General features: G+C 46.0%; 1 protein-coding gene and 1 pseudogene across 1 annotated transcript; both read right to left on the bottom strand.

The window, feature by feature from the left end:
* Positions 1 to 35024: 35024 nt before the first annotated feature.
* On the bottom strand, positions 35025 to 36098 carry LOC147981901 (uncharacterized). The gene has a single exon (XM_087514152.1). It carries the CDS (start codon positions 35950 to 35952, stop codon positions 35155 to 35157), a length of 798 nt encoding a protein of 265 aa, XP_087370278.1. The 5' UTR covers positions 35953 to 36098; the 3' UTR covers positions 35025 to 35154.
* Positions 36099 to 36142: 44 nt separating this feature from the next.
* LOC125549338 (uncharacterized) lies at positions 36143 to 38001 on the bottom strand (annotated as a pseudogene).
* Positions 38002 to 72089: the final 34088 nt, after the last annotated feature.

Below are 72089 nucleotides of genomic sequence, written 5' to 3'. Positions count from 1 at the left end.
CTCCCGCTCGGTGCGCTCCGTGGCCGCTCTCTTCTTGGCCTCGGACAACGCCTGCTTGAGGGTCGCCACCTCAGTTGTGGCCCCTACAATAAGCAGTATACTCCTGTCATTTTTTGCAATTGCGTCTTCTTATAGGAATTTTTTCTATAAGGTATCTCTTACCTTCTTTCTCCTCGAGCTGTCGTTTGGCAAGGCCGAGCTCTTTCTCAGTCCGCTCGAGGCCCTGCTTCAGGGCACCCACCTCCGCAGTCAGTGCGGCGGTGGCCAGCAGTGAAGCCTGCATACGTATATTGACTCCTTTTTAGTTAGACTCCTGTGATATTTAATAGATCCTCTATTTGTCTTTTCTTTCCGAACGCCAAACAGAGCATCAGGGGCTACTGTCTATGCGGTAATATTTTTACATATTTCTACTTACCTCGAAGCCTGTTAGAAGGCTAGTACAAGCTTCAGTAAGTCCGCTTTGGGCGGACCGAACCTTCTGGACCACCGTACTCATGATGGCACGGTGCTTCTCGTCGATGGAGGCGCCCTTAAGCACCTCCAGCAGATTGTCCGGCGCCTCCGGTTGGACGGAGGACGCCGGCTCAATAGGCTTGCTCCTCTTGGCAGGAGTTCGCCTCCCGCGGTCCGGAACCGTTGATGATTCCGGCGGGGTGTCTGGCTTAAAGCCGGACTTGGATCCCTAGGGGGTCTTGTCCCCTTTAGTCCTGGAGTCCGGGAGGTCGCCTCGCGGCTCCTCCTGGACCACCTCCTCTTGCCCCGGAGCTTGTCGCGACGCCACTTCGGCGTCATCCGCAGCACAGGGGGAGGCAGCGGGCGGAACTGAATTCACGTCCGATGAATCCAGGGAGCCGCTCGACGACTCGTCGAGCCCGTCCTTGGGCGGGCTGCATGATTATATTCGACATTAGGGAAAGCTGTGCAACAAAAGGAATATCATGAGTTACTCTAGTATCCGAACACTTACGATTTCACCGGACGCTTGGCCCTGTCCGGCCACTCCTCTTCGTCCTCGTCGGCATCGGGGGCGTAGTCCGGCGGAGGGGTTTTCCTCTTCTTGGACCCTTCAGCCTCCCCTACTAGGGCGGCCTTCCTCTTCTTTCCTCCCCCCCCCCCCCCCCCCCCCCCGCTGGAGGGGGAGAGGTCTCTTCTTCCTCCTCCTCGTCTTCATGGGAGGAGTGTGTCTCGGACTCATCAGACGACGAGTCCGACACCACCATATGCCGGGAACTCTTTCGAGTCCCCGTGGCCCTCTTCTTCTTGGCCTTCTTCTCCGGCACCACATAAGGTGCCGGAACCAGCAGCTTCACTAGGAGAGCAGGGGCTGGGTCTTCGGGCAAGGGAGCTGGACAGTTAATCAGTCCGGACTTCGCCTGCCAATCCTGTCAAAGGTGAGGGAGTTTAGATCCCGCATAGAGTCAAACTATGAAGAAAACTTAACATCCTGTAAAAGATGAAAATATTTTACCTCGCCAGCAGGACGCTGCGAGCTGAATCCGCGGTCTTCGGAGGCGGATGTGGGAGCCTCGGCGCCTTTGGTTAGCCCCTTCCAGACATCTTTGTACATCGTGTCGAAGAGCCTGCTCAGAGTTCGGTGCTGCGCCGGGTTGAACTCCCACAAATTGAAGTCCCGTTCTTGACACGGAAGGATCCGGCGGTCGAGCATGACCTGGACTACGTTGACAAGCTTGAGCTGCTTGTTCACCAGGGACTGGATGCATTTTTGCAGTCCGGTCACCTCTTCTTCGTCGCCCCACGACAAGCCCGTCTCCTTCCAGGACGTGAGCCGCGTAGGGGGTCCGGATCGGAATTCAGGGGCTGCGATCCACTTCGGATCGCGTGGCTCGGTGATGTAAAACCACCCTGACTGCCACCCCTTCAAGGTCTCCACAAAGGAGCCCTCGAGCCATAGAACGTTGGCTATTTTGCCCGCCATGGCACCTCCGCACTCCGCCTGGTTGCCGCGCACCACCTTTGGCTTGACGTTGAAAGTCTTGAGCCAGAGGCCGAAATGGGGGCGGATGCAGAGGAAAGCCTCGCACATGACGATAAACGCCGAGATATTGAGGATGAAGTTCGGGGCCAGATCATGGAAATCTAGGCCATAGTAGAACATGAGCCCGCGGACAAATGAGTGGAGAGGAAAACCCAGTCCGCGGAGGAAGTGGGGAAGAAATACTACCCTCTCATGGGGCCTCGGGGTGGGGAGAAGCTGCCCCTCCTCAGGAAGCCGGTGCGCGATGTCTTTGGACAGGTATCCGGCCTTCCTTAGCCTTTTGACACGGCCCTCCATGACGGAGGAGACCATCCACTTGCCTCCCGCTCCGGACATTGTTGGAGAAGGTTGAGGTAGGAAGTGCGGGCTTGGGCGCTGGAGCTCGGGTGCGCAGAAGATGGGTAGGCAAAGGAGGAAGAAGGCGTAGGTAAAAAGGTGGATCCTTATCCCCTTATATGAGCGGATGCGACTATGCGTCCCCACCAGCCTAGTAAAACTCGCTTGCCTCCCAAGCGCCGTGATAAATGGCGCAGTTGGGTTACCCACGTCCGTATTGGTGAGAATCCCGTAAATGGAGGACACGATCTCTGCTTTGACAAGACGTGCCAAGGAAACCGCCTCGCAAAACACGCTGAGGTGGAAAAGTGAAAACGATTCGAATAAAGGCTTGGCCGTAGTGTGATGTCACGCTGCGGAATACGTCAGCAGATTAGATTTGTGTTAATATTATTCTCTCTGTGGCAATACGTGGAAACTTAATTTGCAGAGCCGGACACTACTCTTGGTGTTTACAAACTTTTATGAAGAATTTGGAGGAGGAACCCGCCTTGCAATGCTGAAGACAATCTACGCGCTAGACTCGTCGTCATTGAAGCCTGGTTCAGGGGCTACTGAGGGAGTCCTGGATTAGGGGGTGTTCGGGTAGCCGGACTATACCTTCAGCCGGACTCCAGGACTATGAAGATACAAGATTGAAGACTTCGTCCCGTGTCCGGATGGGACTTTCCTTGGCGTGGAAGGTAAGCTTGGCGATGCGGATATTCAAGATCTCCTACCATTGTAACCGACTTTGTGTAACCCTAACCCTCTCCGGTGTCTATATAAACCAGAGGGTTTTAGTCCGTAGGACAACTTCATCATACAACAATCATATCATAGGCTAGCTTTTAGGGTTTAGCCTCCTTGATCTCGTGGTAGATCTACTCTTGTACTACCCATATTATCAATATTAATCAAGCAGGGCGTAGGGTTTTACCTCCATCAAGAGGGCCCGAACCTGGGTAAAACATCGTGTTCCTTGCCTCCTGTTACCATCCGGCCTAGACGCATAGTTCGGGACCCCCTACCCGAGATCCGCCAGTTTTGACACCGACAGTCAGTAATAGCGGAGAACAAACGAAGAGATTATGGTAGGGTACGAAACCACATCAAAGTTATCCTTTCTGATCGATCTGTTCAAGAGTCCGTAGTAAAATAACATGAAGATATTCTTTCCGTTCAATCTATCATAGAGTTCGTACTAGAATAACACCTTAAGACACAAATCAACCAAAACCCTAATGTCACCTAGGTACTCCAATGTCACCTCAAGTATCCGTGGGTATGATTATACGATATGCATCACACAATATCAGATTCATCTCAACCAACACCAAGAACTTCAAATAGTGCCCCAAAGTTTCTACTGGAGAGTCAAGACGAAAACGTGTCCCAAGCCCTATGCATAAGTTCATGAGGTCACGGAACTCGCAAGTTGATCACCAAAACATACATCAAGTGGATCACGTGATATCCCATTGTCACCACAGATAAGCACATGCAAGACATACATCAAGTGTTCTCAAATCCTTAAAGACTCAATCCGATAAGATAACTTCAAAGGGAAAACTCGATCCATCACAAGAGAGTAGAGAGGGAGAAACATCATAAGATCCAACTATAATAGCAAAGCTCGCGATACATCAACATCGTACCACCTCAAGAACACGAGAGAGAGAGAGAGAGAGAGATCAAACACATAGCTACTGGTACATACCCTCAGCCCCGAGGGTGAACTACTCCCTCCTCGTCATGGAGAGTGCCGGGATGATGAAGATGGCCACCGGAGAGGGATTCCCCCCTCCAGCGGGGTGCCGGAACGGGTCTAGATTGGTTTTCAGTGGCTACGGAGGCTTCTGGCAGCGGAACTCCCGATCTATTCTGCTCCTCGATATTTTTAGGGTATATGGACATATATAGAAGAAAGAAGTCGGTCAAGGGAGCCACGAGGGGCCCACGAGGGTGGGGGCGTGCCCAGGGGGTAGGCGCGCCTCCCTGCCTCGTGGCCACCTTGAAGCTTCCCTGACGTCTACTCTAAGTCTCCTGGATTGCTTCCGTTCTAAAAATAACTCTCCTGAAGGTTTCATTCCATTTGGACTCCGTTTGATATTCCTTTTCTTCGAAACACTGAAATAGGCAAGAAAACAGCAATTTGGGCTGGGCCTCCGGTTAATAGGTTAGTCCCAAAAATAATATAAAAGTGTATAATAAAGCCCATAAACATCCAAAACAAATAATATAATAGCATGGAACTGATAACCCACAAGTATAGGGGATCGCAACAGTTTTCGAGGGTAGAGTATTCAACCCAAATTTATTGATTCGACATAAGGGGAGCCAAAAAATATTCTCAAGTATTAGCAGCTGAGTTGTCAATTCAACCATACCTGGAAACTTAATATCTGCAGCAAAGTGTTTAATAGCAAAGTAATATGATAGTACTGCTAACAGTGGCAAAAGGTAATGATAGCAAAAGTAATGTTTTTGGTATTTTGTAGTGATGATAGCAATAGCAACGGAAAAGTAAATAAGCGAAGAACAGTATATGGAAAGCTCATAGGCAATGGATCGGTGATGGAGAATTATGCCGAATGCGGTTCATCATGTAACAGTCATAACCTAGGGTGACACAGAACTAGCTCCAGTTCATTGATATAATGTAGGCATGTATTCCGAATATATTCATACGTGCTTATGGAAAAGAACTTGCATGACATCTATTGTCCTACCCTCCCGTGGCAGCGGGGTCCTTACGGAAACTAAGGGATATTAAGGCCTCCTTTTAATAGAGTACCGGAAGAAAGCATTAACACATAGTGAATACATGAACTCCTCAAACTACGGTCATCACTGGTAAGTATCCCGATTATTGTCACTACGGGGTTAACGGATCATAACACATAATAGGTGACTGTAGACTTGCAAGATGGGATCAAGAACTCTCATATATTGATGAAAACATAATAGGTTCAGATCTAAAATCATGGCACTCGGGCCGTAGTGACAAGCATTAAGCATAACAAAGTCATAGCAACATCAATCTCAGAACATAGTGGATACTAGGGATCAAACCCTAACAAAACTAACTCGATTACATGATAGATCCCATCCAACCCATCAACGTCCAGCAAGCCTACGATGGAATTACTCACGCACGGTGGTGAGCATCATGAAATTGGTGATGGAGGATGGTTGATGACGACGATGGCGACGGATTCCCCTCTCCGGAGCCCCGAACGGACTCCAGATCAGCCCTCCCGAGAGGTTTTAGGGCTTGGCGGCGGCTCCATATCGTAAAACGCGATGGTTTTTCTTCTCTTTGATTTTTTTCTCCCCGAAACCAAGTATATAGAGTTGGAGTTGGAGTTGGAGTCGGAGGAGCTCCAGGGGGCCCACGAGGTAGGGGGGCGCGCCCTAGGGGGGAGGCGCGCCCCCCACTCTCGTGGATAGGTGGTGGGCCCCCTGGCCTTCATCTTTTGCAAGGATTTTTTATTATTTCCGACAAGTTGTTCCGTGAAGTTTCAAGTCATTCCGAGAACTTTTGTTTCTGCACATAAATAACACCATGGTAATTCTGCTGAAAACGGCGTCAGTCCGGGTTAGTTCCATTCAAATCATGCAAGTTAGAGTCCAAAACAAGGGCAAAAGTGTTTGGAAAAGTAGATACGACGGAGACGTATCAACTCCCCCAAGCTTAAACCTTTGCTTGTCCTCAAGCAATTCAGTTGACAAACTGAAAGTGATAAAGAAAAACTTTTACAAACTCTGTTTGCTCTTGTTGTTGTAAATATGTAAAGCCAGCATTCAAGTTTTCAGCAAATATTATAACTAACCACATTCACAATAACGCTTAGGTCTCAAGTTTACTCATATCAATGGCATAATCAACTAGCGAGCAATAATAATAAATCTCGGATGACAACACTTTCTCAAAACAATCATAATATGATATAACAAGATGGTATCTCGCTAGCCCTTTCTGAGACTGCAAAACATAAATGCAGAGCACCTTTAAAGATCAAGGACTGACTAGACATTGTAATTCATGGTAAAAGAGATCCAGTCAAGTCATACCCAATGTAAACTAACAATAATGAATGCAAATGACAGCGGTGCTCTCCAACTGGTGCTTTTTAATAAGAGGATGATGACTCAACATAAAAGTAAATAGATAAGCCCTTCGCAGAGGGAAGCAAGGATTTGTAGAGGTGCCAGAGCTCGGTTTTGAAATAGAGTTGAATAATATTTTGAGCGGTATACTTTCATTGTCAACATAACAACCAAGAGATGGCGATATCTTCCATGCCACACACATTATAGGTGGTTCCCAAACAGAATGGTAAAGTTTTTATACTCCCCCTTCCACCAACAAGCATCAATCCATGGCTTGCTCGAAACAACGAGTTCCTCCAACTAACAAGAGTCCCAGGGGGAGTTTTGTTTGCAATTATTTTGATTTAGTTTGCATAAAGCATGGGACTGGGCATCCCGGTGACCAGCCACTTTCTCGTGAGTGAGGAGCGGAGTCCACTCCTCTTGAGAATAACCCGCCTAACATGGAAGATACGGACAGCCCTAGTTGATACATGAGCTATTCGAGCATACAAAACATGATATTTATTTGAAGGTTTAGAGTTTGGCACATACAAATTTACTTGGAACGGCAGGTAGATACCGTATATAGGAAGGTATGGTGGACTCATATGGAATAACTTTGGGGTTTAAGGGATTGGATGCACAAGCAGTATTCCCGCTTAGTACAGGTGAAGGCTAGCAAAAGACTGGGAAGCGACCAGCTAGAGAGCGACAACAGTCATGAACATGCATTAAAATTAATCAACATCGAATGCAAGCATGAGTAGGATATAATCCACCATGAACATAAATATCGTGAAGGCTATGTTGATTTTGTTTCAACTACATGCGTGAACATGCACCAAGTCAAGTCACTTAAATCATTCAGAGGAGGATACCACCCTATCATACCACATCATAACCATTTTAATAGCATGTTGGCACGCAAGGTAAACCATTATAAGCTCCCAGCTGATCAAGCATGGCACAAGAAACTATGATCTCTAGTTGTCATTGCAAACATGTTTATTCATAATATGCTGAATCAGGAACGATGAACTAATCATATTTACAAAAACAAAAGAGGTCGAGTTCATACCAGCTTTTCTCATCTCAATCAATCCATCATATATCGTCATAATTGCCTTTCACTTGCACGACCGAACGATGTGAATAATAATAATAGTGCGAGTGCATTGGACTAAGTTGGAATCTGCAAGCATTCAATAAACAGGAGAAGACAAGGAAATATGGGCTCTTTTGTCAGATCAACAATTATGCATATAAGAGCCACTACAACAATTTAATTATGGTCTTCTCCTATCGACCCCCAAAGAAAAGAAAAGATATAAAACTATTTACACGGGAAAGCTCCCAACAAGAAAAAGAAGAACATGAAATATTTTTGGGTTTTCTTTTTAATTACTACTACAAGCATGGAAAATAAACTAATTAAAAGCTACAACTAATTTTTTTTGGTTTTTCTTAAGGTTTATTAAACACACAAGAAGAAAGCATAAAAAGGGAAGTAAACTAGCATGGATGATACAATGAAAAAGTATGAGCACCGACATCTAGCAATGAGTGTGTGAACATGAATGTAATGTCGGTAGAAAATATGTACTCCCCCAAGCTTAGGCTTTTGGCCTAAGTTGGTCTATGGCCGCGGCTGGCCTGGCGGATATCCATAATAATAGTTAGGGTCGTACTACGATGCAGCGGCTATCGTCTCCTGGGCTGCAGCGTGGCGACGAACGGCCTCTGCTCTCCTCTCATACTCATCTGCCTCCTCTCTAGTAATAACATATCTTCTTTTTGCCTGATAATCAAAGAAGGCAGGAGTAGGGAGAGTAATACGGACAGCACGCCGTCTGTCAAAGATTAGTCGATACTGAAGAGGTGATTCATTCCTCTCGACAAACTGGTGGTGAACCATAACTTTAAAATCTAAATAAGCAGGAGGCAACTCAATATCATCCTCGCATATGGCTATACCAAGAAAATTAGCAATGCGGGTTGCATAAATTCCACCAAAGAAATCTCCATTAAATCTATTAAGATGCAACCTATGTGCAATAATGGCTCCCAAATTATAAGATTTGTCTCCTAACACAGCACTCCTAAGAATACTGAGGTCAGGAACACACATATGACATGCTTCATCTTTACCATTTATACATCTACCTATGAAGAGAGCAAAATAATGTATAGCAGGAAAATGAATGCTCCCTATGGTAGCTTGTGTTATATCTCTATAGATTCCCCCACAGTTATACTAGCAAGAAAATCTCTAAATTCAGATTTGTGAGGATCTCTGATACTACCCCATTGTGGAAGTTTCCAAGCAGTGGTAAAATCCTCTAAGTCCATAGTGTAAGAATTTTCATAAAGATCAAACAGGACAAATGGAGAATTGCGTGAAGATGAAAATTCAAACCTCCTCACAAAGGAACTAGTGAGATGGTGATACTGGCTGCACTTCTCTTCCTCGAAGCTCACAAGATCAGTGTTACGCAAATATGCGTTAAATTCTTCCTTAATTCCTGCTTGATCCATAAATTTTTCCGAAGGCCATTCACAAGGACGCACTGGAGCGTTTCTTGGTGGCTCTTCATCAGCATCACGCATTGCAAGCCTGTGTCCTTGCTTCCTTGAAGAACCACCTTGGAACATTTTCCTAAGCATATTTCTTCCTCTGAAAAATTCTGAAATTTTTTAGTAACTTCAAAATAAAAGTGAACCAAACTCAATAATATTGATAGCAACTACTCCTACAAGTGCCTAGAGCCTATATCATGCATCAAAACTACTTGGAACCATATAAATTTGACATGCAAGCTCAAGAACATGGTCACCTAGGCAACACAAATTTGCAATGAATAAAGCACTAGAACAAAAACTAATTGGACAAATGGAGGGGTCACATACCAAGGAACAATCTCCCCAAGCAGTTTTGTGAGAGGTGCTTTGAGTAAGGAGATCGAAAATGGCAGCAAAATGAGATAGAACTCGTGCTTGAGCTGGATATTTGTGTTTGTGGGAGGAAGAAGGAGTGTGTGGGTGAAAGAATAAGTGGAGGAGGGCCACCATGGGCCCACGAGGCAGGGGGCGCGCCCTCAACCCTTGTGGCCAGGTGGATGACCCCCCTGTTGTGTTCTTAGTGCCAAATATTCTCAAATATTCTAGAAAAAATCATATTTAAATTTCAGGGCATTTGGAGAACTTTTATTTTCGGGGTATTTTTATATTGCACGGATAATCAGATAACAAACAGAAAAATACTTATTTTTATTTTATTTAATATAAATAACAGAAAGTAAAAGTGGGGTACAGAAGGTTGTGCCTTCTTGTTTCATCCATCTCATGCTCATCAAAAAGAATCCACTAACAAGGTTGATCAGGTCTTGTTAACAAACTCATTTCGAATAACATGGAACCGGAGAAATTTCGAATAACACTATGTTACCTCAACGGGGATATGCACATCCCCAATAATAAGAATATCATATTTCTTCTTGACATTAGGAAGAGGAAATTCAAAACCTCCAAATATAATCGATGAAATTTTTCCAATAGAGTTGATACTATGAACTTCAGGTTTTGTTTCCTCGGAAAGTGTATCGTATGCTCATTACCATTAACATGAAAAGTGACATTGCCTTTAGTGCAATCAATAACAGCCCCTGCAGTGTTCAAGAAAGGTATTCCAAGAATAATAGACATACTATCGTCCTCGGGAATATCAAGAGTAACAAAGTCCGTTAAAATAGTAACGTTTGCAACTACAATAGGCACATCCTCACAAATACCGACAGGTATAGCAGTTGATTTATCGGCCATTTGCAAAGATATTTCAGCAGGTGTCAACTTATTCAAATCAAGTCTATGATATAAAGAGAGGGGCATAACACTAACACCGGCTCCAAGATCACATAAAGCAGTTTTAACTTAGTTTCTTTTAATGGAGCATGGTATAGTGGGTACTCCTGGATCTCCAAGTTTCTTTGGTATTCCACCCTCAAAAGTATAATTAGCAAGCATGGTGGAAATTTCAGCTTCCGGTATCTTTCTTTTATTAGTAACAATATATTTCATATACTTAGCATAAGGATTCATTTTGAGCATATTAGTTAATCGCATACGCAAAAAGATAGGTCTAATCATTTCAGCAAAGCGCTCAAAATCCTCATCATCCTTTTTCTTGGATGGTTTGGGATGAAAAGGCATGGGTTTCTGAACCCATGGTTCTCTTTCTTTACCATGTTTCCTAGCAACAAAGTCTTTCTTATCATAACGTTGATTCTTTGATTGTGGGTTATCAAGATCAACAGCAGGTTCAATTTCTATATCATTATCATTACTAGGTTGAGCATTATCATGAACATTATCATTAACATTATCACTAGTTTCAGGTTCATTACCAGATTGTGTTTTAGCATCAGAAATAGAATTATCATTTGGATTCTCAGGTGTTTTAGTGATAGGTTTACTAGAAGCATGCAAAGTCCTATCATTTTTATTTTTCTTCCTTTTAGAAGGACTAGGTGCTTCTACATTATTTCTCTGAGAATCTTGCTCAATTCTCTTAGGGTGGCCTTCCGGATATAAAGGTTCCTGAGTCATTTTACCACCTCTAGTCATAACTCTAACAGCATTATCATTATTCTTACTATTCAATTCATTGAGCAAATCATTTTGAGCTTTAAGTACTTGTTCTACTTGAGTGTAACCATAGAAGCATGTTTACTAATAAGTTTAAGTTCACCTTTGACATTAGCCATATAATCACCCAAGTGTTCAAGCATATTTGAATTTTATTTCAATTGTCTACCAAAATAGGGATTAAAATCTTCTTGCTTAGCCATAAATTTATCAAACTCATCTAAGCATGGGCTAGCAAACTTAGTAAATGGGATTTCAGCTTTATCATATCTATAGAGAGAATTTACCTTCACTACCCGTGCCGGGTTATCAAGACCATGAGTTTCTTCAATAGGTAATGGATTAAGATCATATGTTTCTTCGACGGGCGGTAAATTAAGACCATGTATTTCTTCAATAGGAGGTAAATTCTTAATATCTTCAGCTTTAATACCTTTTTCTTTCATAGATTTCTTTGCCTCTTGCATATCTTCAGGACTGAGAAATAGAATACCTCTCTTCTTCGGAGTTGGTTTAGGAATAGGCTCAGGAACTGGCTCAGGAGGTGTCCAATTATTTTCATTTGTCAGCATATTATTCAATAAAATTTCAGCTTCATCCGGTGTTCTTTCCTTGAAAACAGAACCAACACAACTATCCAGGTAATCTCTGGAAGCATCGGTTAGTCCATTATAAAAGATATCAAGTATTTCATTTTTCTTAAGAGGATGATCAGGCAAAGCATTAAGTAACTTGAGAAGCCTCCCCAAGCTTGTGGGAGACTCTCTTCTTCAATTTGCACAAAATTATATATATCCCTTAAAGCAGCTTGTTTCTTATGAGCAGGGAAATATTTAGCAGAGAAGTAATAAATCATATCCTGGGGACTACGCACACAACCAGGATCAAGAGAATTAAACCATATCTTAGCATCACCCTTTAATGAGGACGGAAATATTTTAAGGATATAAAAGTAACGAGTTCTCTCATCATTAGTGAACAGGGTAGCTATATCATTTAATTTAGTAAGATGTGCCACAATAGATTCAGATTCATAGCCATGAAAAGGATCAGATTCAACCAAAGTAATTATATCAGGATCAACAGAGAATTCATAATCCTTTTCGGTAACACAAATAGGTGAAGTAGCAAAAGCAGGGTCAGGTTTCATTCTAGCATTTAGAGATTGCTGATTCCATTTAGCTAATAACCTCTTGAGTTCGTATCTATCTTTGCAAGCTAAAATAGCTAAAGAAGCTTATTTATCAAAAACATAACCCTCAGGAATAACAGGTAAGTCTTCATCATCAACTTCATCAGTATTATCAGATTCAATATTTCCATTCTCTCTAGCCCTAGCAAGTTGTTCATTAAGAAATTCACTAAGTGGCACAGTAGTATCAAGCATAGAAGTAGTTTCATCATAAGCATCATGCATAGCAGAAGTGGCATCATCAATAACATGCGACATATCAGAACGAATAACAGAAGCAGGTTTAGGTGTCGCAAGCTTACTCATAACAGAAGGTGAATCAAGTGCAAAGCTAGATGGCAGTTCCTTACCTCCCCTCGTAGTTGAGGGATAAATCTTGCTTTTTGGATCTCTCAAGTTCTTCATAATGATAAGCAGATATAAATCCTAAGTGACTCAAAGAATAGAGCTATGCTCCCCGGCAACGGCGCCAACAAATAGTCTTGATAACCCACAAGTATAGGGGATCGCAACAGTTTCCGAGGGTAGAGTATTCAACCCAAATTTATTGATTCGACACAAGGGGAGCCAAAGAATATTCTCAAGTATTAGCAGTTGAGTTGTCAATTCAACCACACCTGGAAACTTAATATCTGCAGCAAAGTGTTTAGTAGCAAAGTACTATGATAGTAGTGGTAACGGTGGCAAAAGGTAATGATAGCAAAAGTAATGTTTTCGGTATTTTGTAGTGATGATAGCAATAGCAACGGAAAAGTAAATAAGCAAAGAACAATATATGGAAAGCTCGTAGGCAATGGATCAGTGATGGAGAATTATGTCGGATGTGGTTCATCATGTAACAGTCATAACCTAGGGTGACACAGAACTAGCTCCAGTTCATTGATATAATGTAGGCATGTATTCTGAATATAGTCATACGTGCTTATGGAAAAGAACTTGCATGACATCTTTTGTCCTACCCTCCTATGGCAGCGGGGTCCTTACGGAAACTAAGGGATATTAAGGCCTCCTTTTAATAGAGTACTGGAACAAAGCATTACCACATAGTGAATACATGAACTCCTCAAACTACGGTCATCACCGGTAAGTATCCCGATTATTGTCACTTCGGGGTTAACGGATCATAACACATAATAGGTGACTATAGACTTGCAAGATAGGATCAAGAACTCTCATATATTGATGAAAACATAATAGGTTCAGATCTGAAATCATGGCACTCGGGCCCTAGTGACAAGCATTAAGCATAGCAAAGTCATAGCAACATCAATCTTGGAACATAGTGGATACTAGGGATCAAACTCTAACAAAACTAACTCGATTACATGATAGATCGCATCCAACCCATCACCGTTCAGCAAGCCTACGATGGAATTACTCACGCACGGCAGTGAGCATCATGAAATTGGTGATGAAGGATGGTTGATTGTAACATCCCAAATTTTTAATTTGGAATGTTATACATAGATCATTCTTGCATATCATATTTTATTGCATTTCGTCTCGCGATCCTCGAAATCCTAAGCAACTCAAGGACCCTCGGAGAGAGTTGGGGATTTCCCTAGTTTTCAAATTTGATTTTTATCAAATTTTGAAACGAGGATTTTGGTTTTAATTATTTTTCTCTCTGGAAATATTTTATATTAAAATATTTGAGAGAAGATAATATGACTTCTCCAAAATAAATGAAATATTGGAGGAAAAATATTAAAATCAATATTTGTTCTATTTTGTATTTTATTTGCAATTTTGTTTGCATTAGAAAAAATTGCAAGTTTTTAAAATTGCATTTTAGGGCCAAGAAAATGTTCATATCGTTATAAATATTTTATTTAGACAGATAAAATTTGTTTTGGCATTTTTAGAATCTTATTTTATTTTCTAGGATTTTTTAGTTTCGGCGGAATTATTTAAAAAAACGCCAGGGCTAACTAGGCCGAAGCCCAGCCGCCAGGCCCACCTTCCCGCGCCGCCGTCTCCTAGCGGGAGACCGCCACCGCGCCGCCCGAACCGGAGTCCGGCTCGGACTCCCCTTCCCCCGCGTCGTGCCCCTTCCCCAAGCCGACCCCCCTCCTTAAAAGTCGCGCCCCGCCGCCCCTTGGAGCCGCCCACCCCACCGTCGCGAGCCACCGACCCCGCCGCTGCAAGCCGCCGCGCCGCCCCACCGCCCTTTGCCCGCTGCCGTGTCGCCCCTCGCCGGAGCCGCCCCACCACCCTTTGCCCGCGCCGCCGTCGCCCCGCGCTGCCCGCCACTCGCCGGAGTCGCCGCCATGCCGGACCTCGCCGGAGGTATAGCGCCATTCGGTTTTTTTTAGAAAATCGGTTCGGTTTTCGTTAAAAAAACCCTAGCTTGTCTTTTTTCGGTTCGCCAATTTTTTTCCCGGTTTTTCTTTTTAGCGGACATTCGTCCGTACGTTTGTTCGTTTTAACGAACGGTTTTCGCTCGTTAGTTCCAGATGACGAACGCTCGTTCGTTAGCATGTTCATCAGTTTTCTTTTATCGGATTATTCCGCGATTATTTCTGATCGCGATTTCTGATCCATTTTCGTTCTAGTTTATCTTTTCGCTCGTTAGTCGGAATCAGGCGATTCAAGCGCCTAGATCTTCGTCTCGAGACCCTCTTTCCGTTTAACCAACTTGCACAAGTTGTTTCTACTATAAAATTTGGCCTAGGTCTAGATTAGTAAACGGATCTTGTTTCTTTCGCCGTTTGAGTTTCGTTGCTCCGTTCGATTTGATTCTTTTTGCAAACCGGAGTTCTTAAGTTGAACTTTCTGGTTAGATCTTCTTATTTGAGATTTACCCGTGTTTCTTAGCTTGATTGCTTATGTAAGTTATTGTTTGTTTGCGATAGAATTCCCGGAGAGCGAAGCGTGTTATTTGGAGTCTCTAGGTTACGCGGATCGTCAGCAAGGCAAGTAACACTTTGATCATACCCCTTTATCACCCAGTTTTATGCATTAGTACCAATCCTCAAATATTGCATGGTTAGGATGTCATTTAACATGTGGGTTGGGAAGTAGTTGATGAGGTAGAACCTATTACCCTGTTACATTCAAACCTTTGGGAGTTACTTCTACGTGTTGCTTATATTGCTATGCTATGCTCGTAGACGAGGTTTGGGTGAGTGAAATCCATGACAGATGTGAGATTTACAATTAATGGTTCAACTTAAGGTGGCAACTTAAATACACATCTGGGTGGATTGAGACACCTGGAGTACCCAGTGTTGCCTGTATTTTTGGAAATCCCGGAGTACCCGTGTGATCTTCCTATGGACTGCCACCCAGGCTCAAAGGGAACTGAGATTATTCATGCTAGAAACTTCCGTGTGCAGCCACAAGCTATTATGGGCTCTAGCATAGCTGAGTAAGTTACGTGAAGCTTTTGAAGAGGTGGATCAACAGGTAGTGGGATTGTAGGTTTGGTATGGTCTGCCCGGCGTGGAGAGTTAATGTTTATGAAAGACTGTGTCTCGGTCATCCGTTTCTCAAACACCCTATAGTGTGAGAAAACCAACGGAGGAGATCGAGTCTTGTGGGGAAAAGTGTGCAAACCTCTGCAGAGTGTATAAACTAATCATGGTTAGCCGTGTCCCCGGTTATGGACAATCTTGAGTATCTAGTACTTGGAGTATCTTAAGTATCTCATCACTCTAAATTAATATTGTTGGGTTGATAATTACTTTAATTGGGATTGAGTTGGAGGAACCTTCTCAATGATGTTTCAACTACCATGATAGTTAAATTAAAATCTATTCCTTTGTTGTAGGGAAAAATTGGCTTTTCGCAAAACTGTAACCATAGAGCTTTCCAGCAGCCAAATATGCATGTGGTGATAGCATTATTTTGTTCTTGCTCTACTGTGTTATTTTGCCAGCATATTCCATGTGCTGACCCGTTTTCGGGTTGCAACATATTATGTTGCAGACTTTTTAGACGAGGAGTAAGGTTCGTTAGGTCGTGGCCGTGCAGCTCAGCAATGCTGTTGGAGTTGATGGACTCACTTTATCTTCCAAGCCTTCCGCTATTATCGTATTAGATGGCCTTAAGCCATATTTATTGTAATAAGTTCTCTTTGGAGAAATTCGATGTAATAAGTGTGTGATTGCTACTCTGTTATAAATCATCAAGTACTGTGTGTGTCAGCATTACCGATCCAGGGATGACACTGAAGCACAGAGACTTGACCGTTTGAGGTTGGGTTGCTACAAGATGGTATCGGAGCACACGTTGAGTGTAGGACACGACCACTAAGCTAAAAGCCATAGATCACTATTCTCTTCTCATTCCTGACTCCTCTCCATTTTCTACTCTTTAGGATGGCAGGCGCAGGGAACAAGTTTGCACGACCGGATGAAGAAGCACCTTTTGGACGACACTTGAAGGAAGTCACTAGGTACCTGAACATAGGAATACCAAGCTTCACCGGGACATACAACGCCACCTTACCAGAAGAGGAGCGATGGATGATTCAAGTTCAAGTTCCAGGAAGGACCTTCACGCCAGTCACTAAACCCATATAGTTTTCCTTCGATGCACCAACTTGGACTCTAGGAAGGAGTATGGCAGCTCACATCACCATGGGACGCATTGGAGAAGTTTATCACAAGGAGCTTAAAGACACTATCTACCAGATCTGTGGGAGCCGAGATGAGCAATGGGAGATGATCGGCACCAGGAAGGATAGATCAATTGCAGCTTTCATCCAGGAACTAAACCAGCACATTCGATGCCAGGAGAATCAGATGTGCGCAGGCATGATAGATCTGAAGAATGCAATGACTAGGATTGCGGAACTGGAGGGAGAACTCAAGGCTACACGTGAAGATTATGAGGAGGAAATCGTCGTACTAGTGGAGAAGAATGACGACCTGATTAAGAAAATTGGAATATTCATGGGAGACCCCACACCAGTAGAAGAAGACGAAGAACCCAAGGAGATTCGCCCGGAAGACTACATCATCATCCACGACACTGACTCTGACATGAGCGATGATGACTTTGAAGACGAAGCTGGAGCAGATATCATGGAGTCTGCAACCGAGGAATATTTCTAGTAGACCACCACATCAGTAGTAGTATTCCACCATGTAAATAGAGTAGTCCGAGCACTTTTGTGATAGTTAGACCGATTGTATGACTTGATTGATTGATTGAGTGAAATGTTTGTGTTTGTCTCATGTGCATATGGGTAGTGCTTTCTCATTAGACCTCATTCTATTCTAATCTCTCCCCTCTAAACCCATCAGATGCCTCCGAGACATGAACCCGGATTTGCATTCCCACCGGAGCTCACTCAGTTGATCCAGCAGCAGAATACCCTGATGCAGTTGTTAGTTCAGAACCAAGGCAACAACAACAACAATCCACCACCACCACCACCAGTTGACAACTTAGCCCGTTTTCTGAGGTTGCAGCCGCCGGTGTTTTCCAATAGCACCGAGCCTATAGTAGCAGATGATTGGCTCCACGAGATTGGAAGGGAGTTAACCACTGCAGGATGTACTGATGCTGAGAAGGTGCGTTTTGCCGCACATCAGTTGGATGGACCAGCAGCATCATGGTGGGAGAATTACACTGTCACCTACCCCATAGCCATGGTGGCATGGGACCAGTTTCAGCAAGCCTTCCGTACCGCCCATGTCTCAACTGGAGCCATGAACTTGAAGAAGCGTGAGTTTCGCAACTTACGCCAGGGGAACTGTACTGTGGCTCAGTACGCGAATGAGTTTAGCAAGTTATCTCGCTATGCCCCTAATGATGTGGCCACAGATGCCGCAAAACAGGAGAAGTTTATGGAAGGGCTGAATGATGAGATGAGTATGCAGTTGATGGTGGCAAAATTCACCAACTATCAGGAGTTGGTAGATAAAGCTCTTATGATTGAAGGGAAGCAACAGCAGATTGAGAGCCGTAAGAGGAAGTATGTACAAGGGAGGTATAACTCAGGAGCTCAGCAGAAGCCTTGCCTAACCCCGAACTCGGGAGGACTTGTTCATAACCATGGAGGCCACACCCATAATGGAGGGAGTAACCATAATCATACTGGCCCTAGGAATGGGAATGGAGCAAGTAACAATCAGAACCGCCCAAATCCAACCACACCCACCAAGAGGGACCTAAGCCAGTTACTTGTTTCAAGTGTGGGAAGACTGGACACTATGCCACGGAGTGCCCTGAAGGGAAGAAAGGAAACGGAAATGGGAGCGCTGGGAAGAAGCCCAATCCATTCAACAAAGGACAAGTGAACCACATTAACGTGGAGGAGGTTGAAGAGTAGCCAGACGCGGTTATAGGTAAGTTTTTGGTTAAGTCATTTACCGCTCTTGTTCTTTTTGATACTGGTGCATCGCATTCATACATATCAAGGGAAGTCGTGGATAAGTTTAAACTACCGACCCAAACCCTTAGGACCCCTCTGTTAGTAAGCTCACCTGGAGCAGAGTATATGGCTAGTCGATGGTGTGATCGGATATCCTTAACCATTGGCAACCATGTTTTTCCGTCCGACCTAATTATCTTGGAGTCACAAGGATTGGATGTGATATTAGGAATGGACTGGATGTCAAAGTATGGAGGAAGCATTGACTGTGTTAGTAAGTAAATTTGTCTCACCACCCCGGAGGGAAAAAGGATCAAGTATGTATCTAGGCATGTGCCTAGAAGGAGCCAAGTAAATACCCTCACGGGAGTTGTTCAGGAGGAAGTGCCTGTAGTAAAGGATTATCCGAATGTTTTCCTAGAGGAGTTACCAGGCATGCCACCGGATCGAGATATCAAGTTTTTGATAGAGCTACTGCCAGGCACAGGGCCAATATCCAAGAGACCCTACAGGATGCCCGCGAATGATCTGGAGGAGATTAAGAAACAGATCAAGGAGTTATTGGAGAAAGGTTACATTCGACGGAGTTCATCACCATGGGGAGCTCCAGTGCTTTTGGTTGAGAAGAAGGATAAGTCCCTAAGAATGGTTGTTGATTATCAGGCCTTGAACGAGGTAACGATTAAGAACAAGTACCCATTGCCGATGATCAATGATCTGTTTGACCAGCTGCAAGGAGCTAAGGTGTTTTCAAAGATCGATCTGCGATCAGGATATCATCAGTTGAAGATTCGAGAGAAGGATATACCAAAGACAGCCTTCACCACACGGTACGGGCTATACAAATATACGGTCATGTCATTTGGACTGACTAACGCCCCTGCCTATTTCATGAGCATGATGAACAAGGTGTTCATGGAATATTTGGATAAGGTTGTTGTGGTGTTCATTGATGATATAATGGTATATTCGAAGAATGAAGAGGAACACAAGGAGCATTTGCGTTTAGTTCTCGAGAAACTCAGGGAACATCAGTTATTATGCCAAGTTCAGCAAATGCGAGTTTTGGTTGAAGGAAGTCGGATTCCTTGGACATGTTATATCAGGAGAAGGTATAGCAGTAGATCCCACCAAGGTTCAGTCAGTCACTGAATGGTTGGCACCCACTTCAGTTAGCGAGATCCGCAGTTTTCTTGGACTCGCAGGATACTATCGTAGATTCATTGAGAATTTTTCAAAGACTGCAAAGCCCATGACAGAATTATTGAAGAAGGATACCAAGTTTAAATGGACGGAAGATTGCGAGGCAAGTTTCTAGGAGCTGAAGAAACATTTGACTACAGCTCCAGTGCTGACACTGCCAGATATACATAAAGATTTTCAAGTGTATTGCGACGCCTCTCGCTTAGGACTTGGAAGTGTTCTTATGCAGGACGGAAGAGTTGTTTCATATGCCTCACGACAACTAAAACCACACAAGTTAAATTATGCCACGCATGATTTGGAGCTAGCAGCCGTAGTGCATGCATTGAAGACTTGGAGACATTACCTTATTGGAAACCATTGTGATGTGTACACGGATCATAAGAGTTTGAAGTACATTTTCACCTAGAATGAGCTGAACCTTAGGCAGAGAAGATGGTTGGAGCTTATAAAGGATTATGACATGAAGCTTCATTATCATCCAGGAAAGGCCAATGTCGTACCAGACGCTTTGAGCCGGAAGAGCTAGGCTAATACCCTAATAAGCACGGGATTGCCAAAGGAGTTAGCAGAGGATCTCCGGGAACTTTGATTGGAGATTGTTCCTAGAGGTTTTGTTGCAACAATGGAGGTGCAGTCTACATTGTTGGGAAAGATTCAGGAAGCTCAGAAGGATGGCAAAGAGATTGCCGAGATAAAGGAGAAAATGAGCGAAGGAAAGGCCAAAGGTTTTCGTGAGGATGAGCACGGCACCCTGTGGTTTGAGGACCGTGTCTATGTGCCCAATAACACAGAGATCAGGAAGTTAATACTCCAGGAGGCACATGACTCACCATACTCGATACACCTCGGAAACACCAAGATGTATTTGGATTTAAAGGAACGTTTCTGGTGGACAGGGATGAAGAAGGATATCGCCGAGTATGTGGCCGTATGTGATGTATGTCAGAGAGTGAAGGCAGAGCATCAAAAGCCAGCAGGATTGTTACAACCTATGCCGATACCCAAATGGAAGTTGGATAAACTTGGCATGGATTTTATCACCGGATTGCCCAGGACCAAATCAGGATATGATTCTATATGGGTAGTAGTTGACCGTTTGACCAAAGTGGCACACTTTATCCTAGTGAAAACAACTTATACCAGTGCAAAGTTGGCCAAGATATATATGACCAGGATCGTATGTCTGCATGGAGTTCCGAGGACCATCATATCGGATCGAGGAACACAGTTTACTTCAAAGTTTTGGTATCAGCTGCACCAGACTTTGGGAACGAGATTGGAGTTCAGTACAGCATTTCACCTACAGACGGATGGACAGACCGAGAGAGTCAATCAGATTCTAGAGGACATGTTGAGAGCCTGTGCGCTAGATTATGGATCTAGTTGGGATGACAATCTGCCTTACGCAGAGTTCTCATACAACAATAGTTACCAAGCCAGTTTGAAGATGGCACCGTTCGAAGCCCTGTATGGACGAAGGTGCAGAACACCATTGATGTGGGATGAAGTCGGAGACCGACAGTTGTTTGGACCAGACTTGATCAAAGAGTCTGAGGAGAAGGTTAAACTGATCCGGGATAGACTGAAGATAGCTCAATCCAGACAGAAGAGTTATGCAGATTCGAAACGCAAGGAGGTAACCTATGAAATTGGAGAAAGAGCATACCTGCGAGTATCACCTCTACGAGGAGTGAAACTTTTTGGAGTCAAGGGAAAGTTAGCCCCGAGATTTGTAGGACCATATCGTGTTTTGGAACGGATGGGAGAAGTTGCCTACAAGTTGGAGTTACCTGAAGGACTGCCAGGAGTTCACGATGTGTTTCACGTTTCCCAGTTGAAGAAGTGCCATGCTGAGATGGCCGACATACCGCTAAGAGATACCGTACCCTTGGAGGCGATTCAGTTGGACAATGACTTGACTTATGAGGAGAAGCCAGTCGAGATTTTGGAGTTTGCTAGTCAAGTCACCCGCAGCAAGGTCATCAAGTTTTGCAAAGTTCAGTCGAGCCACCATACGGAGGACGAAGCCACATGGGAACGAGAGGATGATCTCCGCAAAGACCACCCTCACCTATTTTCTAGCCAATCCGAATCTCGGGGGCGAGATTCATCTTAAAGGGGGTAGGTTTGTAACATCCCAAATTTTCAATTTGGAATGTTATACATAAATCATTCTTACATATCATATTTTATTGCATTTCATCTCGCGATCCTCGAAATTCTAAGCAACTCAAGGACCCTCGGAGAGATTTGGGGATTTTCCCGGTTTTCAAATTTGATTTTTATCAAATTTTAAAACGAGGATTTTGGTTTTAATTATTTTTCTCTCCGAAAATATTTCATATTAAAATATATGAGAGGAGGTAATATGACTTCTCCAAAATAAATGAAATATTGGAGGAAAAATATTAAAATCAATATTTGTTCTATTTTGTATTTTATTTGCAATTTTATTTGCATTAGAAAAAAATTGCACGTTTTCAAAATTGCATTTTAGGGCCAAGAAAATGTTCATCTCGTTCTAAATATTTTATTTAGACGGAGAAAATTTGTTTTGGCATTTTAGAATTTTATTTTATTTTCTAGGATTTTGTTTCAGTTTCGGCGGAATTATTTAAAAAAACACCAGGGCTAACTGGGCCGAAGCCCAGCCGCCAGGCCCACCTCCCCGCGCCGCCCGAACCGAAGTCCGGCTCGGACTCCGCTTCCCCCGCGGCGTGCCCCCTTCCCCAAGCCGAACCCCCCCCTCCTTAAAGGCCGCGCCCCTTGGAGCCGCCCACCCCGCCGCCGCGAGCCGCCGACTCCGCCGCTGCAAGCCGCCGCGCTGCCCCGCCGCCCTTTGCCCGCTGCTGCGCCGCCTCTCACCGGAGCCGCCCCCCGCCATTTGCCCGCGTCGCCGCCACCCCACGCTGCCCGCCGCTCGCCGGAGCCGCTGCCGTGCCGGACCTCGCCAGAGGTATAGCGCCGTTCGGTTTTTTTTAGAAAACCGGTTCGGTTTTCGTTAAAAAACCCTAGCTTGTTTTTTTTCGATTCGCCGGTTTTTTCCCGGTTTTTCATTTTAGCGGACGTTCGTCCGTATGTTCGTTTTAATGAACGGTTTTCGTTCGTTAGTTCCAGATGACGAATGCTCGTTCGTTAGCCTGTTCGTCAGTTTTCTTTTATCAGATTATTTCGCGATTATTTCTGATCGTGATTTCTGATGCGATTTTCGTTCTAGTTTATCTTTTCACTCGTTAGTCGGAATCAGGCGATTCAAGCGCCTAGATCTTCATCTCGAGACCCTCTTTCCGTTTAACCAACTTGCACAAGTTTTTGCTATTGTAAAATTTGACCTAGGTCCAGATTAGTAAATGGATATTGTTTCTTTCGCTGTTTGAGTTTCGTTGCTCCGTTCGATTTGATTCTTTTTGCAAAGCGGAGTTCTTAAGTTGAACTTTCTGGTTAGATCTTCTTATTTGAGGTTTACCCGTGTTTCTTTGCTTGATTGCTTATGTAAGTTATTGTTTGTTTGCGATAGAATTCCCGGAGTGCGAAGCTTGTTATTTGGAGTCTCTAGGTTACGCGGATCATCAGCAAGGCAAGTAACACTTTGATCATACCCCTTTATCCACCAGTTTTATGCATTAGTACCAATCCTCAAATATTGCATGGTTAGGATGTCATTTAACATGTGGGTTGGGAAGTAGTTGATGAGGTAGAACCTATTACCCTGTTGCATTCAAACCCTTGGGAGTTACTTCTACGCGTTGCTTATATTGCTATGCTATGCTCGTAGACGAGGTTTGGGTGAGTGAAATCCATGACAGATGTGAGATTTACAATTAATGGTTGAACTTAAGGTGGCAACTTAAATACACATCTGGGTGGATTGAGGCACCTGGAGTACCAAGTGTTGCCTGTATTTTTGGAAATCACGGAGTACCCGTGTGATATTCCTATGGACCACCACCCAGGCTCAAAGGGAACTGAGATTATTCATGCTAGAAACTTCCGTGTGCAGCCACAAGCTATTATGGGCTCTAGCATAGCTGAGTAAGTTATGTGAAGCTCTTGAAGAGGTGGATCAGCAGGTAGTGGTATTGTAGGTTTGGTATGGTCTGCCCGGAGTAGAGAGTTAATATTTCTGAAAGACTGTGTCTCGGTCATCCATTTCTCAAACACCCTGTAGTGCGAGAAAACCAATGGAGGAGATCGAGTCTTGTGGGAAAAAGTGCACAAACCTCTGCAGAGTGTATAAACTAATCATGGTTAGCCATGTCCCCGGTTATGGACAATCTTGAGTATCTAGTACTTGGAGTATCTTAAGTATCTCATCACTCTAAATTAATATTGTTGGGTTGATAATTACTTTAATTGGGATTGAGTTGGAGGAACCTTCTCAATGATCTTTCAACTACCATGATAGTTAAATTGAAATCTATTCCTTTGTTGTAGGGAAAAATTGGCTTTTTGCAAAACTGTAGCCATAGAGCTTTCCACCAGCCAAATATGCATGTAGTGATAGCATTATTCTGTTCTTGCTCTACTGTGTTATTTTTTCCAGCATATTCCATGTGCTGACCCGTTTTGGGGCTGCAATGTATTATGTTGCAGACTTTTCAGACGAGGAGTAAGGTTCGTTAGGTCGTGGTTGTGCAGCTCAGCAATGCCGTTGGAGTTGATGGACTCACTTTATCTTCCAAGACTTCCGATGTTATCGTATTAGATGGTCTTAAGCCATATTTATTGTAATAAGTTCTCTTTGGAGACATTCAATGTAATAAGTGTGTGATTGCTACTCTGTTATAAATCCTCGAGTACTGTGTGTGTCAGCATTACCGATCCAAGGATGACACTGAAGCACAGAGACTTGACCGTTTGAGGTCGGGTCGCTACATTGATGATGACGATAGCGGCGGATTCCCCTCTCCGGAGCCCCAAACGGACTCCGGATCAGCCCTCCCGAGAGGTTTTAGGGCTTGGCGGCAGCTCCGTATCGTAAAACGCGATGACTTCTTCTCTCTGATTTTTTTCTCCCCGAAACCAAATATATAGAGTTGGAGTTGGAGTTGGAGGACCTCTAGGGGGCCCACGAGGTAGGGGGCGCGCCCTAGGGGGGCAGGCGTGCCCCCGACCCTCGTGGACAGGTGGTGAGCCCCCTGGCCTTCATCTTTTGCAAGGATTTTTTATTATTTCTGAATAGTTATTCCATGAAGTTTCAGGTCATTCCGAGAACTTTTGTTTCTGCACATAAATAACACCATGGTAATTCTGCTGAAAACAGCGTCAGTCCGGGTTAGTTCCATTCAAATCATGCAAGTTAGAGTCCAAAACAAGGGCGAAAGTGTTTGGAAAAGTAGATACGACGGAGACGTATCAGGAACCATCGAAAATTATAGATACGTTGGAGACGTATCAGCGTGCAGTTTCTGCAGTTCGGTTTGCTCCACTTTCCTCCTCCTCTCCTGGCATTTGTAACCGCCTGTGTCCGGAAACCTAGCCTTCCACGGAACGGAGCCTGGCGTGCCTCGTGTCCGTCCAGGGTGCTCAGGATTCCCGAGGGCCATTGTGAGCTCGTCATTCTATCTGTCTGGAATGAACGTCCCTTGCTGCGCTGCGGTGATATAGTCCTGAAGCTTCGTGACGGGTATTCGCAATTGCTCGTTCGTCCAAACGCACTTCCCTGTTACAGGGTCCAAGGATCCGCCAGCCCCGAAGAACCAAGTCCGGCAACGGTCTGGCTAGTTCAATGTCTCTGGTTCTACCCCTTTATCAAGCAGGTCATTCTCAGCCTTAGCCCACAACGGCCGGGCTTTGAGGTAGCCACCTGACCCCGTGCGATGGTGATGCTCCCTCTTCGCAGCATTTATCTTATTTGTCGCTGACATCTTCTTACTCTTGTCCGATGTCTTATGGGCCACAAATGCGTCCCAGTGATCTCTGATCTTCTCATACCGGACGGTGAATTCTGGTGTCTCTTGTTTGTCGACAAACGTTGTTTTCAGCTCATTCGTTCACCTCCTGAATAGATCTGCCATCTTCTTAAGAGCATGAGACTTGATCAATGGCTCTTTAACTGGCTTTCCTGGATCCTCCTCTGGCGGTAGGGTGAAATTTGCCTTCAGCGCGGTTCAAAGATCATCTTTCTGCATATCGTTGACATAAGACACCTCAGGGTCTTCCTTCTTAGACTTATACCATTGTTGGATGTTGATCGGGATCTTGTCCCTAACAAGAACCCCGCACTGAGCAGCAAATGCTTCCTTGGTCTGGATGGGTTCAATCGGTTGGCCATCGCGCGCGATTGCTGTGATCGTGAACCTTTCATCCGGGCGCAAATTTTTCTTCGGACCTCGTTTCTATACCGAAGTTGTGGCTCGGTCGAGGCCTCCGGCTTTAGATGTTAGGCTTAGGTGAGAGGTCTGGGTAATTGGCCCAGCTTGCACCCCTTCATCATATGGATTGGAGTAGCGGCTGATGTTGCCAAGATGATGGATTCAGACATATTGTTATACTACTTTGTAAGGTTCTCAAGAATAATCAATAAAATGGCCGCATGCATCTCCCAGATGCAGAGGCTGGGGTCATCCTCCTTTTTTTTTAAAACATGGTAAGTGTGTCAACTAAGTGGACAAGAACATGCATCCAAAAGCAACAGCATTCTCATGACCCGCTGTCCACGGCTAGTGGCATTTTATTGTGTATAATTTTAAATACGAGGTTGAAGCCAGCACGAAATCTGCAAGCAAAGATACAGTTACCGCATTTTCCATCCTCAAACAGCCCGCAACTGTCCAGGCTGCACTATTTAGACCTGTTTAACCATCCAATGCAGCCCTGTATCGGTCCGCCGACTGAGTCTGGACGCACTTTTCCCCACAAAACTGAGACAAAGTGGGAGGGGGAGCTTTGCAGGAGTCTGGACAGCAACCATGTAGTACTCTGACACCCCTGTCCCACCCAAAACCCCACCAAACCCCTTTTGAACCCTGCGCCTTCATCCTCTCATTTTCTCTCCTTCCATTTTCCCTTACCATCGCTGCCGCTCCACAACCCCGACCGCTCTGCTACACCCTGCCAGAACCCAACGAGTACATCACCTCCAATGGTACAACCCGGGCTCCACGCCACTTCTCCTCCACCGTTGTTTCGCACCTCTCCTCCTACGGCTGCACAGGTACCATCCGCTCCTACCATACTCACTGTGCCCGACAATTGTTCAATGAAATGTTCATGCTAAAACTTTTGTCCCTTCTTCTTTGAAGCAATAGATTCGGATATGGAGTACATATACGAGCACTATGTTGAGTCGTCTGACGGCTCGTTCGACAAGGAAGACTACACGGATGAGACAGCGATGATGCAGGCGATCCTTGCAGACGCGGAGCATGCGAAAGAGCATCTTCTCAATTTCAAGGGGTCGGTCAAGGTTCATCAAGTGCTCAATCGCAACAGGGCATGTGAGCATTTTATGTTGATGGCTGACTACTTTGCCCCTGATGCCCTCTTCGCTAACAATTTTTGTCGGCGCTTCTGGAAGCGCAAAAATGTCTTTGGTCGTCTCTACCATGACATCTAGTCCTTTTGATGACTATTTCATATTGAAGAAGGACGTTGTGAGAAGGATTGGGTTCTCTGGTTACCAGGAGTGCACGGCCGCATTGCGTGCTTGCATATGGCACGACCGCTGATTCGTGACACGAGTACCTACGGATGTTTGAGAGCACATGCGGAGATGGCATGGTGAAGTTTGCAACCGCCGTGGTTGAGGTAGTTGAACCTCGGTACCTGAGAGAACCAACTGTCGCAGACACCGAGAGGCTCTTAGCAATCTCGAAAGCAAGAGGGTAGGTTTGCTCGGACTCTTGAGTACATGCATTGAAAATGCAAGTACTGCCCAAAAGCTTTACAAGGGCAACATGGTCGTGGAGGATGGGGGGTGAGGATGTTGTCGTAGGTATTGAATTTGACAACATGGGTGATCCTATCGAAGTTTCAGACCAGAATCCGGCCTCATTTGATGAGTTTGTCCAAATGCATCAACAAATTCGGCATTGAGCAACTCACAAGCAACTGAAGGAAGATCTGATTGAGTGTATGTAGGCGGCCAAAGGGATAACAATGTTGGAGTTTAATGTTTGAACTTATTTAGGTTAGAACTAATGCTGCATTTGCACATTTGAACTATTCTAGCTATACATGCGGCTACTTGAGCGTGTAGACATGAAAAAGCTCATTTTCTGCTTTTTAAAAGGTTTATTTTTTGTTTTATTTTTTTTAAAATAAAATTTTAAAATATCCTAAATATATATTATCAAAAAACACAATACAAAAAACATTTGGAGAATCTTGAACAAGTATTAAAAATGTTAATCAAGCATTTGAAATGTTTTGAACAAGTATATGAAAAATGTTGAACACGTATTTGAAAAACCGTTAATCAATTATTCAAAAAATACTGAACAAGTATTTGAAACATGTTCATCAAGCATTCCGAAAAATGTTGAATGTGTATAGAAAAATTGTTGATCATGTATTAAAAAATGATGAATTTTTTTACCATGTATATAAAAATGTTAATCAATAATTTGAAAATAAATTGAAGAAGTATTTGAAAAACTTTAATCAAGTATTTGGGCAATGTTAAATGTGTATAGAACATATGTTCACCATGTATTCAAAAAATTATGAAAATTTTCGATCATGTATATAAAAAATGTTAATCAAGCATTAGAAAAAATGTTGAACAAGTATTTGAATACTATTAATCAAGTATTTCGAAAATGTTAAATGGGTATAGACAAAATGTTGACCATGTATTCGAAAATGTTAATATTTTTATTTGAAAACTGTTAATCACATTTAAAAAATGTATAGAAAAAATGTAGACCATGTATTAAAAAATGATGAAAACATTTGATCATGTATACAAAAAAGTTAATCAAGCATTTGAAAAAATGTTGAACAAGTAGTTGAATATTGTTAATCAAGCGTTTGGAAATTGTTAAATGTATATAGAAAAAGTGTTGGCCATGTATTAAAAAATGTTAATGTTTTTATTTGGAAACTGCTAATCAGGCATTTAAAGAACATGAATAGAAGAAATGTAGACCATATATGAAAAAACGGTAATCTTGTATGAAAAAAATGATAATCAAGCATTTGAAAAATGTCTATAGAAACAATGTTGACCATATATTAAAAAATGTGAATGTATTTCAAAAATGTTAAACGTGTATTCGAAAAATGTTGTGGGCATATAGAAAAAATGTAGAATGGAAACCAAAAGAAAAAATAAAACTGAAAAAGAACACAAAATAAACCAAACTAAGAAAATGAAAAAAAACAATAGAAAAAATAATAAAAACGGAGAAGCAAAAGGAAAAGAAACTAAAGCAAACATATAAAATTAAAAATACGAGAAAACACTGAATAAAAGAGAAAAATGATGGAGCAAATCGGCTCTTTTACCTTAAAGGTGGTCCCGCCCTACATTTCATCATGAACCAGACCCGGTGGTTGTGGCTAGCTCTTATCCAGGAAACCCCGGTTCCGCTCGCTTTTTCTCTATCTTTTCTTTTATTTAATGGATCGGCCCAGTTTCTATAGGAGATGAAAAATTCCTTCAGCTTAATGCGAGACGGAAAATCCTATTGCCACTCTCTGCGGCAAACAGTCCGGGTTCCGCACAGGCTATCCACGGTGCGCTCGCGGGTGGGCCGGCCTATTAAGTGTTCCAACCGTACTGGTTTTGGGAACCTTCTAAAAGGTTCCGGAAACGGTTTTTCTTTTTTATTCGTTTTTTGTTTTATTTTTGATTCTTCTATCCTTTTTCTTTTTTCTCTATTTTTTTGTCTTCCTTTTCTTTCTTCTTGCTCTTTTCTTTTTGATTTTTTCTCTTTTCAATTAATGTTTCAGAAAAAAAATTAAATGAAAATATCAGATTTTTTCAATTTTTCAGAAAATTTTCTTTTCTACAAACGTTTTTCTGAAATTTCATATTGGTTTAGAATTTAAAAAACTATTCACTTATTTTCAAAAAATGTTCAATATTTCAAAAAGTGTTCGTCAATTTAGTTCACAAACTAAAAAATGTTCGGTTCAAGAAATATGTTCCTGTTTTAAAAAATGGTTCAGAAATTCGAAACATATTCATGTTTCAAAATTTGTTCACAAATTCAAAAGGTTTTCGTGTTTTAAATTTTTTTTCATGAATTAGATAATGCTCAGAAATTTTAACAAATGTATGCATTTTCGAAAATTGTTCATAAAATTTTGAAAATGTTCCCGTTTTCAAAATTTCTTCGCAAATTCTGAAAACTTTCACATTTTTCAGTTTTGTTCAAATATTCAAAAAAAATCTGGGAATTCTAGAAAATGTTCCTGCTTTCCAAATTTGTTCATAAATTCAATAATTGTTCATTTTCGAAATTTGTTCACAAATAAAGATATGTTTGGGAATTTCAGAAAATGTTCAGGTTCCAAAATTTGTTTAGACATTCAGAAAATATTCCTGTTTTTCAAAATGTTTCTGTTTGTCAAAAAATTTGTTTACAAAGTTGAAAACGTGTTTTTGTTTCATAAAACACCAAGGGTTTCTCAAAAAAATTTGCATTCGAAATTCAAAAAATATGTCAGAACTAGGTTGGATGTTGCTTCTTAAAGGTCTATGCTGCTCTAGATTCAATAACCTTCATAGCTCAGCCGGCAGTACTGTCTTGTCTGTTGGTTAAGATCTTGTGTTTGATCCCCTGCGATGGCTGCTTAATTTTTTAGCTACAGTATGACTCGCTGCCGATCGTTTCCTTGATGGGCTTGCCTGTTAAGCGTTTGATCCTATACGTCGTAATCCGTGGAGATGTCTCTGTCTTCTTGTCCCATGTGCATGCGCGTCGTGGTATGGTCTAGGGAAGATATCAGGTGATACCAAGACTTAGGTGATACCATGATACGGGCTCCTGAGAGCCATTGGATCTCAGATCCAAGGGCCATGGGAAGCTCTCAAACATTTTGCAACAAAGGCATCCAAGAGTTTCAAAATCGTGTGCAGTTACAATAGCTCTTTAGATGTCGTCCAATTTGAGATCCAACGATCAAGAAGTCTGTATCACGGTACCATCTAAGTCTCGATATCACCTGAAATTTTCCCATATGGTCTATGGTTCACTCACTGTATTCCGCCGAGGAATGGAGAAGAGTCGATCGACCCGGCAATCTTTCTCGTATCGGTCGTGCGAGATTCAGCTGGTGGAGCCGGCGATCCGGTCCACGTACACCGCCGCTAAACTATGGCGAATTTCAGGGCGTGGTGGTGAACTTGTGTGGCGTGTCTGTCGAGCACATTAACCTTGACTGGTTTGCAAGGATGACTTGCTAGAAGAAAGAAAAAAACGTGGTCCTGCCCAGCAGCCCCGCGTCGATCTTCAAGATACTCCTTGTCGAAATGTGCATCCACACGCGGCCAAAGTTTTATCATGGCACGCAGAGATCTGCGAGAATTGAAGGACGAGAGCTACCACTCCTACCATGCATTGGCAGAATAAAATTAGGCATTTGAGAAGTTTCTTATGGGGTTGGGCTAAGCACCTCAGTGGGGTGTATAAGATCGAGAAGGATAGGCTCCTTTCTCTTGTACAGGCCCTGGACATAAAAGCCGAATCCGCGATTTTGCTGCCTCCTGAGCTCCAGGTTAAAAATGAGGCGGAGAAGAGGTTGAAAGAACTTCTCCGCGAAGAAGAATTGGAGTGGGCTTTGCGAGCTAAGGTCCGCAAAGTGATCCAAGGGGACGCGAATACTCAATTCTTTCACCTCATTTCTAATGGTAAGCACAGAAAGAAGCGGATCTTTCAACTTGAACAGGATGAGGGTACTATTTTAGGTCAGGATAATCTCAAAACCTATATTACCGATTATTATAGACAGTTATTTGGACCTCCGGAGGATAATTGTGTGTCCCTCGATGAGTCCAGGACTGAGGATGTGCCTCAATTGTCTAGTGCCGATAATGATATCCTGGTTGCCCCGTTCTTAGAGAAGGAGGTGTTTGATGCTATTGCACAAATGAAAAACAATAAGGCTCCCGGACCGGATGGGTTCCCGGTCAAGTTCTATAAAAAGTGCTGGCACATTATTAAAGGGGATTTAGTACCTATGTTTCATGATATATTCTCTGGATGGCTTCAATTATTTCACTTGAATTTTGGAACTATCACATTGCTCCCTAAGAAAACGGATGCTGTGAGAATTGAGCAGTTCAGGCCGACTGCCTCCTCAATGTTAGTTTCAAAATCTTCACCAAGGTCGGGACCAATAGGCTCACACAGATTGCGCATTCTGTGGTGCAACAATCCCAAACTGCTTTCATGCCGTACAGGAACATCCTTGAAGGGGTGGTTGTTCTTCATGAAACGCTCCATGAAATCCACTCCAAAAAAATTAGATGGAGTAATTTTTAAGGTGGATTTCAAAAAAGCGTACGATAAGGTCAAGTGGCCATTCCTCCAACAGGCATTGCGTATGAAAGGTTTTGATGAAGCCTGGCGCCGACAGGTCGAATCCTTTACGCAAAAAGGGAGTGTGGGAATTAAAGTGAATGACGATATAGGTCATTACTTCCAGACACATAAAGGCCTCAGACAAGGAGATCCGATGTCCCCTATCCTGTTTAACATTGTGGTGGATATGTTAGCAATTTTGATAGGAAGGGATAAGGAGAATGATCAAGTGGGTGGTTTGGTACCTCATCTTGTTGATGGAGGTGTATCCATCCTTAAATACGCTGATGATACAATCATCTTTATGGAGCATGATTTGGCCAAGGCGAGAAATATGAAGCTGGTGTTATGCCTTTTTGAACAATTGACCGGGTTAAAGATGAACTTTCATAAAAGCGAGTTGTTCTGCTTTGGTAGAGCCAAAGATGAACAGGAGTCTTATAGGCAATTGTTTGGGTGCGAGTTGGGGAGTTTACCTTTCTCATACCTTGGCATTCCGATACACCATCGTAGGCTGACAAACAGAGAATGGAAGTGCATCGAGGATCGATTTGAGAAGAAACTGAGCTGCTGGAAGGGTAAGCTCATGTCATACGGAGGTCGTTTGATCTTGATTAATTCGGTGCTCACGAGTATGCCTATGTTCCTCTTATCGTTCTTTGAGGTCCCAGTTGGTGTTAGGAAAAGACTGGACTTCTATCGGTCGCGCTTCTTTTAGCAGGGTGATGAACTTAAAAGAAAATACCGGCTTGCTAAATGGGACATCATCTGTCGACCGAAAGACCAAGGGGGTCTTGGTATTGAAAATCTTGAAGTTAAGAACAGATGCCTTCTTAGTAAGTGGTTGTGGAAGCTTTCTTTTGGGACTGAGGCCATGTGGGCGCAGATCCTCCGCAGCAAGTACCTGCAGACTAAAACATTATCCCAGGTCACAGTCAGGCCGACTGATTCGCCTTTCTGGAAAGGACTAATGAAAGTCAAACAATCAAAGTTCAATAGGACGAGGTTTGTTATTGGAAACGGTGCAAGTACATGTTTCTGGGAGGATACTTGGCTTGGCAACTCACCTTTAGCCATTCAATATCCGTCTTTATATCAGATTGCTCAACGACGTGAGGTGTTCGTGGCAACAGTATTACAATCTATCCCCCTTAATATTCAGTTTAGACGGTCGCTAGCGGGCAATCGTTGGGAAGAATTGCTCCATCTAGTTAGGAGACTGATGGAGGTTCAACTTTCTCACCAACCCGATGAATTATGCTGGAAGTTGACTAGATCTGGAGTATTTACAGTTAAATCAATGTATATTGATGTATTAATTCAAACTCCATTCCAACTTCCAAGTATGTCTGGGCCGTCAAAGTTCCTTTAAAAATTAAAGTGTTTATGTGGTTCGTCCATAAACAATTTATTTTAACAAAGGACAACTTGATAAAGCATAATTGGACAGGACCTACTAGGTGTAGTTTCTGTGATCGGATGAGATGATTAAGCATCTATTCTTTGATTGCCCGTTGGCCAAAGTTCTTTGGCAGACGGTCCATATTGCTTTTAATATTACTCCACCGACTTCTGTCAACGCATTATTTGGGACATGGCTTAATGGGGTTGAGCCCGACTTAGCAAGACATATTCGGGTTGGAGTCTGCGCTTTGTTGTGGACTATCTGGAATTGCAGAAATGATTTGGTTTTTAACAGAACATCACGGATTCATTTTTGCAGGTTATTTTCCGAGCTACAGCAGTGATCCGTTCGTGGTCGCTACTCACTCCGATGGAGGCCAGGAAGCATTTGGTTACTGGATCTATCCGTTGGGAGATGGTAGTTCGGGATATCTTCAACCGGTTTGGATGACGGTCATGTAATAGGATAGGCAATTAGTTTACCTATCTATTTTTAGCCAGCCGGTTGTGGCGTCTTTTTCTGGCTAGTTTGTGTATCTAGCCTTTTAGGCTCTGTGTGAGCTGTCTTTTTCTTTTTTTTCAGTTGGAGACTTTGGAACCTTGTTGGCACTTTTTGTTATTTGGTTAATAAGATGGCCGTATGCATCACTCTGATGCATAGGCCGGGGAGTCCCCTTTTCGAAAAAGAAAAAAAGTCCTACCATGCATTGAAGTGATGCATTTTTACCTTACCGGAGAAGAAAAGACCCGACGACGACGGGCACCGTTTCCATATCGTCAAACGAACAACAGAGCATTTCTCCTCCGTCGATCCGTCGATCGTGAAGATCATATGGGTTCATGGGTCCGTCGATCCGTCATGATCGGGAAGATCGCGATTCTTTTCGGCACATCGATCCATCCATCGGATCGCGATATTGATGGGTCGGCGTTGTGTTTCGCGTGCGTGCATGGGAGGTCAGGTCACGTCTGCGTGTGTGAAGTGCGATCTTGTTCGCCGCGGGTTTGTTGGTTTCAATGCGGTCTGCCGTTCGAGGCTGGTTATTAGTTTGTGCACATGGGATCCGATGGGTAAGCATGGCTTCCTATGTTGAAATATATTGCCCGTCTCCCTCCATCAGTTCGGACTTTTGGATGAGTTGGTTGGAGCATGAATTCAATATTGTATCAGAGCGAGGTTCTCGAATGGGCGGGCGTTGCCGGAGTCGCTTTCGAGATTCGGACGAGCAACGGGGCGCCATGACAGCAACACAACATGCTGGTAGGCATCGGCGCAGCAAAAGATGGAATTGGAATTGGAATCGGGTGTGGTGCAGGCCGCCTTCGGTGACGACTTTGCTCGTGGCTATCACCGGCCGCCAGGGCCATTGCTGTCAGTCTCGTGATGCCCACGCTTCACATTTCTTGGCGTTGAAAAGAGTTCAGGCCAGCAGGGGTTACAATAATAGCCTCATCCGCTTGGTCATGATTAAGGCCCCGTTGACGGGGATGGACTCTTGAGCTACCGGTCCTTGCTGACGAACTCCGTCTTCAGCGTCTCCTCCAGCTGGGAGAACAGCGATGTGAAGGTACCTGACAGTGACTTGTTCAATAATGAACCTTTGATTAACAGTGTGCCAGGCATCTGTTCAAACACCGAAATACGGAAGGATGCTCCTGTAACAATGCTATGCACCTTTGTAGAGTTGTCTTCAACAGAACCAGGAAGGTCATCACAATCCAATGTTGCAGCCTGAGTCTGCTCATCTGGCAATGTAACATCAATAGAAAATGACAGAGAATCGGTTTTACATGATAGATTAGATGCACAGAAAAAGGTCTCAGCTGACTTCAACACCTGAAACGCACCATTTCCACGTCGGAGACCCTGAAGCATGAAAGAATGGTGGACTTTTCCTGGTGTACTGGATCTTATAACATTTTTTCTCGGAGCAATGAACGACCATGCAAGGCCCCATCTCGTTGTTTGTCCTTGCACGAACTCAGTAGTTTTCACAACTGAGGCCCCAGCTTCACGGACTTTGGATGCTAATAGTTTTAGATTTTCTTTTCTGCCAACCATCGACGTAAACCACCTGAAAGAGTTCTTAAAAGAAACACTGTCTTCAATTATATGTGTTATAAAGGCTTGCTCGCCACCAGGACAAGCCATCTCTTCAGCAGTTCCAGCACAAGAAGTTTTGGGGTTAAGGCCAGCTTCCTCCATACTCTCAAAGAAAGGTGGATTGCACATACAGAAGTCAAAGTTCTCACTATCCTTCACAACACCCACAAAAATAGGTGCTATTGACCTCATCATGCTGTCCACCAGCCGCCGCAGCGCTCTCCCCTCGGCCCCCAGCTCCCCCACCGCGCCCGCCTACGAGGTTCCGCAGGATGGGCGGCGGGAGGAAGCAGCGGCGGCGCGACGGCCCGGACGAGTGGATTATGGCAAACGACTCAATCCCTGTAGTGATTCTCTTCTTCAATGAAATCTTCTGCCTTTTAGTCTAGGGGAACCTTGTCGGCTTCAAGTCCTGGCACTTGCCACACTCCAAGTCCAACCTACTATACAGGAACACATCCTCTAGATTGATCGCCGCCGCCATAATACGTTTGACATAACTAACAAAGTATTCTTCAGATTCAAAGCCAAATATGACGAGTGTGACCAAACTGTGGTGTTGGAAATCAGATGCAGTCGAGCCCCACTCTACACCCTTGTTCTCACTATACTGTAATTTTTTCCGCTTCTCCTCATCCAATTCCATATGACACACATGATCCCATACTGTCATGTATAGCTCCTTCAGAAAGGGTGCAGCTTCAAGAATGAACATTGTTCAGGTGAGATCATACCCTTCAAGAAGTTCAACTAGATTCACAAACCTTAGTTGTCGGAACACAGATGCCAGACTTTCCGTCGGACATTCTGGCTGCACCCAAATCTTTTCGGAACAAAATCCCAACTTCAGATCTTGTACAGAGGTACTGCTAAGAAATGTACTTAACTTGACCATCTTGTTGACACTAAGGCCAACATTCGTGAGGCATACAGCCTCAAGCAATGGAACATGACCAAGAACCAGTGGATCTTGTAATTCTATCCAACCGTCAAACGCCAGCTGTGTGAGTTGAGGGAGCCAGTTCAGCTTAACTTGTGCAAGACAACAATTGACGATACAAAGCACACTGAGATTAGCGTGTTCGACTTGCAGCGTGCTGCCATCACCAGAGTCACAATTGTACAAGTACAGATGCTTCAACCGCTTGCAGGTGGTGAGGATGCAGGATATGCCTGATTCACCAAACCTCAAATTCCCCAGGTCAAGGCTTGTGAGACCACCAAATGCATTTGGAAAAGCATCAAAGAACAACATGAATTCTCTCGCCTAGGTGACCGATTCATCATCACCTTCAATTTCAGCGACATGATCCTTCCCTGTCCTAATACTGAATTCGACATTCTCGACCAAGTGTGTTGACATGGCATGACCAACAGCATGTCCAATGAATATGGGGACATCACCTCTCAGGTAGAACGTCGTAGAAAGAAGGTGGATGGTGTGTTCACCTGGATTTCTACGTGCCAGTACACTCTCTGTCGCTTCAGCCACAGCTGCATTGATCTTAACCACTTCATCAACAGAGATGTTGGTGCGTAACACAACCTCAGGCAGGAAGTCCAGAGCATTTATTATAAGACGAGAGAGCTTAGCGCAGAGCTGACTCCACCGTCTTGAGAGGATGCTGGTTCTTGCAGCCTCGGGGACATTGAGACAATCAAGAATGTTGACTAGAATGTCATCAGGCAGTGCGCTGAGCCTATCATCTTTATTGCCTTTCCCCATGGCTGCCACGAAGATCCGCCGAGGCAGGAGAAGAATTGGTCACCGTGAATTTGGCAGCTGATGAAGGCTCACGAGTTGCCCCCGCTTGGTCTCCTCCGAAGATTGGCTGGGAGAAGTATGGCGGCGTCCACCCGGCCAGATATTTATATATAGCCGCTAGGTCCTCGCCACCAATAGAGACTCGGAGACTGAATTCGAAAGAGGGCCTGTTTCTGATTGTAATCTGGAAAGGACTGGTTTGATTCCGGATTAGCCACTAAAAAAGGGAGCCGCTTTGATTTCCGACTGCGGCTCAGAGAGGAGCCGCTTGATTGCTTGGATTGCCGGTCGCAGCTCGGAGAGGAGCCGCTTGATTGCGGATCACCGCTCCCTAAAGAGCTGATGCTCTTGCTGATTCGATTGGGGGCTGCAGCTCCCAAAGGGGAGCTGCTTATTTGGTCGCCTGTTCGCAAGCAGCACTGGATCCTCATTCGAGGCATCCGACGGCGAGATGGGGAAGATCGGCGCACGGCAGGCGGTGGCGCATAACTGACACCCTCCCACCTAGCCACTGACTCTGAAGTGTTCTCCCCGACTTTTGGATGAGTTGGTTGGAGCATGAATTCAATATGGTATTCGAGCCAAGAGGTCTTGAGTTCAAGACCCTGCCAACGCAGTATTAAATAAAAACGATTCTGCGGCGTACATCGATCCCACGTCTAAGGACTAAAATAGGCTAGACGTGAGGGGGAGTGTTGAAATATATTGCCCGCCTCCCTCCATCAGTTCGGACTTTTGGATGAGTTGGTTGGAGCATGAATTCAATATCCTATGCTTGGCTTGGGTCCGTCAAATCTCAAATCAAATCCGCGATCACTATGAGATCTTCCAGGATAAGCACAAGAGAATGCATGCACCAGCAGAGCAGAGGGTGCAGAGGAAGGGAGGGAGGATGGTATTAGATTAGAGATAACCGAACCTACTGTACGCATGCATGTGACCCTACTCCCTTGATAGTCCGGCCGGCGACGGGACGGGCAACCGTGGGCACGCAAGGGAAAAGGCGAGGCCATGATCAGTGGCCACTCGCTCGCTCTGTCAGCCTAGTATCACAAAGGGAGAAAAGAAGAGACCGGCCGGCACCGGCTGCAGCAGCAGCAGGGCCGAAAGAAAGAAAGAAAGAAAAGAAAGACATGTTGGTCGGGCGCGCAACAGTGCCGCCGATGAGATCGATCTTGACCCGATCACGTCGAATTGCTCGCCTACCCTCCTCCGACGGCCGATTTCACTGTTTTGACCCTTTTGTCAATGTTTAGCGCAATTTGATCCCATTTTAAAAATATTTTCAGATCTGACCCTTTCGCTACCGATATCGTCTTTGACGATAGGTTTTCACTGTCTACTGTCAAGATCAATGGCGATAGGCGTTAGTCAATATACAGACGGCGTTTGCTCAGTACGCAAGGCCTACCGACATAGCTAGTGGCGGTAGCTTTTGTAGCTTACCGCCGGTGATAGTGGCGGTAACCCCGCAAAAAAAAGGCGATAGTGGCGGTAGGCTTTGACTTGCATTCGATCCAGACTGTGTGCCTGTGCTGCATGCATGCATGTTCATACAGCCCAGTATGTATATAGAGAGAATTCCTTATTTTACACTCTTTTAAAATTGTGTTTCTTATTTGACACTGGAAAAAATTTTCTTCCCTATATGATCTCTAATCTTAATTGTTTTCCCTATATAACACTCTAGTGCATTTTGTACACGTGAAAAGACCATTTTACCCATATGTATAATGTGACCATAAATATGTACAAGATAATAGTTGTTCCAAAAAAATCAGTTGAGTTATCCATATGTGACATTAGATATGCTGGTATTGTCATGCCAGTCGATTTGCTACTCTTCTGGTTAGATTGTATACCTGCAGTAGCATATCTGTGGAAATGATTCATGCTATATTTTGTTAAATATGGGAGCACACCAGCATGCATCACCATGCAACTGTGCAACACGAGGAGCACCGTACGTACGTAGGTGCGTACGTGCAAGGTCACGTAAACATTTGACCTCAAGAAAGCATGTGATTTGGTTTAACCCCCCCCCCCCCCCCCCCCCCGCACTTTCGAAGAGTGTTGAATTAGGCCGGCCGGTAAAAAATCGGGTCAAGTCTACTACGTTTAGGAATTTTCCCCTGGATGAGCGGCGGGGTGGGCGGACAGAGTCAGCCGGCCGGATAGCAACCACAACCGCAACACATCAACGGCAACACGGAAATCAGGTCAAGATCGATCTCACGGTTTTGACCCTCCTCCGACGAACAAAGCGGACATCCGTTTTGGGGTCGGGCGGTGGAGTTGGCCTTACATGCATTAGTGCTTTGTTCGGATTTCATCCGTTTGGGATGACAATGGGTGTCAAAACAGACGTGCGTGTCCGGGCTTTGTTGAAGGCGCCCAACGCAGCCACCAACCCCAAATTGTCGGCGTATGCATTTGGCCCGTCGACAGCAGCACGCGCTGCGTCGTGCACGCGCCAGCTCGCCGTGACCGGCACACCTCCTCCCCGCCCGCGCCCACTCGCCCGTCGTGGCCGTCCCATAGTAGTGAAGAGCCGCCGCCGCGACCGCCCGCTCGCGCCGCCGCCTCGCCGCGCCGCGCGCCTCACGTCGTCGTCTCTCGTGCACCCGGTGTTCCGCCATGCCCTCAAGCCCTTGCGCGCGCGCCTCCATCGTGCGCCTCGAGCCCCCCCCCCCCCGACGCCGAGCGCCTCTACCGCTGGCACTTTGCCGCCATCGAGTTCTTCCCCGCCGACATCGACGCCGTGCTGTCCAACACACTGTCGCTCGGCACGTTCCTGGCGCTGCCGGCGGGAACAAGTTGGCACGGGGACATCGAGGCGTTCCTCGCTGCGCCGCTAGCGTCGTGGGCAGTGTTGAGCATGTGGAACTGTTGGGTTTCGTAGTAATTTCAAAAAATTTCCTACGCACACGCAAGATCATGGTGATGCATAGCAACGAGAGGGGGGAGAGTGTGATCTACGTACCCTTGTAGATCGACAACGGAAGCGTTAACTTGGTTGATGTAGTCGTACGTCTCCACGGCTCGACCGATCAAGCACCGAAACTACGGCACCTCCGAGTTCTAGCACACGTTCAGCTCGATGACGATCCCCGGACTCCGATCCAGCAAAGTGTCGGGGAAGAGTTCCGTCAGCACGACGGTGTGGTGACGATCTTGATGTTCTACCGTCGTAGGGCTTCGCCTAAGCACCGCTACAATATTATCGAGGACTATGGTGGAAGGGGGCACCGCACACGGCTAAGAATATGATCACGTGGATCAACTTGTGTCTCTAGGGTGCCCCCTGCCCCCGTATATAAAGGAGCAAGGGAGGAGGAGGCCGGCCCTAGGAGGAGGGCGCGCCAAGGGGAGTCCTACTCCCACCGGGAGTAGGACTCCTTCTTTCCTAGTCCAACTAGGAGAAGGGGGGAAAGGAGGGAAGTGGAGAAGGAAGGGAGAGGGGGGCCGCGCCCCAAACCCCTTGTCCAATTCGGACTGGGCTTGGGAGGGGCGCGCGCCACCTCCTGGCTCCTTCCCACTAAAGCCCATTAAGGCCCAATACTCTTCTCTGTATTCCCGTAACTCCCCGGTACTCCGAAAAATACCCGAATCACTCGGAACCTTTCCGATGTCCGAATATAGTCGTCCAATATATCGATCTTTACGTCTCGAACATTTTGAGACTCCTCGTCATGTCCCCGATCTCATCCGGGACTCCGAACTCCTTCGGTACATCAAAACTCATAAACTCATAATATAACTGTCATCGAAACCTTAAGCATGCGGACCCTACGGGTTCGAGAACAATGTAGACATGACCGAGACACGTCTCCGGTCAATAACCAATAGCGGGACCTGGATGCCCATATTGGCTCCTACATATTCTACGAAGATCTTTATCGGTCAGACCGCATAACAACATACGTTGTTCCCTTTGTCATCGGTATGTTACTTGCCCGAGATTCGATCGTCGGTATCTCAATACCTAGTTCAATCTCGTTACCGGCAAGTCTCTTCACTCGTTCCGTAATACATCATCTCACAACTAACTCATTAGTTGCAATGCTTGCAAGGCTTATGTGATGTGCATTACCGAGAGGGCCCAGAGATACCTCTCCGACAATCGGAGTGACAAATCCTAATCTCGAAATACGCCAACCCAACATGTACCTTTGGAGACACCTGTAGAGCACCTTTATAATCACCCAGTTACGTTGTGACGTTTGGTAGCACACAAAGTGTTCCTTTGGCAAACGGGAGTTGCATAATCTCATAGTCATAGGAACATGTATAAGTCATGAAGAAAGCAATAGCAACATACTAAACGATCGGGTGTTAAGCTAATGGAATGGGTCATGTCAATCAGATCATTCACCTAATGATGTGATCCCGTTAATCAAATAACAACTCTTTATCCATGGTTAGGAAACATAACCATCTTTGATTAACGAGCTAGTCAAGTAGAGGCATACTAGTGACACTCTGTTTGTCTATGTATTCACACATGTATTATGTTTCCGGTTAATACAATTCTAGCATGAATAATAAACAGTTATCATGATATAAGGAAATAAATAATAACTTTATTATTGCCTCTAGGGCATATTTCCTTCAGGAACTGCATGGACGCCTTCCTCCTGGAGGTGCGTGGCGCACCCCGGCTCTCGTGCGCACGCCGCCGCAACCGCCCGCTCGCATCGCCGCCTCGCCGCGCCGCCGCCTTCGCCCGCACGCGCGTCGCAGTCTCGCCCGCCCGCCCGCTCGCGTCGCACGCCATCGCGCGCCACGGCCTCGCCCGCCTGCTCGCGCCGCGCACGCCCACGCGCGTCGCGGCCTCGCCCGCCCGCTCGCTCCACCACCACGCGCGGCCCCGCCCCCGCCGCGCGCGCCTGCACTTCATGCTTGTCGCCGTGCGCTCGCCCGCGCCCGGACGTGCTCGCCAGCACGCGCGCCCGCCTCCCGTGCTCGCCCGCTCACCCACGCACATGCTCACGCCGCCCTGCCGCGTTCGTGCCCTCCGCCCACGTTCTGCGAGGACGAGCGCCGGCTGGAACTGCAGCTGCTGCTGGTCCTGCGAGGTGCGTGAGCCGGGAGAGGCCGACGCGGGCGTGCTCCAGAGCGAGAAAGGGGAGAGAGAAGAAGGGAGAGATGAGTCTATGGGCTAATAAATGAAGTGTTGCATGTTACTAGTAGTATGAGTAACATCACACATATCAAGGCAAGATGAGTCTATGGGCTAATAAATGAAGTGTTGCATGTTACCACACATATGTTACTCCCCACTATAGAGGTAGTAACATAGAGTAGTAAGGCTGGTCACAATGGGCAAGAACATAAGCTAGTAACATACACACTTTCTTAGACTATGTTACTATCTTCATAGTGGGTAGGAACATCTATGTAGTGTCATGCAACGATGTATTTATTAGGTTATAGACTCATTGTTTCTTGGAGTGTGTGATGTTCCGGTAACTTAGCTAGTTACCACAAGCACCTCTCTCTTCATTAAATATGTGCCACATAAGCAAAGTTGTATTGGAGTGTGTGATGTTACTCCTAAGTTCCTCCCCATTGTGACCAGCCTAAGATGTGCATGTTACTACTATATGTTACTACCCATTTCAGTTATGCTCTGAACTTTAGATGCACCCTGCCTCAGTTTCAGTACTGGATTTGCTGATTGTTGCTGCTATTGACTTGTTGGTTGACCTTGAAGTTATAAAAGCTCAGCAACAAGTTCCCTAGGTAAGAGTATTTCCTAAGCCACGTTCATGTTTTGTAGAACAGGCTCCTATTATTTACTTTGCTTTTAGTTTACAGGCTCCATGCATATGCGAGAGAGGGCGAGCCGAGGGTTTCCTCCCCAACCCCTCGAGACGTGGAAAACTCCCCGTTTCCACGACGAGTCGGGATGGGGAATCCCTGATGGGTGAGCAATCAAGCGCTTCAGTAGCTTCATGGACCAACTTGTCCCATGGGCTCTACGCCCTTCGTGTGAAAGCCTATTCACATGGTAAGGGTGGACTAGAACATGCATCCAAAAACAACACTAATCTCACGACTAACTGTCCACGGCTAGTGGCATGTTTTTGTACTCTATAATTTTAAATACAAGGTTGATGCCAGCATGAAAACTTCAAGCCGTGGACAAAACATAGTCGAAGAAATAAGAAAACATAGTCAAGATTCCACTGTTTCCTTTTTTGTGCTAAATAAGGGCCTGTTCGGAACTCCTTCCGCTCCACGCTTCTCCAACTCCGCGAGCGAAGCCGGGCCAAACGTCTGGGCTCCGTGGAGTGAGCTTCGCGAAGCGCTGCGGCCCTCTAGTGCAAAATAGCGAAGCAGCTAAAGCCCAGTGTCGGTGTCAAAACCGGAGGATCTCGGGTAGTGGGTCCCGAACTGTGCGTCTAGGCCGGATGGTAACAGGAGGCAGGGAACACGATGTTTTACCCAGGTTCGGGCCCTCTTGATGGAGGTAAAACCCTACGTCCTGCTTGATTAATATTGATGATATGGGTAGTAAAAGTAGATCTACCACGAGATCAAGGAGGCTAAACCCTAGAAGCTAGCCTATGGTATGATTGTTGTATATGGAGTTGATGTCCTACGGACTACAACCCTCCGGTTTATATAGACACCGGATAGGGTTAGGGTTACATAGAGTCGGTTACATAGAGTCGGTTACAATGGTAGGAGATCTTGAATATCCGCATCGCCAAGCTTGCCTTCCACGCCAAGGAAAGTCCCATCCAGACACGGGACGAAGTCTTCAATCTTGTATCTTCATAGTCCTGGAGTTCGGCTGAAGGTATAGTCCGGCTACCCGAACACCCCCTAATCCAGGACTCCCTCAGTAGCCCCTGAACCAGGCTTCAATGACGACGAGTCCGGCGCGCAAATTGTCTTCGGCATTGCAAGGCGGGTTCCTCCTCCAAGTCCTTCATAGAAGATTGTAAACACCAAGAGTAGTGTCCGGCTCTGCAAAATAAGCTTCCACATATTGCCATAGAGAGAATAATATTAACACAAACCAAATCTGCTGACGTATTCCGCAGTGCGTCATCACACTATAGCCAAGTCCTTTACTCGAATCATTTTCACCTTTCCACCTCAGCATGTTTTGCGAGGCGGTTTCCTTGGCACGTCTTGTCAAAGCAGAGATCGTGTACCCCCCTTTTACGGGATTCTCATCAATACAGACGTGGGTAACCCAATCGTGCCTGTTAGCATGTTTTCTTGATTAAAGGCGAGTCCCAAACGGTTACGGGGAGAGCTCCTGGTATTCAACCTCTTATGAAGAGACCAGGGCCTTACTCCTTTTCTCCAATCCCAAAACAAGTTCGCCCGTTGCCTCGAGTTCCAACACCCTAGGCTCCAGATTCCGGGCGCCTCAGACCTTCGACAATGTCCGGTTCCGACTTTCAAGGCCGATGGAACGGAGGAGGACGTGCTAAAGTTGAGAGAGGCTAAGTTCTTGACCGCCGAAATTTCGCACAGGTTGCCTGCTCAAAGGCAGGTTATCCCCAGTCCCCAGCCCAGTGAGAGCGTAGTGTTCGTGTCTCACTTCCTTCGGGGGTTAGGCTTCCCGATGGATCCCTTTGTGAGGGGACTGCTGTTTTATTACGGGCTGGAATTTCACGACTTAGCTCCGGAGTCCATCCTCCATATCTCCTTGTTTATCGTTGTATGTGAAGCGTTCCTCCGTGTTACCCCTCACTTCGGATTATGGCTCAAGACTTTCAAAGTGGAGCCGAAGATGATCAAGGGACGGCACGCAGAGTGCGGAGGCGCTGTTATAAGCAAAAATGCTGATGCTGCATGGCCCGAGGGCTCTTTTCAAGAGGAGCTAGGCTTGTGGCAACGAGAGTGGTTTTATATCACCACTCCCCGGAGCACCAAGTGGGTGGCGCTTCCTGCCTTTCGCTCGGGTCCCCCACCACGGCTAGCGTCATGGGTTAACAGAGGGTTAGATTGAGGTTTGCCCAAAGACGTGCCCTTGTTACAGGGCCGAATTAAGGATCTCCTGGAAGGAGACCTCATCTTGGTCAAGGTGACGCAGGTCATGCTGATTCGCCGAATATTGCCCGGCAAACGTCGCCCCCTTCGCCTGTGGGAGTTTAATCCAGAGGGACCGCGAGCTCTCCAGAACTTTATGGGCGCAACGCCCGCGGAGATGTATAGACTGTTCTTCGGATCACTAGAGATGTGTCCGGATTTAACCGAGGACGCAGGCCTAAGCTGCAATCACCCGGATACTCAAGTAAGCAACCTTGTGCCCGGACCTTCTATCCGTATAATTGTCATAAGCTTGCCCCTAAAAGAGACGTCCTTTTAAACAGGAGTGGATAGCGAAGGCAAAACTGATCAGGTGTCCGGCTCCCCTTCCTGAAACCAGGCCGGATCCCATGCTGGTCAGGATGCTGGAGATAATGCCTTTGGAGTGGGAGGACAAGGAAGCTATGGCCTCCTCGAAGGAGGCTGCTCCGAAGGGAGGAACCGACAATTCCTCTTCTAAGGGGAAGAAGAGAGCCGCCTCTGACGACCCGGAAACCATGGCCTCGAAGCGGGGGAGAAAATTCTCGTCAGAGGGTCCGACGCCGGGGAGTCCCTGGGCCGGACTATGCCCTCAAGGGGATCAGCTCTCCAGCGAGCCGTAAGTGGAGAAAGATTTTCCTTTTGAGGGATGAGGGAAATCCTTGATTTATATCTGAGAAGATTAACCAAACATTTACCTTGTAGCTCGGACCTCAGCCCTTCTCAGCAGAGCTCGTCTTCGGGGGATCTCCCTCCGGAGATGATGGAGAGCGGGACGCCTCCCCCTGCCGTGCCGCCTAGCGAGGCGGGCGACCCTGAGGTGTCGTCGCAGAGGGTTTCTCCGAATCCGGCAGGGGCGGAAGGTAGCTATGCGGCCCCCCGAGGTTCTCTGTGTCCGGCCTCCGAAAGAGGTCATGGGACGAGCCCGACACCGTCTGGTGCTCGGCCGGAGGAACTAAAGATTTTGCTGGGGCGAGCTTCTATCTCAGAGGAGCACCGCGCATTGATGGGCACGGTGATTGAAAGGATTTCATCCGCAGAGAGCGGATTTTATGAGGCCGTCAAAAGTTTACTGATGGGTTTCGAGGTACATTAGATAATGTATACTTTTGTCAGTTGCGCATGAATAAGATGCGCCCTGTGTAGATAGTAGCCCCTGAGACTCTACGCGTCGTCAAGAAATGACGGCACGCGGAGGATCATAACCCCAGGTCTAAGATGTCGCCTTTGAATGTAGGCGGCAGGGTGTTCGGAATCGAGCCGAACTGACGATTTTGCCGAACTAAAGCGACAACTGGACGTGGCAGATGCCGACATCACGCTTGTCAATAAGCGGCTTGATGAGGCCCAAGGTATGTAATTCCTCGGGCGGCATCAGGTAAGAACAGTTTTATGCATGTGTCTTACGATGTGTGTGCTTGACGCAGATGGTGCGGCCGCCGTGGAGAGTCTTAGGGCAGAACTTGCCTGAGCTAAAGAACAAGCCGACGAAAGTGATGCGGCCACCAGGAAAGCCCTTGAAGAGCTGAGAGCCGAACAGGCTGCTCATTGCCGAAGCAAGGAAGAGATGGCCGAGATGGCCGAAAAGTTAAAAAGCGCTACAGACCGTTGCAGACTTCTTGAAAAAGAAGACCAGGCGAAACAGACGGACTTAGAGAAGGCCGTTGCCAATGCCAAGGACGCACGCTCTGCGATGAGAGCTGCGAAGGAGGAGCTGCGTCAGGCCGAACAGATTGCGGCTGGAAAGCCCTTTATGCTGCGAAGGAAATTCTGCGATCCGAAGTTTGCTCCGTTGGACCAGATGTGGAGTGTGGAGGATACCTATCTAGACTTGGCAGCGTGTGCTGCTGATGCGACCGAACACTTTCGAGATCAGAAAGATCGCGAAGTGGAAAAGCTTTTCTGGTCGCAGTTTCACAATCCAAAGCGTCCACTGGCAGTGGATGATCATTTGGCTCAATGGGCCGAACTGAATAGGTTGTCTGGACTCGCCATGAAGTACGTCATGGGTCACCTGTGGCCGGGGAGATCGGAGCCGAAGAGTTATTTCAGCTTAGTGCAGCAATTCCTTGACGCGGTGCCGCGTATAAATGCAATGAAGAGGTCAGCATGCATAGAGGGCGCTAGGATGGCTCTTGCCCGTGTTAAGACATACTGGGCAGAGATGGAGACCACCGTTGTTGCGTCCCGAGATTCGGACAAAAGCCGAGTACCTTCCGAGCACTATTCTCAGGAAGTTCTTGAAGGCGCTCGTGTAATAGAGACGCAGTGCCCGAAAGATGCTATGTTATGATAGCATATGTAATTATAAAGTAATATTTTGATAAACTGTAGTGGCCTTTTTTATACTTGTGCCTCCAAGTACTGGGAACACCTCCTGCGCGACCGTTTTAAGATATATATATATATATATATATATATATATATATATACAAAATCTGAAAGATGGCAGTCATTGGCTTCAGCCCCCACGCACATAGTGCGGGGGTGCTCGCAGAAGACACATTTTCACACTTAACCCAACGTCTTGGTCCTACAAAGGAGGTGATAGCGCAGCGGGCCAGGCAACCAGACTATAATGCTTTAATACTTTCACTTAGCCATAGGAGTTTGACAGTGAGACTATTTAGGTAGCCCCTTGGTGGCAACTGCGCTCGTCCGAGTTCGGGGCGCGTATGTGCCTGACCGGGAAGCGGCCCTTCGTTAAAGAGGAGGAATCCGATAGATTCCGATAGGTCATCGACTGGTTGACCAGTCTCATGCTACATCATGACAGTCAGTTTTCGGCTTTCTCTACTGAGGTGCTCGCCCGGCCGAACCGGGGCACAATCGCAGTAGTTCTCCTGGTGCTACCTTAGCCGATAGAGCAGAACGTAAGTAGCCGAACTCAGGAGCCGGGCAACCCAACATTTGACCAAAGACATGATTCGGAGCTGATGCATATAATGCCAAAACTCGCGACGCCGAACACTCCCTAAGGTGTTCGGTCTTTATGAGTGCGGGCGAAACAACACTCTTTATTAAAAAAGCCCCTAGTGTCCAGGTACGTGCAAAAATTCTGACGTGGCCACATGCCAAGACGCCAGCCTCCTCCTTGGTTATATCAGAAAAAACCAGGGGATGTGTAGCAACAAGAGACAGTAAAAAAGGTTTACGCAGGGTCTCAATCTAAAAAGAATCCTTTAGGACGGGTCCCTACTGCACGTCTGCGCCTGTGTCTCCGTTGTGCCGTATCCTTGACGGGCGCCGCACGACGTTCATCTGTAAAAGAGAGGAACTGAGTTGAAAATGGGTCGTGCCAAAAAGGTTTAAAATAAACAAAGTATAAAGTAAAATATATAAGATTGAGCTTTATTGTCTCTTATTGTATATGCGTGGAGCCCCTAGTGCGGGATTATATGGCCACTAGGCCTGCATCAATGATGATTTTGCACCGAACTCGTCTATCCGCGTTCGTGGTCTTGAATGACCTATTTCGAAGTTTTTTGGCCGTGAGGCCATTTTGCTGTGGGGATGTCAAAGCGGCCGCACAGTCCTCCGCTTGGGGAGGCGCACTTTAGTGCTTCCCCTTCAAAGAGATGATGCCTCGTGGACCGGGCATCTTAAGCGTAAGAGATGCATAATGCGGTATTGCGTTAAAGCGAGCGAAAGCTTCGCGTCCCAGTAGTGCTTGATAGCGACTTGAGAACGGGATGATATGGAAGGTCAGCTTTTCGCGGCGGAAGTTATCGGCAGAGCCGAATATGACTTCGAGCCAGAGGAAACCCATACAATGGGTGTCCAGACCAGGTATTACCCCTTGAAAGGTGGTTTTGCTGCGGCGGATTCTTGCTGGGTTTATCCCCATGTGCTGGATTGTATCCTGATATATCAGGTTTAGTCCACTGCCGCCGTCCATAAGGACATTTGAAAACTGAAGTCCGCCAATTATTGGATCGAGTATCAAGGCAGTCCAGCCTACATTCTTGATATTTCTAGAATAATCTAGCTGATCGAAGATGATCGGTTTTGACAACCAGTGGCAGGACCCTTTGGGGATGGGCCGTGTGGTGCGTACCTTTACGGGCGCCGCACGTTTTGTTATGTGAAGTGAGTTCACTGTTTTTACTTCTTGTGGAAAGTTCTTTTGTTTTCTGGTGCTCTGCTTTTGGGGTTCGTCCTCGTCTTCGCTTGGTGTGTCGAGCCCCTTGTGTTCGGCATTGAGTCTGCCGGTTGTTTGAAAACCCAACAGTCTCTGTGAGTATGGTTAGCAGGCTTCTCGGGAGTACTGTGTATCTGGCATATCCTATCCAGGATCTTATTAAGGTTGGATGGATCGTCCCTGTTATCCCGGGGGGGCGATTTTGCTTGATTTTGTCGTGAGCCTTTGAATCCGGCATTGACTGCCCTTCTCTTCGGACTTTTGTCCTTAGTCCAGCGACGGTCCTTGTTGCGTCGCGGTTTTCCGTTTTCATCCCTAGTTTCGGATGTACTTGGGTCGCTGGGGCTGCACCTTGCCAACCAGTTGTCCTCCCCTACACAAAAGCGGGTCATGAGGCTTGTTAGTGCGGCCATTGTTCTTGGCTTTTCTTGGCCGAGGTGTCTAGCGAGCCATTCGTCTCGGACATTATGCCTGAAAGCTGCTAAGGCTTCGGCGTCCGGACAGTCGACTATCTGATTCTTTTTACTGAGGAATCTATTCCAGAACTGCCGAGCTGATTCTCCGGGTTGTTGAGTTATGTGACTAAGATCATCTGCATCCGGAGGGCGGACATAGGTCCCTTGAAAGTTTGCTCGGAAAGCATCCTCGAGCTCTTCCCAGCTTCCAATTGTGTTTTCGGGAAGGCTTTTAAGCCAATGCCGGGCTGCCCTTTAAGCTTAAGAGGTAAATATTTTATGGCGTGGAGATCATCTCCTCTAGCCATGTGTATGTTGGGGAACGTAGCAGAAATTCAAAATTTTCTTACGTGTCACCAAGATCTATCTATGGAGAAACCAGCAACGAGGGGAAGGAGAGTGCATCTACATACCCTTGTAGATCGCTAAGCGGAAGCGTTCAAGAGAACGGGGTTGAAGGAGTCGTACTCGTCGTGATCCAAATCATCGGAGATCCTAGTGTCGAACGGACGGCACCTCCGCGTTCAACACACGTACAGCCCGGTGACGTCTCCCATGCCTTGATCCAGCAAGGAGAGAGGGAGAGGTTGAGGAAGACTCCATCCAGCAGCAGCACAACGACATGGTGGTGGTGGAGGAGCATGGAGATCCAACAGGGCTTCGCCAAGCACCGCGAGATATGAGGAGAAAGAGAGGTAGGGCTGCGCCAGGGAGAGGTCAGAAACTCATGTGTTGGTAGCCCCAAAGACCTCAACTATATATAGGGGAGAGGGAGGGGGCTGCGCCCCCACCTAGGGTTCCACCCTAGGGGCGGCGGCCAGCCCAGATCCCATCTGGTGGGGCGGCCAGGGGAGAGGGAGGCGCACCAGGCATGGGCCCTAAGGCCCATCTGCCCTTAGGGTTTGCCCCCCCCTCCTCCCCTTAGGCGCCTTGGGCCCTTGTGGGGGGCGCACCAGCCCACCTGGGGCTGGTCCCCTCCCACACTTGGCCCATGCAGCCCTCCGGGGCTTGTGGCCCCACTTGGTGGACCCCCGGGACCCTCCCGGTGGTCCCGGTACGTTACCGATAAAACCCGAAACCTTTCCGGTGACCAAAACAGGACTTCCCATATATAAATCTTTACCTCCAGACCATTCCGGAACTCCTCGTGACGTCCGGGATATCATCCGGGACTCCGAACAACATTCAGTAACCACGTATATCTATTCCTTATAACCCTAGCGTCATCGAACCTTTAGTGTGTAGACCCTACGGGTTCGGGAACCATGCAGACATGACCGAGACGTTCTCCGGTTAATAACCAACAGCGGGATCTGGATACCCATGTTGGTTCCCACATGTTCCACGATGATCTCATCGGATGAACCACGATGTCGAGGATTCGATCAATCCCGTATACAATTCCCTTTGTCTAGTGGTACGATACTTTCCCGAGATTCGATCGTCGGTATCCCGATACCTTGTTCAATCTCGTTACCGGTAAGTCTCTTTACTCGTTCCGTAACACATCATCCCGTGATCAACTCCTTGATCACATTGTGCACATTATGATGATATCCTACCGAGTGGGCCCAGAGATACCTCTCCGTTTACACGGAGTGATAAATCCCAGTCTCGATTCGTGCCAACCCAACAGACACTTTTGGAGATACCTGTAGTGTACCTTTATAGCCACCCAGTTACGTTGTGACGTTTGGCACACCCAAAGCATTCCTACGGCATCCGGGAGTTGCACAATCTCATGGTCTAAGGAAATGATACTTGACATTAGAAAAGCTTTAGCATATGAACTACATGATCTTGTGCTAGGCTTAGGATTGGGTCTTGTCCATCACATCATTCTCCTAATGATGTGATCCCGTTATCAACGACATCCAATGTCCATGGTCAGGAAACCGTAACCATCTATTGATCAACGAGCTAGTCAACTAGAGGCTTACTAGGGACATGGTGTTGTCTATGTATCCACACATGTATTTGAGTTTCCTATCAATACAATTCTAGCATGGATAATAAACGATTATCATGAACAAGGAAATATAATAATAACCAATTTATTATTGCCTCTAGGGCATATTTCCAACAGTCTCCCACTTGCACTAGAGTCAATAATCCAGTTCACATCGATATGTGATTAACACTCAAGGTCACATACCCATGTGACCAACACCCAAAGAGTTCTGGGTTTGATCATTTTATGCTTGTGAGAGAGGTTTCAGTCAACGGGTCTGCAACATTCAGATCCGTATGTACTTCGCAAATTTCTATGTCATCTTGTAGATGCAACTACTACGCTACATTTGGAGCCATTTCAAATAATTGTTCTACTTGGAGCTATTCTAAATTGTTGCTCCATTATACGTATCCGGTATCTCTACTCAGAGCTATCCGGATAGGTGTTAAGCTTGCATTGACGTAACTCTTTACGTCGAACTCTTTATCACCTCCATAACTGAGAAACATATCCTTATTCCTCTAAGGATAATTTAGACCGCTATCTGATGATCTACTCCTAGATTACCTTTGTACCCTCTTGCCAGATATGTGGCAAGGCACACATCAGGTGCGGTACTCAGCATGGCATACCGTATAGAGCCTATGACAAAAGCATAGGGGACGACCTTCATCCTTCCTCTTTCTTTTGCCGCGGTCAAGCTTTAAGTCTTAATTTCATACCTTACAACTCAGGCAAGAACTCCTTCTTTGACTGATACATCTTGAACACCTTCAAGATCATGTCAAGGTATGTGCTCATTTGAAAGTACCATTAAGCGTTTTGATCTATCCTTATAGATCTTGATGCTCAATGTTCAAGTAGCTTAATCCAGGCTTTCCGTTGAAAAACACTTTCAAATAACCCTACATGCTTTCCAGAAATCCTACGTCATTTCTGATCAACAATATGTCAACAACATATATTCATCAGAAATTCTATAGTGCTCCCACTCACTTCTTTGGAAATACAAGTTTCTCATAAACTTTGTATACACCCAAAATCTTTGATCATCTCATCAAAGCATACATTCCAACTCCGAGATGCTTACTCCAGTCCTTAGAAGGATTGCTGGAGCTTTGCATACTTATTAGCATCTTTCAGGATTGACAAAACCTTCCGGTTGTATCACATACAACCTTTCCTCAAGAAAATCGTCAAGGAAACAATGTTTGACATCCTATCTGCAAGATTTCATAAATAATGCTAATATAATTCCAACAGACTCTTAGCATCGCTACGAGTGAGAAAGTCTCATCGTAGTCAACTCCTTGAACTTGTCACAAAACATCTTAACGACAAGTCGAGCTTTCTTAATGGTGACATTTACCATCATTGTCCGTCTTCCTTTTAAAAATCCATCTGTACTCAACAGCCTTACGACCATCGAGCCGTTCTGCCAAAGTCTACACTTTGTTTTCATACATGGATCCTCTCTCGGATTTTATGGCCTCGAGCCATTTATCGGAATCCGGGCCCACCATCGCTTCTCCATCGCTCGTAGGTTCATTGTTGTCTAGCAACATGACTTCCAAGACAGGATTACGTACCACTCTGAAGTAGTACGCATCCTTGTCATCCTACGAGGTTAGGGAGTGACTTGATCCGAAGTCTCATGATCAATATCATAAGCTTCCACTTCAATTGGTGTAGGTGCCACAGGAACAACTCTTTGTGCCCTGCTATACACTAGTTGAAGTGACGGTTCAATAACCTCATCAAGTCTCCACCATCCTCCCACTCAATTCCTTCGAGAGAAACTTTTCCTCGAGAAAGGACCCGATTCTAGAAACAATCCCTTATTGCTTTCGGATCTGAGACAGGAGGTATACCCAACTGTTTTGGGTGTCCTATGAAGATGCATTTATCCGCTTTGGGTTCGAGCTTATCAGCTTGAAACTTTTCACATAAGCGTCGCAGCCCCAAACCTTTTAACAAATGACAGCTTAGGTTTCTCTAAACCATAGTTCATACGGTGTCATCTCATCGGAATTACGTGGTGCCCTATTTAAAGTGAATGTGGTTGTCTCTAATGCCTAACCCATAAACTATCGTGGTAAATTGATAAGAGACATCATGGTATGCATCATATCCAATAGGGTGCAGTTATGATGTTCGGACACACCATCATACTATGGTGTTTCAGGCTGTATTACTTGTGAAACAATTTCCACAATGTCTTAATTCTGTGCCAAACTCGTAATTCAGATATTCATCTCTATGATCATATCATAGATATTTTATCCTCTTGTCACGACGATCTTTCAACTTCACCTTGAAATTATTTGAACCTTCCAATAATTCAGACTCGTGATTCATCAAGTAAATATACTCAACATCTACTCAAATCATTTGTGAAGTAAGAACATAACGATATCCACTACACGCCTCAGCACTCATTGGACTGCACACATCAAAATGTATTACTTCCAACAAGTTGCTTTCTAGTTCCATTTTACTGAAAACGAGGCTTTCAGTCATCTTGCCCATGTGGTATGATTTGCATGTCTCAAGTGATTCAAAATCAAGTGAGTCCAAACGGTCCATTTGCATGGAGTTTCTTCATGCATATACACCAATAGACATGGTTCGCATGTCTCAAACTTTTCAAAAACAAGTGAGCCCAAAGATCCATCAACATGGAGCTTCTTCATGCATTTTATACCGATATGACTTACGTGGCAGTGCCACAAGTAGGTGGTACTATCATTACTATCTTATATCTTTTGGCATGAACATGTGTATCACTACGATCGAGATTCAATAAACCATTCATTTTTGGGTGCAAGACCATTGAAGGTATTATTCAAATAAACAGAGTAACCATTATTCTCCTTAAATGAATAACCGTATTGCGATAGACATAATCCAATCATGTCTATGCTCAATGCAAACACCAATCTCGACGGTAGAGGGAGCGTGCGATGCTTGATCACATCAAGCTTGGGAAAAACTTTCAACACATATCGCCAGCTCACCTTTAGCTAGTCTCCATTTACTCCGTAGCCTTTTATTTCGAGTTTACTAACACTTAGCAACCGAACCGGTATCTAATACCATGGTTCTACTAGGAGTACTAGTAAAGTACACATCAACACAATATATCCAATATACTTCTATCGACCTTGCCAGCCTTCTTATCTACCAAGTATCTAGGATAATTCTGCTCTAGTGGCTGTTCCCCTTATTACAGAAGCACTTAGTCTCGGGTTTGGGTTCAACCTTGGGTTTCTTCACTAGAGCAGCAGCTGATTTGCCGTTTCATGAAGTATCCCTTCTTTCCCTTGCCCTTCTTGAAACTAGTGGTTTCACCAACCATCAACAATTGATGCTTCTTCTTGATTTCTACTTTTGTCGTGTCAAACATCGCGAATATCTCAAGGATCATCATATATGTCCCTGATATATTATAGTTCATCACGAAGCTCTAACAGCTTGGTGGCAATGACTTCGGAGAAACATCACTATCTCATCTGGAAGATCAACTCCCACTCGATTCAAATGATTGTACTCAGACAATCTGAGCACAAGCTCAACAATTGAGCTTTTCTCCCTTAGTTTGCAGGCTAAGAAAATCGTCGGAGGTCTTATACCTCTTGACGTGGGCACGAGCCTGAAATCCCAATTTCAGCCCTCGAAACATCTCATATGTTTCGCGACGTTTCAAAACGTCTTCGGTGCCTCAACTCTAAACCATTTAACTGAACTATCACGTAGTTATCAAAATGTGTATGTCAGATGTTCGCAACATCCACAGGCGACGTTCGAGGTTCAGCACACTGAGCGGTGCATTAAGGACATAAGCCTTCTATGAAGCAATGAGGACAATCCTCAGTTTACGGACCTAGTCCGCATAATTGCTACTATCAACTTTCAACTAAATTTTCTCCAGGAACATATCTAAACAGTAGGACTGAAGCGCGAGCCACGACATAATTTGCGAAGACCTTTTGACTATGTTCAGGATAATTAAGTTCATCTTATGAACTCCCACTCAGATAGACATCCCTCTAGTCATCTAAGTGATTACATGATCCGAGTCAACTAGGCCGTGTCTGATCATCACGTGAGACGGACTAGTCAACATCGGTGAACATCTTCATGTTGATCGTATCTTCTATACGACTCATGTTCGACCTTTCGGTCTTCTGTGTTCCGAGGCCATGTCTGTACATGCTAGGCTCGTCAAGTCAACCTAAGTGTTTGCATGTGTAAATCTGTCTTACACCCGTTCTATGTGAACGTTGGAATCTATCACACCCGATCATCACGTGGTGCTTCAAAACAACGAACTGTCGCAACGGTGCACAGTTAGGGGGAACACTTTCTTGAAATTATTATGAGGGATCATCTTATTTACTACCGTTGTGCTAAGCAAATAAGATGCATAAACATGATAAACATCACATGCAATCAAATAATAGTGACATGATATGGCCAATATCATATAGCTCCTTTGATCTCCATCTTGGGGATCCATGATCATCTTGTCACCGGCATGACACCATGATCTCCATCATCATGATCTCCATCATCGTGTCTCCATGAAGTTGTCTCGCCAACTTATTACTTCTACTACTATGGCTACCGGTTAGCAATAAAGTAAAGTAATTACATGGCGTTGTTCAATGACACGCAGGTCATACAATAAATAAAGACAACTCCTATGGCTCCTGCCGGTTGTCATACTCATCAACATGCAAGTCGTGATTCCTATTACAAGAACATGATCAATCTCATACATCACATATCATTCATCACATTCTTCTTGGCCATATCACATCACATAGCATACCCTGCAAAAACAAGTTAGATGTCCTCTAATTGTTGTTTGCATGTTTTACGTGGCTGCTATGGGTTTCTAGCAAGAACGTTTCTTACCTACGCAAAACCACAACGTGATATGCCAATTGCTATTTACCCTTCATAAGGACCCTTTTCATCGAATCCGTTCCGACTAAAGTGGGAGAGACTGGCACCCGCTAGCCACCTTATGCAACTAGTGCATGTCAGTCGGTGGAACCTGTCTCACGTAAGAGTACGTGTAAGGTCGGTCCGGGCCGCTTCATCCCACAATACCGTCGAAACAAGATTGGACTAGTAACAGTAAGCATATTGAACAAAATCAACGCCCACAACTACTTTGTATTCTACTCGTGCATAGAATCTACGCAATAGACCTAGCTCATGATGCCACTGTTGGGGAACGTAGCAGAAATTCAAAATTTTCTTACGTGTCACCAAGATCTATCTATGGAGAAACCAGCAACGAGGGGAAGGAGAGTGCATCTACATACCCTTGTAGATCGCTAAGCGGAAGCGTTCAAGAGAACGGGGTTGAAGGAGTCGTACTCGTCGTGATCCAAATCACCGGAGATCCTAGTGCCGAACGGACGGCACCTCCGCGTTCAACACACGTACATCCCGGTGACGTCTCCCATGCCTTTATCCAGCAAGGAGAGAGGGAGAGGTTGAGGAAGACTCCATCCAGCAGCAGCACAACAGCGTGGTGGTGGTGGAGGAGCATGGTGATCCATCAGGGCTTCGCCAAGCACCGCGAGATATGAGGAGAAAGAGAGGTAGGGCTGCACCAGGGAGAGGTCAGAAACTCATGTGTTGGCAGCCCCAAAGACCTCAACTATATATAGGGGAGAGGGAGGGGGCTGCGCCCCCACCTAGGGTTCCACCCTAGGGGCGGCGGCCAGCCCAGATCCCATCTGGTGGGGCGGCCAGGGGAGAGGGAGAGGGAGGCGCACCAGGCATGGGCCCTAAGGCCCATCTGCCCTTAGGGTTTGCCCCCCCCTCCTCCCCTTAGGCGCCTTGGGCCCTTGTGGGGGGGCGCACCAGCCCACCTGGGGCTGGTCCCCTCCCACACTTGGCCCATGCAGCCCTCCGGGGCTTGTGGCCCCACTTGGTGGACCCCTGGGACCCTCCCGGTGGTCCCGGTACGTTACCGATAAAACCCGAAACCTTTCCGGTGACCAAAACAGGACTTCCCATATATAAATCTTTACCTCCGGACCATTCCGGAACTCCTCGTGACGTCCGGGATATCATCCGGGACTCCGAACAACATTCGGTAACCACGTATATCTATTCCTTATAACCCTAGCGTCATCGAACCTTAAGTGTTAGACCCTACGGGTTCAGGAACCATGCAGACATGACCGAGACGTTCTCCGGTTAATAACCAACAGCGGGATCTGGATACCCATGTTGGTTCCCACATGTTCCACGATGATCTCATCGGATGAACCACGATGTCGAGGATTCGATCAATCCCGTATACAATTCCCTTTGTCTAGTGGTACGATACTTGCCCGAGATTCGATCGTCGGTATCCCGATACCTTGTTTAATATCGTTACTGGCAAGTCTCTTTACTCGTTCCGTAACACATCATCCCGTGATCAACTCCTTGATCACATTGTGCACATTATGATGATGTCCTACCGAGTGGGCCCAGAGATACCTCTCTGTTTACACGGAGTGACAAATCCCAGTCTCGATTCGTGCCAACCCAACAGACACTTTCGGAGATACCTGTAGTGTACCTTTATAGCCACCAGTTACGTTGTGACGTTTGGCACACCCAAAGCATTCCTACGGCATCCGGGAGTTGCACAATCTCATGGTCTAAGGAAATGATACTTGACATTAGAAAAGCTTTAGCATACAAACTACATGATCTTGTACTAGGCTTAGGATTGGGTCTTGTCCATCACATCATTCTCCTAATGATGTGATCCCGTTATCAACGACATCCAATGTCCATGGTCAGGAAACCGTAACCGTCTATTGATCAACGAGCTAGTCAACTAGAGGCTTACTAGGGACATGGTGTTGTCTATGTATCCACACATGTATTTGAGTTTCCTATCAATACAATTCTAGCATGGATAATAAACAATTATCATGAACAAGGAAATATAATAATAACCAATTTATTATTGCCTCTAGGGCATATTTCCAACAGTGTATGTGGAGGAATAATCCTCGATCCAAACTCCAGGGTATGTTGTTCCATCATATGCCTCTATGTTTACGGGTTTGAATCCCTCTGGAAATTCATAGTCCAGGACCTCATCGGTGAAACATAGGGGGTGTGCGGCGCCCCTGTATTTGGGTGTGCTGGATTCTGATGATGGCTTCATAGCGTTGCTTACGAGAGCTTGCTTTCTTGGCCCATAAATGGACCTGTCTGGGCCATGATGCGAATCCTTAAGTGGGTCGCATGCCGATTTAGGTGCGGCGCCGCTTGCCGCTTTATGGGGGCGTCTATCCGACCGTGTGGCTTTCTCATTTTTTGAATGCGAGGGTTCTAGGGCCTCTTCGTCGAATTCAGGCAGTAGCTTTCTTTTCGGATAGCTTTTAGTGCGGCGAATGTCGCCGTATTTATCTGCGGTATTGATTACTTTGCTCCATCTAATCCGGAGTGCATCTTCCGCTGTTTTTAGCTTCCGCTTCTGCTTTTTTAGGCTGCGTGCAGTTGCAACGAGCCTCTCGTGGAGATTCTTCTGCTCCATAGGTTTATCCGGCGTGAGGTCGTCCGGAATGCCGTTTTCGTCGGAGGAGGGATGTTCGGTTTCTCTATCCGTGTTGCCCTGTTCGGACGGTTGCTCTAAGGCTTGCTCATCGTCTATCGGCTCATCCTGCTCTAAGGCTGGGTTTTTGTCGAGGCGGGGCTTGGTTCGGCGTTTACGCCAATGCTTTGATTTCTTTTCGGGGGGTCGATCTCCCGTCCCATCCCCTTTTTCCTTGTTGTCGCTTCCTTTAGGGGTATCCACCATGTACACATCGTGAGATGAGGTGGCTGTCCAATGCCCTATGGGCGTTGGTTCGTCGGTATCTCCTGCATCGTCATCCATGCTGTCGATGTCTCCGGAGTCAAAGTTGAGCACATCGTTTAAATTGTCGACAGTGGCTAACAAGTGGGTGGTGGGTGGGCTTTGAATTTCTTCATCGTCCGTATCCCATCCTCGCTGACCGTAGTTCGGCCAGGGCTCTCCTGATAAGGAGAGAGACTTGAGAGAGTTCAGGATATCGCCAAAAGGCGAGTGCTGAAAGATGTCTGCGGCAGTGAACTCCATTATCGGCGCCCAATCGGATTCGATTGGCAGGGGCGCGGGGGGTTTGGAGTCCGGGGAGGAGTCCGGGGAGGAGTCCGGATCCTCGAAGTCACGGGTCATGCAGAGTGCGGGGCTAGCGTTCGGCTCGATCGCTTTTGGGATCGCAGCCCCCGAGGTGACGTCCAACCGCTCATCCTCGATTGGCGCAATAGGCTCCGAGTTAGTGGTCGGAACCGATGCGTGTGCGGCCTCCAGGACACTGTCCGGGGGCAGAGCTAGATCATGCCCCTCGAGATAGTGCGGCGCGCTTGGCCGTGGCTCGAACCCGTCGAAGATCAAGTCTCCGCGGATGTCAGCCGTGTAGTTTAAGCTTCCAAACCTGACTTGATGGCCAGGGGCGTAGCTTTCGATCTGCTCCAGGTGGCCGAGCGAATTGGCCCGCAGAGCGAAGCCGCCGAGGACGAAGATCTGTCCGGGGAGAAAAGTCTCACCCTGGACCGTATCGTTGTTGATGATCAAAGGACCATCGGGCCTAAAGGCGACGACACAGAGGAACTCTCAATGAAAGCACCAATGTCGGTGTCAAAACCGGCGGATCTCGGGTAGTGGGTCCCGAACTATGCGTCTAGGCCGGATGGTAACAGGAGGCAGGGAACACGATGTTTTACCCAGGTTCGGGCCCTCTTGATGGAGGTAAAACCCTACGTCCTGCTTGATTAATATTGATGATATGGGTAGTACAAGAGTAGATCTACCACGAGATCAAGGAGGCTAAACCCTAGAAGCTAGCCTATGGTATGATTGTTGTATATGGAGTTGATGTCCTCCGGACTACAACCCTCCGGTTTATATAGACACCGGATAGGGTTAGGGTTACATAGAGTCGGTTACAATGGTAGGAGATCTTGAATATCTGCATCGCCAAGCTTGCCTTCCACGCCAAGGAAAGTCCCATCCGGACACGGGACGAAGTCTTCAATCTTGTATCTTCATAGTCCTGGAGTTCGGCTGAAGGTAAAGTCCGGCTACCCGAACACCCCCTAATCCAGGACTCCCTCACCCAGCTTCATGAACAGGAGAAGCGAGGCGAAATCACTAATTAAGGAGTACTCGTTGCAAAGAACACTTCACTTTCCCAGATTGTGACAAGTGGCGCACATGCAGCGCGCCACTTGTCGCAACCTGGGAGTTTTCCCTTTTTCTCGTAGATCCGTTTATTCAAAACGTTTTATCTCTTAAACCGTGCGTCCAAAACTCGAACCGTTTTCACCATTGGATTCCTCGCGTCGAGATCTTCAAAACCAGATCCCATGTTGATAGGTTTTGACGAACCTTTTTTCACGAAAAAAACCGGATGAAAAAAACTGGGCGAAAAAACCGAACCGGGAGCACGGTTTTTTTCCCTTTCCGAAAGAGGCACGCCCGTGCCTCTTGTGGAAGCAAAACCGTTACTCTCGTGGAAGGAAAAAAACCGAAAACGCGTTTTTTTTCGTTTTCGAGAGGCACGACCATGACTCTCGCGAAAGCACAACCGTGCCTCTCGCGGAAGCAAAACCGTGACTCTCGTGAAAGAAAAAAAAACAGAAAACGCGTATTTTTTTCCCTTTCCGAGAGGCATGGCCGTGACTTTCGCGTAAGCACAACCATGCCTCTCGCGGAAGCAAAACCGTGACTCTCACGAAAGAAAAAAAACAGAAAACGCGTTTTGTTTTTCCCTTTCCGAGAGGCACGGCCGTGATTCTCGCAAAAGCACAACCGTGCCTCTCGCGGAAGAAAAACCGTGACTCGCAAAAGAAAAAAAACAGAAAACGCTTTATTTTTTCGTGTCCGAAAGGCACGGCCGTGACTCTCGATAAAGCACAACTGTGCCTCTCGCGAAAGAAAAACCATGACTTTTGCGAAAGGAAAAAAAAGAAAACGCATTTTTTCGCGCAAAAAATAAATTTTTTTTCGAATTTTTTTTGATCGAAAAGCTAAGAAAGACCGGGGGAAAACCAAAATGTCGAAAAAAAAACCGTTTAAAAAGCCAAAAACGCGTGTGGAAAAATAAAAAAACAAAATCCGAAGGAAGCGTTCAGAGCGCGACACGTGGCGAATGGCTGAGAGCGCGCCAAGTGGCGTTGATCGTTGCGAGGCTCCCGAAGGAGCGCTCGTTAACTAGTTGCTCCCGAAGCGAGGAGTCCGGCATATTTACAAGGGGATGCCACCGCAAAGTTGTAAAAAACGATTCGCACAGCTCGCGTTAGGCCCCTCTCCCTCGATATCTCTTCCCCTCGTGACCTACCCAACGCTGCCGGTCGCCGCCGCCACGCCCGATTCCACCTCTTCGCCGGCCGGTGAGCCTCAACATCGGTAGATCCGACCATTCCAACTCCGTTCCTGCCGGATCCCATCCCGAAGGAGCAATTCCCCCGCAGCCAGGAGCAGCAACCCCACCAGCAGGAGACGCCCACCTTGACGCCATTGATGCCGGTGCTCACCAAGTCGTCCTCTGAGCCAGCCTCCTCGCCCTCCGCCCCCCTCCCTAATCCAAGGTGAGCTTGCCTTTGCTTCTTCCCTATGGCAGTCATGGTCATGCTATTGTACATGTGTTCGGAGAAGCTGACAAGCGACCGAACGCATAGGAATAGCCAGGTGAAGTGAGAAGCTAGGTCAAGAAGCTGGATTTCTGGAGTTTTGAGAAGCTAGAGTGGTTCGCCCTAAACCAAGAAAAGAATCACTACCTGATATACGTTTTTTTACAAAGAAAGCTTTCCAGCCCAGATTTTGTGAAGCATCAAGTTCTACAGAGGAGTAAGAGTTCAAAACAGAAATTGTTGAAATATGTTGCCCTCATATATCAGACTTTCAAAGCAACTGATCGGTGCATGAGTCCAATATATGGCATCCAAGGTAAGAGGTCTCAACTCTCAAGTTCAAGACTACAAACGCAATATTAAAAAGAAGATTCCGCGACCTACATGGATCACGGGTCTAAGGACTAAATAAACCTAGACGTGCAGGGGTGTTAAAATATATTGTCCATCTTCCTCCATTAGTTCGGACTTTTGGAGCAACTGATCGATGCATGAATTCAATAGAAATGATTGTCAATTTTAGTCAATTTTGTGTTTCACTAGCTAGGTTCTCCTAGTATATGTAACCAGCACTACGTATCTGTCGTATACAATTTTTGATTCCAAAAAAAAAAAAGAATCCTGAGCGGCCCTGGTTTGACGTATCTTGTCCGTGATTCCATTCGACTATCATAACCATGTGAGGTATATCTACCAAATCAACGCAGTGCATCACAATCCACAGCCTTGCTACTAGCTGACACCCCTTCTCGTTCACATGTGAAATAAACTAGTCCAGAATAAATATATACTAGATGCAAGCATCAACTGGTCCGTTGTACATGGGGGCTCTGTTTAAAAAGTACTGAAATCGTTTGTTCGTTACCCAATTGCCCCCACTTTGAATTCCTCGTGACTATGCTACTGGACCAAAATGCCCCGAGATGACTAGTTTTTTAGACCCCTTTCGCTGCAGGATTAATTTCTGGAGAAAATAGAAAAGTTTAGAAAATTACGAAAACCATGAGCCATATCTTTAAATTCACTATGCTTCCTAATTTTGAAGCTCTCTCATTTTGCTGAAGTGTTCAATTTAGGACTTGGTTGACAATTTTAACTTGGTCAACGATTTTGAAGGAGCTCTCTCATTTGATGAAGGTGTCCAATTTTGGGTTTGGTTCACAATTTTGGCTGGGTCAATAATTTGTTAAATGGGTAGACAACCTATAAAAACATATTAGTCCCGCGCATCCTCTCATCACATCACATCACAATTTTGGCTGGGTCAATAATTTGTTAAATGGGTATACAGTACTACTGTATTCGGCCGAGGTGGAATGGAGAAGAGGCGAGCCGAGCCGACCGGGCAATCTTTCTCGTATCGGCCGTACGATATTCTGTTGGTGGAGGCGGCGATCCGGTCCACGCCCCAGCACCGCCGTCGTCCCTTTTCTCTGCACAATGATCCAACGCAGTGTTGACCACACTGTTAGTCTGTTACGGCAACCACACAGTGTTACCGTAGTGCAGTACATACATACTCTACATGGTGTACTTTACCTTTTCACCGTAGTGCGCTCGACTGCTCGTTTGGAATGGAAGGGAACGGGGACATCCGTACGTGGTCCTGCCTTCCCTTCCATGCGCCCGCCCGTGCGTTTGTCGTCGAAATACGCATCACGCATCACACCACATCCGGCCAAAGTTGTTTTATTATCGCACGCAGATCTGCAGAAATTCAAGGACGAGAGCTACCACTCCTGCCAACTGACAGAGAAAAAAAGACCCGAGGACGACGGCACCGTCCAGATCGTCAAAAGAACACAGCATCTCCTCCGTTTCAGAGCAGAGATAAGATGTTTCGATCCGTCAGGATTGTGAAGATCGGGATTCTTTTCGGCGGAGACATCAATCCATCCATCCATCGGATCGCGATCACCCCTTGCGTGGGGGATCTTGTTCGCTGCGGGTTGGTTAAGGTTTCAATGCGGAGGATAGTTCGTGGAGATGTGATTCGATGCGTGCATGCGTATTTTCCATCTGCCTAAAAGCACGGCTTCCTTCCTTTGCTTGCTTGGCCTTGGTCCGTCAAGTCAAATCAGGATAGGAACTAGGAAGAGATGGCCCAAGATACAGTACTACTACTCCGGTAGAAGAGCGTGCATGCACCGGCAGATTTTGCAATGCGTTCAGTTCAGGGAAGAAGAATCATCCGTCTATTCTATCGAAAAAGGAGAGAGGTCAATTGAACAAGGAACAGGTCACCAACGAACGATAAGAAAGAAAAAAGGCGGCCATGATCCCCACTGGTAGGCCGCGTGTGGTCTCGCTCGACTGCCTGGCATGCCTCCTATCGTAGCATAGCAGAGGATGTAGGGCCGTAGGGGAGGGAGAAAAGAAGAGACCGGCTGCAGCAGCAGCAGCAGCAGGGCCGAAAGAAAAGAAAGACATGTGGGTCGCGCGCGCCACAGCGCCGTGCCGATGAGATCTTGACCCGATCACGTCGTGGAATTGCTCGCTCGCCTCTTTTTTACCACCACCGTTGATACTACATAGAGAGAGACAAAATACTCTTTATTTACTGTATGCCCCCGGACCGGACCCCGTCCCGTCGCCGGCGACTGAGAGACCTGAGCGCTAGGAGAGAAAGAAAGTTTCAGAGGGGCTCCATGGATTGGCTTGGCACTTCGTTCTTCCTCCACCCGTGCAGCATGATGGTGATCAACGCCGAGTCCGGTTTCCATGTCCTGGCGGTGGACGACAGCGTCACCGCCAAGAAGCTCATCGACATGCTCCTCAAGATCAAGACCTCCTCTTAACAAGGCAACCAACGGATTTAACTTGCGAATGAGAGCCATGTGACGGTTATGGTTTTTCGCCAAGTTACGGGAAGTCGAGACCGTGCGGCAGAGAATTAGAATCTTTAGAAATTATTTTTCTGTTATCAAGCTATTGTTTTATTTGAAATTAAGAGTGCGCCCTAATAGTAAAACTAATGGGAATTTTCATATGTCAGAAATTTCAGAAAGTATTTGCCGGAACATTCTCTTTTTTTTTATGGAAGTTCCAAAGAACATTCTCACGATGTGAACAAAGTCTAGGGAACGAAGGGAGGTTGACATGCTTTCTCCGCTACAGTAATTTTTAGGTCAGGCCAACAACGCCCGTCCAACAATCGAATTCACCCGATCAGCTCACCGTCGGCGCGAATGCGAAGCAGACGCAATTTGAATTTCAGTCGGCACGTTGGGCCTTCACTTTTATCCGCGCCAACCCAAACAGATGCAGGCGAATAAAATGGATCGCTCTATTGAAGTTGCTCTTTCATCGCCGCGGTACGTAGGAACGCGTGTATCAGTAGTTTCTCCGGATAAACTGGGGCGAATTTCTTGACGTGGCGGTGAACTTGTGTGGCGTGTGTGTCGAGCAGATCAACCGTGGGTGGTTTGGAGGGAAGACTTGCTAGAAGAAACGGGGACATGGCATCAAAATACGCATGCACGCATCACACCACATGCGGCCAAAGTTTTATCGTGGCGCGCAGATGTGCAGGAATTGAAGAAGGCTGGGAGCTACTCCTAGCATGCATGCATTATTACCGGAGAAAGACGAGACAACGGCGCCGTCCAGATCGCCAACCAAAGAGGGCATCATCTCATTTTCCGTTTCAGGTCGAGACAAGACCCGTCGACCCGTCAAGATGAAGATCAAGATCGATGCTGAAGATCGCGATTCTTTTCGGCCGCATCGATCCATCATTCCATCCATCGGATCGGATCGCGGCAGGTCGATCGGCATGGTTCATGCACGGTCACGTCTCGTGATCTCGTTCGGTGTAGGAGGCCCGGCCGTTGGTGTGGAGTGGATTTTGATGCGTGCATGCGGGCGTATATCTTGTTCCATCTGCGTAAGCATGTCTTCCATTGGTCCGTCAAATCAAATCAGGATAAGGGTTGGCCCGCACGTACGCCGAACGGAATGCATGCACCGGCAGATCAGAGATGGCCGGCCCCGCCGTACGGACGCATCTTTTGCAATAATCGGTCGATCGAAATAGAGAGGTCCATTGAACAAGAAACGAAACAGATCAACAACGGCAAGAGAGAAAAAGCGCGGCGATGATCGTGGAGGGAAGAAAAGAAGGTGGCGGCAGCAGGAGCAGGGCCGAAAAAAAAGAAAAGGAAGACATGTGGAAGAAGATACGCATCCAAATACAGAGCATTTCTTCGTTTTTATTTACTGGCGTGTACAGGGGCGTGGAGTGCGTGGATTTCCACGCCGGGCCTTTTTCTATCCTCCCTTCCTTCGCGTCCTACCGGGAAGAAGAAAAGTCTGGGACTCATCGGAGACAGGCCGGCAGTTCCTAATCTCTCCATCGATTTCTCTTATGTTTTAAGAAGATGTAAACAGCCCCAATTACTATTAGAACTAGAAATTTTCAAGAAATTCGTAGAAACGATTCCCTCAAAAATATAGTTCATAGAAACGAAATCGTACACAGTGTTTTTTCCTGCGTGCCATTTGGATGGTAGGGTTGGCACTTCAATTCACTTCCTCTTTTTTAAGGGACTAGCTAATTGTCTGTGCATGGCAACGGGATATATATTTTTTAGTGATTCAACATAAATTATGTCCAACATACATTATAAGAGCATCTCTAGCAAATCTCGCAAAAACTCGCCGGCTCGTAAAACTTCAGCCATTTTGCGGGAATAAGCGCTTTTGCAGCCTGAACAGATCCGCTAAATTTAGTATGGCCTGCAAAAAAAAATTAGAGGCGGCCAACAAAACCGTCCCTCCGACACTATATCTACAAGTCTGGCCGGTATTTAGGTTACCAAACTGAAAAATCGTGGATGTCGCCTAGAGGGGGGATGAATAGGAGTTTTAAAATAATTACGATTTAGGCTTGAACAAATGCGGAATAAACCTAGCGGTTAATTTGTCAAGCACAAAACCTAAAACAACTAGGCTCACCTATGTGCACCAACAACTTATGCTAAGCAAGATAAGCAACTATGTGATAGCAAGATATATGACAAGAAACAATATGGATATCACAAAGTAAAGTGCATAAATAAAGAGTTCGGGTAAGAGATAACCGAGGCACGCGGAGACGACGATGTATTCAGAAGTTCACACCCTTGCGGATGCTAATCTCCGTTTGGAGCGGTGTGGAGGCACAATGCTTCCCAAGAAGCAACTAGGGCCACCGTAATCTCCTCACGCCCTCGCACAATGCAAGATGTCGTGATTCCACTAAGGGACCCTTGAGGGCGGTCACCGAACCCGTACAAATGACAACCCTTGGGGGCGGTCACCGAACCCGTACACTTTGGCAACCCTTGGGGGCGGTCACCGGTACCCGTCAAATTGCTCGGGGCGATCTCCACAACCTAATTGGAGACCCCGACGCTTGCCCGGAGCTTTACACCACAATGATTGAGCTCCGAACAATACCAACCGTCTAGGGCGCCAAGGCACCCAAGAGGAACAAGCTCTAGGGTGTCCAAACACCCAAGAGTAATACCCAAGAGTAATAAGCTTCTCAAACTTCACTTCCACGTATCACCGTGGAGAACTCAAACCGATGCACCAAATGCAATGGCAAGGGCACACAGAGTGCCCAAGTCCTTCTCTCTCAAATCCCACCGGAGCAACTAATGATAGGGAGGGAAATGAGAGGAAGAACAAGACGGAGAACACCAAGAACTCCAAGATCTAGATCCAAGGGGTTCCCCTCACATAGAGAAGAAAGTGATTGGTGGAAATGTGGATTTACATCTCCTCTCTCTTTTCCCTCAAAAACTAGCAAGAATCCATGGAGAGAGTGAGAGTTAGCAAGCTCAAAGAAGGTCAACAATGGGGGCAAAAACAAGCTCAAAAGATAGGGAACCATTGGGGAAGAAGACCCCCTTAAATAGGTCCCCACGAATCTGTCCGTTATGTACAGAACAACATAGGAGCGGTACAACCTCTGTGAGCACCGGTACAACCGGTAACAGGCAATAAGCGGTACAACCGGCCCACAACCGCCCAAAAACCGCACCACAACAGAGACCAGTCCGGTGGTAGAGCGGTACATGACCGGTACAACCTCCGGACCAATTCTGGAGCGGTACAACCGCTCCAAACACCGGTTGTACCGGTCAAGCGGTACAACCTCTCCATGGGGCGGTACAACCTCTCTGTGTAAAACAGGCAATATCAAAACAGCCACAATTTTCGCATACGAGCTTCGAATTCGACGAAATCAAGTTTGTTGGACAAGGGCTAACACAATCTTAAGAGAAATATCAATAATAAGCAAATGAGAAAAGGACCATAATAAAATGGTGAGAACCCTTCCTTGGATAAGACCGGTAAAACCTCCAACACCGAAAACATCATAGAAGATGCATGCGAACTCCGTTTTCGATGAACTCGAGCTTGTCATCAAGATGACCATAAGCTATAAGACTCACAAATGAAACCAAACAAGAAACAAGAAAGATGATGCAAGGATGCAATGGTTTGAGCTCTCGACGAATGATACGATCAAGCTACTCCCTAGAGAGCCCCCTTGATAGTACGACGATCGATCCTACAACCCGGTCTCCCAACTACCACTATGAGACCGGTAAAATAGAAAACCTATCAAGGGCAAATCTTTGCCTTGCACATAGTCCACTTGAGCTAGATGATGACGATCTTGACTTCCTCAAGTTGGACCACCTTTCTTGATTGTATTGGCTCGATGAAGACTAGTTGATTGCTCCCGCATACTCCACTATGGGTGAGCCACTATTTGGCACATCTTCATAATTCCATTAACACCACAATGGACGGCAAGCTTCAAGCTTGATTGCTCCCCCATACTCCATTATGGGTGAGCCACTCTTCGAGTTGCTCCACTTGAACTTGCACACTACAAACTTGATAACGATCACCATTTGATGTCATCCTCCATGGGTTGTATGAGATCTTCCTCTTGATGCAAGACCATGGAAACATACCTAACCTCACAAAGAACTCTCACGTAGACCATGGGTTAGTACACAAAGCGTAATGGACAATGCTTACCATACCATGGGATCACTTGATCCCTCTCGGTACTTCTTCTACGCTTTGTGAGTTGATCAACTTGATTCACTCTTGACTTAGTCTTGATCAACATTGAATCTTTCCAACTCTCTTCATTTGGATGATATCTTGAAGGTAAACATGAATGATCACACAATCTTCTTCTTCAAGACATGCCTGCAATAAGCTCAACTCACACATGACCAATCTTTGAATAATTCCTTGAAAAGCACTTTGGCCATCCGAACTCACACATGACCAATCTTTGGATAATTCCTTGAAAAGCACTTTGGCCATCCGAACTCACACATGACCAATCTTTGGATAATTCCTTGAAAAGCACTTTGGCCATCTCATAAACTCCTTGAAACCAACACATGGACTTCAAGACAATCCTATGGACAAATCCTTCAAATATAACTCAAGGCAACCGTTAGTCCATAGAGATTGTCATCAATTACCAAAACCACACATGGGGGCACCGCATGTCCTTTCACAAACGCTATCCCTCCACCGCAATTTCACCCGCCCCGCCGCTAGCCATCCCGGCCTCCGGCATCAAATCCCTCCGCATTTCCGTCGTTTTCCTCCTCCATGGCCGGTGCTGCTCATGGGCGTGGCGGCCGTGAGCGCAAGCTCACCCAACGCGATGCGGAAGCCGACAGCTCCAACTGGCTCGCTGTCAAGCCATGGCGGTCCAAGCAGGTGCGCGACCGCGGCCGTCTCTCCCACAACGGCGGGCGGGGCCTATGGGCCTGCTTCAACGAGCTCCACAACAATCTTTTCCTGCACATCAAGCAGTGTCGGGACGCTGCTTAAGAGCTCGTCGCCGCAGAGCGTGCAGTGGCATAGATGATAAGTGAGAGTCGGTCGATTTAGTTTAGTTTCGGATGTGATGATCTATGTACGATGAACTATGTTTTTTTAGATGTAGCGTAAGAAGTTTTTAAATTTCTAGTGTGAGATAGGGGATCTGTTCTGTCGGGCCCTTCATGTTCCCGCAAATTGTTTTAGCAAAACCTCGATTTTGCACTGTTGATTTTTGTGGGATCCTCATGTATGTCAAGCGACTTTCACAACTTCTCTTGTTGGCTCATCACTCTTCCTCCAATCGAAGAACATTTCTACAAGTGATCTGTGAGTGAATAAATCTAAAACCATAATTAAATAATATGGAAAGCTAAAAGCATTGGTACAGAGGAATTTAAACTGTAGAACATTTCTATAACTTGTCAACAATCGCATGAATCATAAAGGGCCGATAGCTCTGTGTACAAAATAAATTGAATCAACTGTAAAATACATTTGACAGGAAAGAAAGCATGCATTCATGTGTGAGACGGGAAACAATGGCCATGATAACTTAGCGCCAACATCCCATTTATAATATAGTAAATATATACCATTATTTTGTTTAAATTTCTCCTTAGGCTGGGTTTGGCAGCTCAGTATTTTTGACGTTTTACAAGGATACCATGGTTTTGAGAAAAAACACTAGTTTTAAATACTTTTTTTGCGGGGACTGGTTTTAAATACTTTGACGTGTTTGGCATTAATTAATACTTCAGTTTTATAAACCGTAGTATATCTGATACTGTGTTTTTTTTGCGGTATTTGAAAAAGAGGTCCTAACCTCTTTTTTGGTAAACTGAGAAACACTTGCTCGACTTCTTCTTCCAGCCGCCAGTTATCTGCCATTGCTTCGTTTCTCTGCAGCCAACCTGGGGAAAAAAGTATGTGCTCTTCTACATTGACTGTTCTGCCATTCCTACATCTAACCTCCACCATTGATCTATTTAATTTGTTGACTATCGTGCCAATGCAACAAGGGCAGCCTATATATCCATTAGAATGGCGAGTTGATTGATTGATCCGGACTTCCTGAGACAGTCGTACGTGCCATACTAAGTTAGTATGCTAGTTTGATTGTATCAATGATCCTATACACAGCATACAGTCGTACAACACTACAACGTCGGCTGGAAACACGTGCATGCCGAGGCTTAGATCGATCGATCATTGGAGCAGTTGTACACTGATCGATTCTATGCGGCCAGGGAAACAAGAGATGAGTAGATAACTCCACTACAGGTCCTAGTATCTAGGAGTCGCAAGGCTAGAGGGTGCTTGGATTCAAGGGACCTATTTTAGTCCGACTAAAAATAGTCTTTTTAAAAGGTTAAAGTTCCAAGCACGCCTGACTAAAGAGGGGCTAGAACTAGTCTGAAGACTAAAAAAATTTAGTGAGGGGTACCCTTA

The sequence above is a fragment of the Triticum urartu genome, chromosome 3A (genome assembly GCF_056163025.1).
Source record: "Triticum urartu cultivar PI428250 chromosome 3A, HENAU_Tu73, whole genome shotgun sequence".
Classification (NCBI taxonomy): Eukaryota; Viridiplantae; Streptophyta; class Magnoliopsida; order Poales; family Poaceae; genus Triticum; species Triticum urartu.
This window is presented reverse-complemented; position numbering and strand designations above follow the sequence as displayed.

What these genes read in the sequence shown, in the direction of transcription:
- LOC147981901 (XM_087514152.1), bottom strand. Translation starts at nt 35,952, where the DNA reads ATGATGAGGTCAATAGCACCTATTTTTGTGGGTGTTGTGAAGGATAGT.